At 40.8% G+C, this 72,089-nt stretch overlaps 1 long non-coding RNA gene across 2 annotated transcripts; it reads right to left on the bottom strand.

Moving 5' to 3' along the window:
- Nucleotides 1-14,619: 14,619 nt before the first annotated feature.
- LOC107767693 (uncharacterized) lies at nucleotides 14,620-40,137 on the bottom strand. Of its 2 annotated transcripts, none has more exons than XR_012709703.1 (2): nucleotides 39,654-40,137; nucleotides 14,620-15,302 (listed from the first exon to the last, which is right to left on the bottom strand). It is a non-coding gene; the product is annotated as an uncharacterized LOC107767693 (long non-coding RNA). The 2 variants fall into 2 exon arrangements; XR_001643958.2 differs by having other exon boundaries at nucleotides 14,620-15,205; nucleotides 39,654-40,131.
- Between the last annotated feature and the right edge of the window lie 31,952 nt (nucleotides 40,138-72,089).

Here is a 72,089-nt window from a genome sequence, read left to right on the forward strand (position 1 = left end):
CAGTAACAGTATAGATTTGAGTTAGATGTCGCCAAAAAACACTTTTTAGCGTTATACCTTTCCTTCATAACATAACCAATCATCGAGGGACCAGGTCCTTAGTTAAGCTTGATCAACCCCAACTCTAGACAATTTCTTTCAAAGTGTTCACTGCTCAGCGCTTTGGTGAAGATGTCTACTGCCTCGTCCTCCATCTTCCTATACATTATACAAATCAGAACCTTTTCAACATATCCCTCAAAAAGTGATGTCGTACATCAATGCGCTTTGTCCTCTTGTGTTGTACTGGGTTCAAGCTATAAATACACCAAAGTCTTCAGTATGTTGCTTGATCTATAGTAGTTGAGCACAACAAGAAGCAGCAACCGTGTATTCAACTTCAGCAATAGAAAAGGCCACACAATTTGTTTCTTTGTACCACATGATATCAAGCATTACACAAGAAATGTGCTATTCCAGATGTGCTTTTTCCATCCAGCAGATATTCAACATATTCAGCATATCCTATTAAGTCAAGTTAACTCCTGAGGGATAGTATAGAACTAGGCCATGCATCCCATTGAGATATCATAGGATTCTCTTGGTAGCTTTCGGATGAGATTCCTTTGGATTGGATTGAAACCCGGCATATAGACCCACACTAAAAAAAATATCTGGTCTGCTACTGAAGTGACCCTATGATACCTCTATACATGGTCTAATTTACAAGGGAGCCAGGTTCATCCATGTCTAGACGAGTAGCTGTGGCGATGGGAGTGTCAATGATTTTTGATGTATCCATGTCAAATCTCTTCAGCAGCTTCTTGATGTACTTCTGTTGTCATATCATTGTCCCCTTGGGAGTTTTCTCACTTGTAAATTTAAGAAGAAATTTATTTCACCCATCATACTCATTTCTAACTCACTTCCCATGAGTTTTGCAAATTCTTCACATAGAGATTCAACTGTTGCTCCAAAGATGATGTCATCAACAAAGATCTGCACATGAGTAGGTTCCTTCCTCGTTTCTTTAGAAAAAGAGTGTTGTCAATTCCCTCTTTTAAAGCCATACAAAGCCTTGTCGAGTTTAAAAACGTGCTTCCAAACTCATCAAGTTCGTTTCTGAATACTAACATGGTTCCTATAATAGTTATATCAGCAGGTTATGGAACCAGGTTCGACACACTGTTCCTCTCAAATTGACGGAGCTCTTCTTTCATAGCTTTAATCCAATCTGCATTTTTCAATGCTTCCTTGATATTCTTGGGATCTATTTTAGAGAAAAAGGTTGTGAAGGCAAGTGAGTTTCTTGTCTTTGATCTGGTTTGAATTCCTGAATCAAGAGGAGTGATTATATTTTAAATATGGTATGAGCTCTTATGTTTCGAGTTTGACACCTGAATCTTATTAAGAGTGGATCCAAGTTCTTCTATATTTGATCCATGTGTCCTTTTCCTCACCTAAGCAGCTAGAGTTCCATGTAAAGCATCCACAACTATATTTTCTACTTCAGATATTGTGATTGAGGGACTAGGTTCCTCTATGTCGGCTTGTTACATCCCGCATTTTCGTGCGTTAAAATTTCATTGTAAGTTAATCGACGTAAGTGCATGAATGAGATTATTTTGGAATTATAAGTATTATGCTATTTCAAATAAGGGATAAGTAAATTCGTGAAGGTGAGAGGGCAAGTAAATAGAAGAAAATGAATTTCATTAAAGTTTGACATTTTGGGATAAAATACGGCCCGAGCTAAAATATCTGATATTTATAGACTAATACCATACAAGGTACCACATGGCCATAATAGTAAGGTGTATAAAGTGTGTTAAAAGTAAATAATATTTTAAGTAATTTGAGATAATTCTTAATTATGTGGATTGGTTGGTTATGGATTATTAGATGAAGATTAACAAGGTAATTAGAAATTGTGGAAAAATATTATGAGGGACAATACCCCAACGTGGCAGTTAACTAAGCCCATAAGGGTGACTCTTTTGGCTAGAATATAGGTGGCACAATTAGGCAAAATGTGTGGCCTTGTAATGTGAGTCATACAAAGAGTCTCTCTAATTAACTATTGTGAGATTCATACAAATTGGCAATGTAACGTGATTCATACAAATTTACAACAAATTGCTCTGATATACTACATTAGGAAACAAAGCTTCAGTAAGGGTAATAGTTTATAATAGCAACATAGTTGCTTCAAACCTTTCATACAAAGACCATTTAATATTATAGCAATGTGGGATTAGCAATTCTAAGGGAGTACGACAGAATTATTCTCAAGAATATCATACGGATTATTCCCAATTTTGATCTCATCGTTACGTGTTTTGTCCCAATTGGCGCGTGTTAGAAGAATTGTCAAGAGAATCATTTTAGGTATGTTAAGGCTATCCCTTCTTTTTTTGGCATGATCTATACGACACGAACAAAACGGGAAAATGCACAAATTCCATAAATGACTCTATTCATAGAAATACTAGAGATGTCGATGTTCTTGATTTCCTATGTGTCATATTATTATATCATCTATTCATAGGTCTCAAAACTACGTAAGTTAGTAAAATTTATTTCATGATATTAATCAGAGGCATAATGGTCTTATGACGAACCGAGAGATTTTATTAACATATTTTCATATGCATTTCATGCATTTACATATGCACATTGACCCATGACCAGATGGCGTTATATATATATATAGGATATGAGAAAGGTTATGGCGTTATATATGCACCACCACCTGATCAGCTAGCATACGTTGATAATTTTGTCCACAGTGGCCTAGATGAGATGATGGGATTCCCTCAGAGGCTTGATGATGTTATGAACACATGTACCTATGCACGACATTGCATTTATACGTATATGCATGACATTTTAAATATTAAAGGATTTTACAGAGCCATTCAGATTTACATGTAGAGTCTTTTAATTCATGTTTCACTCATGTCTATTGTCTACTAATTTTCATTCCTTACATACTCGGTACATTTTTTGTACTGACATTCCTTTTACTTGGGGGCATTGCGCTTCATGCCAGAAGGTCTCGATAGACAGGTCGAGAGTCCTTCAAGTAGGCGATTAGCTCAGCAGAAGATATTGGTGCACTCTATTTGCTCCGGAGTTGCTTGTTTGGTCAGTATAATTTAGATGTGTATTGTTTGGTATGGTGGGGATTCGTCCCTACCTTTACGATATTATGTGTTCTTAGAGGCTTGTAGAAAGATGTCATGTATATGAATTCTTGTATTGCCTTGTCGGCATATGTTTTGAGTATATAAAGGATCTTGCCGACCTTATAGGCCCGTACGTCATATGTATAAGTTTGGGTTACATGTTAGATCGTCCAATGTCGAGTATTTCTCCATGTTTTATTTTACTTGTCTCACGATAGCCTCTCTAGCTCATTTACCTATGATAGTATGATACAAAAAGATATGTTATGTTGGTACTCAGTTGAGTAAGGTACCGGGTGCCCGTCGCAGCCCATCGGTTTTGGTCGTGACAAAAGTGGTATCAGAGCAGTTCTGTCCTAGGAAGTCTATAAGTTGTGTCTAGTAGAGTCTTGTTTATGGGTGTGTTGTGCACCACACTTATAAGCAGGAGGCTAAAGGGCATTTAGTATTGACACTCTTTTTTCTTACTCTAGATCATGTGTTAGAGCTCAATCGTAGGAATTCAAATTCCTAAATTTTATTTTATTTGTAATAAGACGATGCATGCATCCAGAAAGATAGTTGGTAAGTAACTATCATGGGCCAACATGACCACAACTCGTAATGTACAATTGTAAGTGGACAACATTGTATCACTAAACCATTTTTCTTAAAATATAAATACATATTGACGGTCAAGGCCTCTTACATACTGTACATAATAAACCCGTGTCTACAAAGCCTCTACGATTATTTGACATCAAATGGGATAGGGTACCGGCCTACCCATATGTATGTAGCAAAACACTGACATAATGATTCATAGACCCAGCTGCACTCCGAATGAAGTGGAATCTTACCGATCCTTCGCTGAATGCCAATCCCGTCTACTATGAGGGCTCGCGAAACTGATTATCTATACATACATGCATAATGCAGTGTCACAAACAAAAGGACATCAATACAAATTATGTACTGAGTATGTAAGGCATGTATATAAATATATAAAGAGCATGGAAGAAATATGGAGTAAAGGACTCAACCTACAAGTTTGGATAACTCTGTAAATTATGAAATGCTTATAGTATCATGCATATGCGTATGAATGTCATGTTGTGCATAGGTACATGTGTTCATCACATCATCAAGCCTCTGATGTCATCCCATCATATCATCTTGGCCACTGTGGGCAAATCATCAATGTATACCAGCTGATCAGGTGGTGGTGTGTATATAATGCCATAACCTTTTCCATATATCATATACATATGTATACATATATATACGCGTATATAACACCATCTAGTCATGGGTCAATGTGCATTTATAGATGTATGAAATGCATATGAAATACGTTAATAAAATCTCTTGGTACGTCATAAGACCATTATGTCTCTGATAAATATCATGAATTAAACTTTATCAAATACCTCAATAGAGAACTAGATACATACTTAGACATGCTTGATTATCACTTTGCGGGAATGAATAATAACATAAACATCCTTAACTGTTAAGAGTAGAACAACTTATGGAATTGTGATGACCCAACAGGTCATCACTTGTTTGACAAGTGGATTCTGTATTCCGAGGCCTTAAAAACCTCTTTTTGTCTCACCTCGATTTGCGTGCGCAGTCTGGGCGTGTATTCGGAAAGTTATTATGTGAAAATCATTGAAAAGTGATAAATGTTGCTTTTAAAATGAACCTAAGTTGACTTTGGTTAATATTTTGGGTAAACGGACTATGACCATTCATTTGACGGTCCCGGAGGGTCCGTAGGAAAATATGGGACTTGGGCGTATGCCCGGAATTGAATTCCGAGGTCCCAAGCACGAGAAATAAAATTTTGAAGAAAATTGTTTAACAGAAAATTTTAGAGTTTTTGGAAATTTGAATGAATTTGAAATTGATGTTATCGGGCCCGTATCTTGGTTTCGGAGACTGGTACAGGTCTTATATTGTGTTTAGATAGAGCCTGTAAAATTTAGTAAGAAACGGACTTGAAGTGACTTGAATCGGACCCTCAATTGTGAAATTTGAAACTTAAGTGTTCTTGAGATTTTTCTTTGATTTTTATGCTAAATTCGTTGTTAAAGATGTTAATTTGGCGATTTGATCGTACGGACAAGTCCATATGATATGTTTGCGTTAGTATGCATGTTTGGTTTGGAGCCCAAGGGCTCGAGTGAGTTTCAGATGGGTTTCGGGAGGTTCTCACACTTAAAAAAGTTGCGGGTTTTTAGTTTCTGGTATTCTGGATTCTGTTTGTCGCATTCGCGGAAGGACTCTCGCGAACGCGGAGGGTAAGTCAGGCTGAAGGACAATTCCTTCTATGCGAAAATGAGAAACATGACACGAACGCGGAGCCTTGGGGGTGCTACCCTTCGCGAACGCAGACCTGCTATCGCCAACACGACGGCCTTTTGGTTGGGACATGGGGAAAGGGATTTTTTTTCTACGCAAACGCGGCGACTGGCCCGCGAAGCTCCACGAATGCGAGCCACTAAAAGCGAACGTGAAGGCAACTGGTCCTGACCCTTCGTGAATGCGACAGGCCCTTCGCAAACGCGAAGAAGGCCTGTCCAGTGAATTAAAAACAGTAGCAAATCGGGATTGAGTCCATAACTTCATATTTTCAAAACTAGAGAGCATTGAGGCGATTTTCAAAGAACAAGTTCTTCCCCAAAGCATTGATATATGATTCTAAACCTTTTCTTTCTATTTCCCATTTCATTTCATCAATTTTCATCAAAAAATCTAGGGTTTTATGGTAGAAATTAGGAATTTGGGTAGAGTTAGGGCTTTTTGAATAATTGAAATTTAGACCTCGTTTTGGGATCGAATTTCGAAACTAATTGCATATTTGAGATCGTGGGTGAATGAGTGATCGGGTTTTGGTCCAAACCTCGAGTTTCGACCAAGCGGGCCCGGGGTTGATTTTTGACTTTTTAGGGAAAATGATAGAAAACCTATAATTTAGCATTTATTGATGTTATTAAATTAATTTGGGCTAGATACAAGTAATTTGGTGGCGAATTCTAAAGGAAAAGCAGTGTTTGAGGCTTGTGTTGGCCGTGGAAGTTTGAGCTAATTGTTTGGTCTAACCATAGATTAAGGGATTAGAAGTTGTGTCTTATTTTCTATGTATTAATTGTGGAGTACGACGTATAGGCATGGTGACAAGTGTTTGTACGTCGGTGTCAAGCATGCCCGTGAGTCTTGTATTGTAATGTTTGTGACTCTGCTGTGAATTGTTCATGCTTAATATGTTGATTAGCATTGTTGGTTCCCTTGCCGGGATGTTATTGTTTATGATATTGGTTCCCTTGCCGGGATGTTATTGTTTATGATATTGTTTCCCTTGCTAGGATGTTATTGTTTATGATATTGTCTTCCTTGCCGGGATATTGTTGTTATCCTTTTGTTCTCTTGCCGGGGTTCTCTTATGATTGATGTTGATATGTAAATGGGATCGGGTTGCACGCCTGCAACAAGATATATGAAATGTGAGTGAGTGGTACGCCACCACGGTGATATATGAAATAGGATCGGGTTGTACGCCTACAACAAGATATATGAAATGGGAGCGGGTTGTACACCTGCAACAAGATATATGAAATGGGGCGGGTTGCACGCCTGCAACAAGATATATGAAATGAGAGCGGGTTGCACGCTGGCAACAAGATATATGAAACGGGAGCGGGTTGTAGGCCTGCAATAAGATATATGAAATGGGATCTGGTGGCACGCTGCCACGGTATTATATTATTTGGGATCGGCTTGCACACCTGTAACAAGAAAGAAATGAAAGTGGATATTGTGTTTGTTTTCCTTGTTTTTGTTGGTAATTGAATTACAGTTTTCTCTACATTCCTCTACTAGTATTCTATAGTTATCTGATAGTCTCCGCAGCATGCCTTCCCCCTCCCATATTTACTGTGAATATCTGCTTTATTTTCCGCTATATATGATTTTACTGCACAGGTTTATTTGTTAATCTGGTCCTAGCCTCGTCACTACTTCGCCGAGGTTAGGCTAGGCACTTACCAACACATGGGGTCGGTTGTGCTGATACTACACTTTACACTGTGTGCAGATATTGGTAACGGAGCATTTGGACCACAGTGAGATTGTTGCCTTCAGTCCAACAGGCGACCCGAGGTAGTCTTGTAGGCGTCCGCAGGCCTTGACGTCTCCTTCTATCTATCCATACTATTCCTTTTATTTATTTCGGAACCAGTTGTAATTATCTTTTAGACCTCTTTTTAGTATTCGTAAATAATTTGTGACATTGTGACATTAAATTCTAGGTAGAGTTGTATTTCGAATTTATGTATTAGTGTTTGATTAAACTATTAAGTTTTCATCTTCCACATTTCTGGTTATTTAATTTATTCCGTTGTTTGATCACTTATTACATTGAACTGTTGAAAAGGCTTAATAAAAAGGGTAATGAATTCATAACACTTGGCTTCCCTAGCTTCACGTGTAGGCGCTATCACAACTCCCAAGGGTAGGAAATCCGGGTCGTGACAAGTTGGTATCAGACCTCTAGGTTACTTAGGTCTCACAATTCACGAAAAAGCTTAGTATAGTCTGAGGGATCGGTACGAAGACGTTTTTATTTATCCCCAGAGGCTACAAAGTTAGGAAAAAATTTCACATCTTTTCCTTCCTGTCATGCGATTTGATTTCTCAATGCTAATTGAACTTATACTCTTGTTCCTTCGCGAATGGCGAGGTCACGTACCGCTTCTCCAGCCAAGCAACATCAAAGACCAGTGATAGATCAACTACATCTCAGAGGCTTTGTGGAGGTTGGATAGGTTTCACCAAGCTCTTCACTACCATTTACAGCGGTGCATCTTCTGAGGATCCCCAATATTATTTAGACAACTATCATGAGGTTCCCAGGAACATGGGGATAGTGGAGACCAATGGGGTCAACTTTGTTGTTTTCCGCATATCTGGATCCGCCAAGACTTGGTGGAGAAATTATTGTTTGGCTAGACCAGCTAGGTCACCAGCTTTGACTTGGGATCAGTTTTCTCAGTGCTTTCTGGAGAAGTTGCTTCCTATCACTCAGAGGGAGAACTATCGGAGGTAGTTTGAGCGTCTTCAGTAGGGTTCTATGACTGTTACTCAGTACAAGACCAGATTTATTGACTTGGCCCGTCATGCTCATCTTATACTTCCCACTGAGTGAGAGAGAGTGAGGAGGTTCATTGAGGGACTCATTCAACATATTCGATTGCGGATGGCTAAGGAGACAGGGACTGAGATTTCTTTTCATGAGGCGATCAATGTGGCCAGGAAAGTTTAGATGGTTCTATCGCCAGGAGGTGGTCAGGGGTCTAACAAGAGACCTCATCATTCTGGTTGGTTCAGTAGTGCCTTCTTTGGAGGCAGGGATTCTTTTGGTAGGGGCCATCCTTCTAGGCCTTTTCATTCATCACTACCGGCTTCTCACGGTGCCCTACGTGGCTGTGGTCCTTACAGGCAGTATTCTGATCAGCAGTCTTATAGTGCATCGCCAGCTCCTATCAGTACACCTCCGCTTCAGAGTTTTCAGGGTCGTCAGCCCCAGCATCCGAAGGTTTGTTTTACTTGGGGCGACATGAGGCTTATTGCTAGATTTTGCCCTCGAGCACCGAGCAGTTCTCAGCACCAGGGTTCCCGTGCCATGGTTCAGGCACAGAGTATTCCACCGCCCACTCAGCTAGCTAGAGGTGGAGGTAGGGGTGCTAGAGGTGGATGTAGAAGTATTAGAGGTGTAGCTCAGGCCGCTAGAGGTAGAGGGCATCCAGAAGGAGGCCGTCCCAGAGATGTAGTTCAGAGTGGTAGGGCCCAGCCCCGATGTTGTGCTCTTCTAGCTAGGCCTGAGGCTGAGGCTTCCGATGAAGTAATCATAGGTACTGTTCTAGTTTGTAGTAGGGATGCTTCAGTGCTATTTGATCCAGGGTCTACATACTCCTATGTGTCATCTTATTTTGCAACGTATTTGATCATGCCTAGTGATTCCTTGAGTGCTCCTGTATATATGCGTCTACACTGGTGGGTGATTCTATTGTGGTAGATCGTGTTCATCGTTCTTGTATAGTTGTGATTGGGGGTCTTGAGACCCGGGTAGACTTATTACTTTTGGATATGGTTGATTTTCATGTCATATTGGGGGTGAACTGGTTACCACCTTACCACACTATCTTAGATTGTCATGACAAGACTGTGACCTTAGCCTTTCCGGGGTTGCCTCATTTAGAGTGGAGCGGGACTCCTAGTCATTCTAACCGTAGTGTCATCTCATATATGAAGGCTTGGCATATGGTCGAGAAGGGGTGATTGGCCTATTTGGCATATGTTTGTGATTCTAGTGCTGAGGTTCCTTCTAGGGATTCTATGCCTATTGTTCGTGAGTTCTATGAGTTATTTTCTTCAGACCTGTCGGGTATGCCACCCGACAGGGATATTGACTTCTACATTGATTTGGCTCCGGGCACTCAGCCCATTTCTATTCCACCATATCGTATGGCCCCGCCTGAGTTAAAAAAATTAAAGGAGCAGTTGCAAGACTTGTTTGATAAGGGCTTTATTAGATCTAGTGTCTTGCCTTGGGGTGCACTGGTGTTGTTTGTTAAGAATAAGGACGGATCGATGAGAATGTATATAGATTTGGTCTAGTGTCTTGTTCACGGATCACAAGAGTCTACAGTATTTGGTCAAGTAGAAGGATCTAAATTTGAGGCAGAGAAAATGGTTGGAGCTATTGAAAGACTATGATATCACCATCTTATACCATCCGAGAAAGGCCAATGTGGTGGCCGATGCTTTGAGTAGGAAGTCAGCCAATATGGGTAGTCTTGCATATATTCCGGTTGGTGAGAGATCTCTTGCTTTGGATGTTCAGGCTTTGGCCAGTCAGTTTGTGAGGTGGGATGTTTCTAAGCCCAGCCGTGTATTAGCTTGCACAGTCGCTCGTTCTTCTTTATTGGAGTGTATCCTAGATCGACAAAATGATGATCCTCATTTGTATGTCCTTAGAGACACGGTGCAGCACGGTGGTGCCAAGCAGGTTACATTAGGAGATGATAGGGTTTTGAGGCTGCAAGGTCAAGTTTGTGTGCCTAATATGGATGGGCTCCGAGAGTTGATTTTAGAGGAGGCCCATAGTTCCTAGTACTCTATTCATCCGAGCGCCGCTATGATGTATCAGGATTTACGGCATCATTATTAGTGGAGGAGGATGAAGAAGGATATTGTTGCATATGTGGCTCGATCTTTCAACTGTCAGTAGGTAAAGTACGAGCATCAAAGACCTGGTGATTTGTTTCAAAGGATTGAGCTTCCCGAGTGGAAGTGGGAGTGTCTCACTATGGACTTCATTGTTGGACTCCCACAGACTAGAGGAAGTTCAATGCAGTGTGGGTTATTGTTGATAGGTTGACCAAGTCACCACATTTCATTCATGTGGCAGTCTCCTATTCTTCCGAGAGGTTAGCTGAGATCTATATCCGGGAGATTGTTCGTCTTCATGGTATGCCCGTGTCTATCATTTTGGACCGTGATACGCACTATACCTCACATTTCTGGAGAGCAGTTCAACGTTAGTTGGGAACACGGGTCGAGTTGAGCACAACATTTCATCTTCAGACGGACAGGCAGTCCGAGCACACTATTCAAATTTTGGAGGATATGCTTCGAGCGTGTGTTATTAACTTTAGAGGCTTATGGGATCAGTTTTTCCTTTAGCGGAGTTTGCCTACAACAACAGCTACCAGTTGAGCATCCAGATGACTCCTTATGAGGCTTTATATGGTTGGCATTGTCGGTCGTCGGTTGGATGTTTTGAGCCGGGAAAGGCTCAGTTGTTGGGTACGGATCTAGTATAGGATGCCTTGGACAAGGTCATGAGTATTTGGGATAGGCTTCGTACAGCTCAGTCCAGACAAAAGAGTTATGCCGACCGTAAGGTTCGTGATATAGCATTCATGATCGGTGAGCGGGTGTTGCTTTGGATGTTTCCTATGAAGGGCATGATGAGATTTGGGAAGAGGGGCAAGCTTAGCCCTAGGTTCATTGGCCTGTTTGAGATTCTTGATCGAGTGGGAGAGGTGGCTTACAGACATGCGGCCGCTGAGCTTATCAGCCGTGCATCCAGTGTTTCATGTGTCCATGCTTCGGAAGTATCACGACGATCCATCCCACGTGTCAGATTTCAGCACTGTCCAGTTGGACAAGGACTTGTCCTATGAGGAGGAGCCGGTAGTTGTTCTAGACCGGCAAGTTCGTCAGTTGAAATTGAAGAGGTTCCCTTCTGTTCGTATTTAGTGTAGAGGTTAGCCTATTGAGGCAGCGACTTGGGAGTCCGAGTCCGATATGCGGAGCCGATATCCCCATCTTTTCTCCGACTCAGGTACTTCCTTCTTATGTCCGTTCGAGGACAAATGGTTGTTTTAGAGGTGGAGAATGTGATGACCCAAAAGGTCATCACTTGTTTTACAAGTCGATTCTATGTACCAAAGCCTTAAAAACCTCTTTTTGTCTCACTTTGATTTGCGTGCACAGTCTGAGCGTGTATCCGGAAAGCCATTATGTGAAAATTTGTGAAAAATAATAAATGTTACTTTTAAAGTGAACTTAAGTTGACTTCGGTCAATATTTTGTGTAAATAGACCCAGACTCGTAATTTGACGGTCCCGGAGGGTCCGTAGGAAAATATGGGACTTGGGCGTATGCTCGGAATTGAATTCCGAGGTCCTAAGCCCGAGAAATGAATTTTTGAAGAAAATTGTTTAACTGAAATTTTTAGAGTTTTTGGAAATTTGAATGTATTTGAAATTGATTGCATCGGGACCGTATCTTGGTTCCGGAGCCCGGTATAGATCTTATATGTTGTTTAGATCGAGCCTGTAAAATTTGGTAAGAAACGGGCTTGTAATGACGTGAATCGGACCCTCGGTTGTGAAATTTGAAACTTAAGTGTTCTTGAGATTTCTCTTTGATTTTGATGCTAAATTCGTTGTTAAAGGTGTTAATTTGGCGATTTGATTGCACGAACAAGTCCATATGATATTTTTGGGTTAATATGCATGTTTGGTTTGGATCCCCGAGGGCTCGGGTGAGTTTGGATGGGTTTCGGGATATTTTTACACTTAGAAAAGTTGCAGGTTTTCAATTTCTAGTATTTTGGAGTTTTGCTCTTCGCGTTCGCGGAAGGACTCTCGCGAACGCGAAGTGTAAGTCAGGCTGAAAGACAATTCCTTCTACGCGAATGCGAGAAACAGGACGCGAACACAAAACCTTGGGGGTGCTATGCTTCGCGAACGCGGGCCTACTATCGCGAACGCGAAGGCCTTTTGGCCGGGACATGGGGAAAGGGATATTTGTTCTACGCGAATGTGGCCACTGGCCCGCGAACGCGATGTCTTGAGGAGCTAAAACTCTGCGAATGCGAGACACTAAACGCGAACGCGAAGGCAACTGTGCCTGACCCTTCGCGAACGCGACAGGCCCTTCGAGGACGCGAAAAAGTCCTGTCTAGTGAATTAAAAACAGTAGCAAATCGGGATTGAGTCCATAACTTCATATTTTCAAAACTAGAGAGCATTGAGACAATTTTCAAAGAACAAGTTCTTCCCCAAAGCATTGGTATATGGTTCTAAACCTTTTTCTTTCGATTTCCCATTTCATTTCATCAATTTTCATCTAAAAATCTAGGGTTTTTATGGTAGAAATTAGGAATTTGGGTAGAGTTAAGACTTTTTGAATAATTGAAATTTAGACCTGATTTTGGGGTCGTATTTCGAAACTAATTACATATTTGGGCTTGTGGGTGAATGAATGATCGGCTTTTGGTCCGAACCTCGAGTTTCGACCAAGTGCGCCTGGGGTCGATTTTTGACTTTTTAGAGAAAAATATAGAAAACCTATAATTTAGCATTAGGTATGAATTCTTTAGCATTTATTGATGTTATTAAATTAATTTAGGCTAGATACAAGTAATTTGGAGGCGAATTCTAAAGGAAAGGCGGTGTTTGAGGCCTGTGTTGGCCGTGGAAGTTTGAGGTAAGTGTTTGGTCTAACCTTAGCTTGAGGGATTAGAAGTTGTGTCTTATTTTCTATGTGTTAATTGTGGAGTACGACGTATAGGCATGCTGACGAGTATCTATACATTAAGGTCAAGCATGTCTGTGAGTCTCGTATTGCAATGGTTGTGACTCCGTTGTGAATTGTTCATGCTTAATATGTTGATTATCATTGTTGGTTCCCTTTCCAGGATGTTATTGTTTATGATATTGGTTCCATTGTCGGGATGTTATTGTTTATGATATTATTTTCCTTGCAGGGATGTTATTGTTTATGATATTGTCTCCCTTGCCGGAATGTTGTTATACTCTTGTTCCCTTGCCGGGATTCTCTTATGATTGATGTTGATTTGTCAATGGGATCGGGTTGCACGCCTACAACAAGATATATGGAAAGGGAGTGGGTGGCGTGCCACCACGGTGATATATGAAATGGGATCGGGTTGCACGCCTGCAACAAGATATATGAAATTGCTGGTCGCACGCCTGTAACAAGATATATGAAATGGGAGCGGGTAGCACACCTGCAACAAGATATATGAAATGGGATCGGGTGGCATGCCGCCACAGTATTATATGATTTGGGATTGGGTTGCACACCTGCAACAAGAAAGAAATGAAAGTGGATATTGTGTTTGTTTTCCTTGTTCTGGTTGGTAATTGAATTACGGTTTTCTCTACATTCCTCTGCTAGTATTCTGTAGTTATCTGATACTCCCCGTAGCATGCCTTCCCCCTCCCATCTTTACTATGAATATTTGCTTTATTTCCGTTGTATATGATTTAATTGCACAGATTTATTTGGTAATCTGGTCCTAGCCTCGTCACTATTTTGCCGAGGCTAGGCTAGACACTTACCATCACACGGGGTCGGTTGTACTGATACTACACTCTACACTCCGTGCAGATACTGATATCGGAGCGTTTAGACTGCACTGAAATTGCTGCCTTCATTCCAACAGGCGACCCGAGGTAGTCCTGCAGGCGTCCGCAGGCCTTGGCGTCTCCTTCTATATTTTCATACTATTCCTTTTAGGTATTTCGAAAATAATTATAATTACCTTTCAGACCTCTGTTTTAGTATTCATAGATAGTCCGTGACTTTGTGACACCAAATTCTGGGTGGAGTTGTATTTTGGATTTATGTATTAGTGTTTGATTAAACTATTAAGTTTTCGTCTTCCGCATTTCTGGTTATTTAATTTATTCCGCTGTTTGATCACTTATTATATTGAACTGTTGAAAAAGCTTAATAAAAATGGTAATGAATTTATAACATTCGGCTTGCCTACCAGCTTTCACGAGTGGGCGTCATCACGAGTCCCGAGGATAGAAAATTCGGATCGTGACAAAAATATTATTACGTTTACATATCATTACTTGCATAATGCCAAAAGAAAAAAAAGGATAGAATTAACATACTTTTAATGTCATACTTGTACATGTGAACAATTTCCTCAATCTTGCAACAGATGGTCCATAAAATTTGTCTAGCTTTCCTCTTTATCAAGTATCTTTGCCACATAATTTCCCCAGCTTAAGTAATGCTAAAACTTCATTTGAGGGCAATGGGGGAATAGTAGATTTTTTTCTTTGAGGAAAAATTCCCTAGCTCTATTTTCCATGTGCAGTATGTGCTTCAACTATATCACTAATTCATATGGAAATACTTTTCAACCCATTTCGCTTCAGGTGCAAAGAAAGCAATGAAGAGTCCCAATATGGTGGTTATGAAAAGCAGGTATGAGTAGAAGGAACTAATATACATCGATAGCTTTTGCTTCAGTCCAAAAGCCTATTTGCCTTGCCTTGTAATAATTCTCCTATGCTGGAATCTGGATTCTCTCCATTTTGCAAATGGAAGTTCTGACGAGGAATTGCTACTGGATGTGCCGTCCGACAACTCCTTCCCCCAGGCAGAACTCTTGGTACCAACATCATGTTTTGCTGCACAAGCAAGTACTAGCAGCAGCTCTGTATATCCAAATGTTGTACGTCCTTAGCAATACTATCACATTTTCCCAAAGTTCATGTGGTCAAGCCACATGTATTAATGAAAGTATGAGTCACACTGCAAAATTTGCCATGTTATGTTTTTATCCAAAATATTTTGGATAATTACCAATTATCCGCGTAATTAAGAATTATCTCAACATACTTAAAATACTATTCAGTTTTAATACATTTTATATATTTTACTATCATGGTTATGTGGTACTATATAAAACAAATACATACACTATTATTTCATTAAAATATTCATAAAGAAAAATTGCACATAACTTCTAATTTTTCCGATCTCATATAAAAAGTAAAAAAAATAAAATCCATACACTTAATTCATAAAATGGTAAAAACATAACCTTATTTTCTTGTGAAAAAGTAATTCATATCTTTACAATAAAGAAAATCTCATAAATTTTTCTCATATTATGTGTATACTTTTAAAACATATTAATTATACTCCTTTTGAAATATTAGTATGTGTATACTTTCAAATTATACTCTTTTCAAAATTTTAATAATTTTTACATATATATTTATACTCCGTGTCGGAAACATGACCGTTCAAAGTAGGATTTGAACTGTTTTACTTGTAAAGGTGCAGCCATAATAATTGCACCGTAATAATCTTTGAGCATGGGTTCACGCACATATATTTAAGTAATTTTGAAGAATAACATCGTTATACATGATTTATGGAAGAAGTATGGATTCACGTTAACCCACATATCTCAACTTGAATACTCCTCTGTTTGTACTACTTATTACTAACTTTAAAAAAAACTTAACATAATCTCGTTTGAAGCACTACATAATCAAATATTTATTTTCAGCTTTTTAACCATTTAAGGTCATTGAGTTATATATATATGTAATATGATGTTAGTCTAGTCTAACCTTTTTGACCATTTAACATTCTCTTCAATACTCATCAATATGATATGTAAGTGAAACAATCCTATAACTCTACGTCCTGTTAAATAAAATAAATAAAATGAGGCATGAAACATTTATCTAAATAAATTTGAACGTCCTTAATAATATAATATTATATTAATTAAAACGGATAAAATACGAACTATACAAAAAAAAAAGAAGTTTACTCTCCGTTCTATAGAACATATCGTGTTACTTTGTTTCTCTAAAATCATATTTTTCAAGCCATTTTTTTTTCTTTTACAAAAAATATTCTACTCAATATACCATATAAAATATATATATAATAGTGTCAAGGTTGTTAAACTTATGGGGTGTAACAGTTCATTTGAGGGTTCATATGGTCGAGAAGGCAGCCTAGCAGACAAAGCACGACATGCGAATTCATTATCTTCATCTATTCATCACTTCAGGTGTGTCCTTATGCACGTTCGAGGACGGACGTTTATTTTAAGAGATGGAGAATGAAACGAACCGACCGGTTATTTTGTGTAATTGCACCCCGTTTCACCTTGTGATACTTCACACATGTGTGTTTATGGTTTTATGACCTACGAGTTTGATTAGTTTCTTTCCGGGAAGATTTCGGGTTGATTTAGACCCTTTGATTCTTGACTTAGAAGCTTAAGTTAGATATGTTGACCAAACTTTGACTTTTGTGAAAATCACCCCGGAATGGTATTTTGATGGCCCCGATAGTTTCGTATCGTGATGTTTGACTTGGGCATATTCCCCGAATTAAATTCGGAAGACCGTAGGTTGATTTGTTTTATTTTGTCGAAATTTGGCAATTTGAAGTTGAAAGTTTGACCTTAGGTTGACTTTTAGCTATTGAGCTCGGAATTTGAGTTCTGCGACATAGAATTAGAACTTATCTGCAAAATTTTGGTATCATTTGGAGTTGAATTGATAGTATTCAGACTCTTAGTTGCAATTCTAGTAGTTCTTGAACTTTATTTTGAAATTCATGCGTTTTAGTGTTTGATTCATAGTTTTTGATGTTATTTTTGTGTTTTGATTGTGTGAGCGAGTTCATATGATTTTATTAGACTTATGTGGATGTTTGGTTTGGAGCCCTGATGGCTCGGATGAGTTTCAGGCATATTTTGGAATGTTTTGGACTGAAAAACAGGACCTGGTGTGTTGATGCCTCTGGTGTCGCATTTGCGAACACCATGATCGCAATTGGGAGCTTAGTAGGGGGACTCAGGTATCGCAAATGTGATACCTTGCTCGCAATTGCTAAGTAGATCAGGTAGAGGGATAGTTCGCAATTGCTACAAAATAGAGTCATAAAGCTTACAAAAGTGCAAGACTATATCTTCCCAAGCTTCCAAATTATTGGCGTATTCAATGCCTTCAATGTAGTCCCTTTTTCAGACTTAATACCCCACAAAGATTCTCGTAAATCTATTTATAGTGGACTGAAAGTCGGAGTCAAGATTGGACAAAAATGACCTTGGAGAGCTCTTATGCGACCGCATAATGGTCGCAAACCATGTATGCGGTCCCCATAGTTGACAATTGAGTCGTAGAACTTCAGATCTGCAAGCCTAGATTCCACCGCATTTTCATTATGCGGTCTGCATATCAGTTATGTGGCCGCATTTTCCATCGCAGATGTGCTACCCAAGTTCTTCAATTTTCAGTTATGCGATCATTATGCGGCTCGCAGAAGTGCTATGCGACTGCATAATAGATCGCACAATCTTCTCTTCAGTTGGTCAAAACTGCTGTTTCAGTTTGCGGTGGTTATGCGATCTGCATATTACTTCTGCGGTCACATACTTGCTACATTCCTACTCTTCTATGGATTTTTTGACTTTTTTCCATGTGTTTGGGTCTTCAAGTCTTATGCACTAAAAAACACCAAAACTTTATAAGATTTAACTACAAATGCATTGAAATACGAACTAAAGTCTATGTAATTGGTATCAAATGTGCCGAAATTCTACGGCACATCAGTCGGCCAACATCATAGGTCGTAGAAGAGATCGATCTACAAGATCAAATCGTACCTGTAGTCCGGGTTGTAAGCAAATTCAACATGCCATGTGAGACCACTAAAGGGGAAATAACATTACCGGTGAATACCTCTAGGACCATTCAGGAAGCCAAGTTCTATGTAATCGAAGGAGGTATAAGGTACAATGCTCTATTAGGGAGGCCATGCACCCACAACATGAGGGCAGTACCCTCAACTCTGCACCAAGTGTTAAAATTCCGAATGCTAGGAAGGATTAAAAAAATCTACTAAGAACAACCAGCCACAAACAAAATGTTCGCGGTCGAAAAGGTGATCCTGATATCCGCACTTACAATGACAAAATGTCCGGGTTCGGTCGCTAAGGGAGAAGCCAAATAGAAATTACCAACACCAACCCCGACCCAATCGGAGAAGTAGGGGACTGATGTAGATGATGATTACGGGTTTCCCAGGTCCTTTATAGAACACGATGACTCCGACGACACCAAATCAATGGTCGAAGAACTGGAACATGTCAAATTGATCGAGAATTTGACCGATCGAAAGGTTACCTGGGCACAGGGTTATGTTCCGAGCTCAAGAAAAAAACTTATTAAATTCCTCATAGATAACGTAGGTTGTTTTTCTTGGTCCCACCTTGATATGACAGGGATCCCCCCCCCCCCAAAAAAATAACAATTCACAAGCTGAGCCTGGACCCGAAGTTCCGTCTGGCCAAAAAGAATCGGAGACCTCAGTCTTAAGTCAAGCATGTATTCATTAAAACTGAGGCATCTAAACTCCTTAAAATAGGGTCGATTTGGAAGGTTAAATACCTAGATTGGTTAAAAAATGTTGTGGTAGTCCCTAAAAAGAGAATAAATTAAGAATTTGTGTAGACTATACAGATTTGAATAAGGCATGCACCAAGGACTCTTTTCTTTTGCCAAACATCAATCACATGATCGATGCAACGGCCAACCACGAGATTCTTGGTTTTCTCGACGCCGATTCTAGGTACAACAAAATTCGGATGGACCCGAGCGATCAGGAAAAAACGTCCTTCAGGAAAAAACGTCTTTCAGTTATAAGGTAATGCCATTTGGACTAAAAAATGTCGGTGTCACTTACCAACGCCTAGTAAATCGGATATTCGAAGACAAAATAGGAAAATCAATGGAGGTTTGTATTAATGACATGTTAGTTTGTCCCTTCGAGCAAAGGACCATTTAAAACATTTGCAGGAAACCTTCAACATATTGAAGAAGTGCAATATGAAGCTGAACCTGGAGAAATGCGCGTTCGGAGTTGGGTACGAGAAATTTCTCAGATTCATGGTGTCCAACCGAGGGATCGAGATTAACCTAGATAAGATAAAGGCCATTGAAGTCATCACTGTTGTGGACAACGTCAAAGCCGTTCAAAGGTTATCCGGTTGCATAGCCGCCTTGGGTCGATTCATCTCGAGCTCATCCGACAAGAGCCATCGGTTCTTTTAACTATTGAAGAAAAAGAATAATTTCTCGTGGACCCCGAAGTGCCAATAAGCCTTTGAGGAACTCAAGCGATATCTCTCGAGCCCACTATTGCTTCATACTTCAAAGATAAATGAACAACTATGCCTGTACTTAGCAGTATCTGAAGTAGCGGTAAGTGGAGTCCTGGTTCGGGAAGAGGATGGTATGCAATTTCAAATCTATTATATTACCAGGAGTTTAGGTGAGGCCGAAACAAGGTATCCTCACCTAGAAAAATTGGTGCTTGCTTTGCTAAGCGCCTCTAGAAAGTTGAAACCGTACTTTTAATGCCACCCATATGTGTTTTGACTACTTGCCCATTGATAAACATAATGCATAAACCCGAACTCTCCAGGCAATTGGCCAAATGGGCCATGGAGATCAGCGGATATGATATCGAGTATCAACCCTAGACCACTAATATGTCTAAAATTTTAGCATACTTCATGGCTGACTTTACGCCGGCCTTGATACTCGAGGTTGAAAGAGAGTTGTTATTGAACTCGGGGAGTTCTTCGAGAATGTGGACCCTCTTTATAGACAGTGCCTCGAACGCAAAAGGGTCCGGACTTCGCATAGTATTAAAGCCACCAACAAGTACTGTAGTTACACAATCTATTAGGACTGTAAAATTTGCTAACAACGAGGCCGAGTATGAGTCCATGATTGCAGGTCTCAAACTGGCCAAAAGCTTGGGGGCATAGGTGATCGAAGCTAAGTGCGACTCCCTCTTTGTGGTGAACCAAGTTAGTGGAACATTCGAAGTCAAGGAAGGATAAATGCAAAGATACCTGGATAAACTACAGGTAACGTTACATCGGTTCAAGGAGTGCACCTTACAACATGTGCCTCGGGATCAAAGTAGCGAGGTCAATGCTCACGCTAACTTGGGATCCTCTGTCGACGACAATGAGTTCAACTCGGGGGCAGTCGTACAGTTCATGAGATCTGTATACAGTCAAAATCAACTATGCCTGATTTCACGGGCTCTAGGGGTCGCCTTAAGCCCGAGTTTAGGATGGATCGAGTTCGAGCTATATGGATTAGGCCCGAGCTCGATGACAGATTACAAGGCCCGAGGATTGAAGTATGCGATGAGTATTGAAGCCGAGTATTCCCAACCCCGAGATGGTGCCATTATAAGATTGTAATAGAATGAGCAAGATTCCTACCACGTCACTAAAATCATAGCATAAATTCCAGAATAGATTTGTACAAGTTAGTACTAATCCGTACTAGGCGATTAGACAACTGTCCCAATAAGATTCCATACTGTAAATAGAAAAGTACCTTATTTAGGGTTCCCCTATTATATAAAGGGGACCTCAATCATTTGTAACAATCATCAATCATTGTCCAAAGAATATACTCTCTGACTTTCTCGCTCATTGCTCACCAGAGTTGTCCTTTAACTTTATTGTTGTTTCTTTGTTTTTCTTGACCTATCTCGTGGCCGCCTTACTCGAGGTCGAGACTGGCTTACTCACTGGTTTGATTTTACTTACTTCTTTCATTTACACGTTAGATTTCTTGGTTATTAATTAGTATTGAACTAAATCATATATATTTAAAACCATAAATCAAGTTTGATTGTTACTCGTATTTTCTAGGTAAACAGTTTGGCACCCACCGTGGGGCTAAAGATAATAGTGGTTATTTCAGTACTTATTCTAATAAGACATGTTATTTTCGCACTTATTCTTGTCAAGAATTTTGTTCTCAGGTTAAAATATGTCAAACTCGCAAAACATACCCGCACACAGTGACAATGGTCTTGGATTCCATGGGGAAAACAACAATGTAGGGGTAGGTACCGATTAACCCTGGGGGAGTGCCAAATGTGTAATGTGTTGATGTCAGTTCACACATTGCTTTGGATGCTGATTTAGGCACAGACCCCGGAGGGAGTCTACGTAAGGAAGCACGATCTAGTGTCCAAGGAACACAAGGTATAAGAGATGGGGGAGTCAGCCTCCATGTAATATTCGAGATGCTTCAAGCTCAATAGGTTGCTATCGCTCAGCTTTAAAGTTAGCACAAAACTCCAAGTATAGTCAAACCAGAAAACACTCGATGTACTGAGTCGTTGCCAGAAAGATCAAACGGTAATGGCTCGGGGACTGACCCAACGATTTTGAGGATGCTCAAGGAGCTCACCAAGAGAATCAAGTCCGGGGAGAAATAGATTGAGGATAATGACAAAAAATGGAGACTTAAAACTCCCTTGTCGATAATATATCGGGGACACCCTCAGTCTTGAAAGGTTTGGATGCCAAGAAATTCATGTAGAAGCCATTCCCACAGTGCAGCTCCGAAGCCCATTCCTAAAAATTCCGCATGCCTGATATACCTAAATATAATGGGACAACTGATCCTAATAAATATATTACCTCGTACACTTGTGGAATTAAAGGAAACAACTTATATGATGATGAGATCGAGTCAATATTGTTGAAAAAAATTGGGGAAACTTTGTCAAAGGGAGCCATGATCTGGTATCACAACTTGCCGCTGAATTCCATTGATTCATTTGCTATGTTGGCAGACGCCTTCATGAAAGCACATGCCGGGGCCATAAAGGTGGCGACAAGGAAATCAGACATTTTTAAGATAAGACAGAGGAATGATGAGATGCTAAGGGAGTTCGTATTCCAGTTTCAAATGGAGCGAATAGAATTACCACCAGTCTTGGATGATTGGGCAATACAAGCTTTTATGCCAGGTTTGAACGAGCATAGTTCAATCGCGTCACGACAATTGAAACAAAATCTGATAGAGTACCCAGCTGTGACTTGTTCAGACGTACATAAGCATTACAATTCGAAGATCAGGGTCAAGGACGACCAGTTAGGAGCCCTCTCGGGTTCAGTTCATCCTAATAGATTGGTTGTTAAGGCCCTGAGGGATACAGATAGGGATCCAAGATCGAACAGGGAACAATATCAGCCATAAGTCGATCGGAGAAACAAAGGTTCAGGGCGTAACACTCCTCGGTAAGATCGAATAAATGATCGAGGTCAAAGCTCTCGGGGACTTATGAGTAAGAATGGTTTTGATAAACATACCGACCCTATGGAAACACCTCACTTGTCGGAGTATAATTTCAGTATAGATGCATCGGGGATCGTGTCAGCTATTGGAAGAATCAAAGACACCAGGTGGCCCAGACATATGCAAACCGATCCTTCTCAAAGGAATCCAAACTTGATGTGTAAGTATCACGACATACATGGTTATAGGACAGAAGACTGCAGACAGCTAAGGGAAGAGGTAGCTTGATTGTTCAATGAGGGTCATCTTCGAGAATTTCTCAGTGATCGAGCTAAGAACCATTTCACGGAAGGAGATGCAAACAAAAAAAATGAGCAGGATGAATCGCAACACGTAATTCATATGATCGTAGGCAGTGTCGATGTTCCAAGGTGTCGATCACCAGAGAAAAATGGACTCGGAGTTATGTGCCCGAGGTCATCCTATCATTCAATGACGAGGAGGCGGAAGGCATATCTCAGCTGCACAATGATGCCCTAGTAATTTTTATTTTGTTAAATAAAATTCAAGTTAAGCGTGTTCTCGTGGATCCAGGTAGTTCAACAAATATAACCAGCTGGAGGGTCATAGAGCAGCTCGGCCTGCACGACCAAATTGTACCTGCATCTCGAGTCCTAAATGGCTTCAACATGGCAAGCGAAACAACGAAGGGGGAGATAATCCTACCAGTGAACCTGCGCTACTCGGGAGGCCATGGATCCACAACATGAGGGCAGTACCTTCAACCCTTCATCAGATGATGAAATTCCCAACAGTGGATGATGTTAAAATGATTTACGGAGAACAACATGCTACAAAGGAAATGTTTGTAGTCAAGGAGAGAATACCGGTACCAGCGCCTTCGACCTTAGAAAACTCGAGCATCAAAGATAAGCAGATAGCCAAATAGTAATCACTATTTCCAGCCTTGAGCGAATCGGGTGAACAGGTAATCGAAGAAGAAGAAGAAGAAGAAGAGGATTTCCTTACTCGAAGTTTTGTTGTTCCCGAAGAGTCAGATGCAACCAAGTCAATGGTCGAGGAACTGGAACAGGTCATACTGGTCGGGCAGATGCCCGAGAAAAAGTTATACCTGGGAATGGGGTTAACCCCCTAACTTAGGAAAAAACTCATTCAATTTCTTATTAATAACATGGATTGTTTTGCTTGGTCCCATTTAGATATGACAGGGATCTCGCCAGAAATAACAACGTACCAGCTAATCATCGACCCCAGATTCAAATTGGTAAAGTAAAAGAGAAGGCCCTAATCCTTGGTGAAGCATGCATTCATAAAGGATGAGGTAACCAAATTTCTTAAAATAAGATCCATTCGGAAGGTAAAAACCCCGAGTGGTTAGAAAGTGTAGCTGTAGTCCCTAAAAAGTGAACAAACTTAGTGTGTATAGATTATTAGGATTTAAACAAGGCATGCCCTAAAAACTCTTTTCCACTTCCTAACATCGATCACATGATCGATGCCACGGCCGACCACAAGATCCTTACCTTTCTCGACGCTTACTCCAAGTACAATCAAATTCAGATGAACTCAGAGGACCGGAAAAAGACCTCGTTTATCACTAAGTTTGGAAAGTACTGTTACAATGTAATGCCCTTCGGGCTAAAAAATGTGGGAGCAACGTACCAATGCTTAGTTAACAGAATATTCGGGTAACAGATAGGGAAATCAATGGAAGTTTACATTGATGATATGTTGGTTATGTCCCTGTACGCTGAGGACCATTTAACTCATTTGCAGGAAACATTCAAAATCTTGAGGAAGTACAACATGATGCTTAACTTAGAAAAATGTGCCTTCGGGGTCGACTCAGGCAAGTTCCTCATGGTATCAAATCGAAGGATCGCAATCAACCCGAACAAGATCAAGTCCATCGAAGATATCACTATTCTAGATAGTGTGAAAGTCGTACAAAGGTTAACATGATAGATAGCCGCCTTGGGTCGATTCATTTCAAGGTCATCGGATCGAAGCCACATGTTCTTTTCCTTGCTAAAAGAAAAGATTTCGCATGGACCCCAGAATGCCAACAAGCATTAGAGGGACTAAAGCGATATTTATCAAGCCCACCTATACTTCACACTCCGAAGGTAGATGAAAAGCTTTACTCATATTTGGCGGTGTTCGAGATAGCGGTAAGTGAGATGCTGGTTCGAGAAGAGCAAGGTACGTAATTCCCTGTTTATTATGTAAGTCAGACTCTAGGAGATGCTGAAACTAGATACCCACACTTAGAAAAATTAGTACTTGAATTAATAAGCGCATCTAGAAAGCTAAAGCCATACTTCTAGTGTCACCCAATATGTGCTAGCTACTTATCCTCTCCAAAATGTTTACATAAGCGTGAGCTATCAGGCCGATTGGCCAAATGGGCAATCAAACTTTGTGGGTAGAATATCGAATATCAACCCCAAACGGCCATCAAGTCTCAAATCTTGGATGACTTCATGACCGATTTTATGCCGACCCTCGTACCCGAAGTAGAGAAAGAACTTATGCTAAAATCGGGTACATCATCGGGGATATGGACCATTTTCACGAACGGTGCCTCGAATGTGAAATGGTCTGAGCTCGGTATTATTTTGAAGCAACCAACAGGTAGTACTATTAGACAATCTATAAAAACTTTTAGGTTGACTAATAATGAGGCCGAGTATGAGGCCATGATTGTAGGTATCGAGCCATATAAAAGCCTGAGGGCAGAAGTCATTGAAGACAAGTGCGATTCCATGTTGGTTGTAAATCAAGAAAACAAAAGCTTTGAAGTTCCAGAGGATAGGATGAAAAGATATTTGGACAAGCTGCAGGTAACTTTGCACCGTTCAAGGAGTGGACTCTAAATCATGTGCCTCGAGAACAAAACAGTGAGGCCGATGCACTTGCTAATTTGGGTTCATCAGTAGAAGAAGATGATATTGTCCCGGGGACTATCGTCCAATTATCAAGAACTGTGGTCGAAGAGGGTCATGCCGAGATAAATTCCACTATTTTGACTTGGGATTGGAGGAATAAGTATATCAAATATTTGAAAAATAATAAGCTCCCATGGGATCATAAAGAGTCAAAGGCTCTATGAACCAAGGCTGCTAGGTTCACGTTGGATGAAGATGGAACATTGTATAATAGGACATTCGATGGACCATTGGCGGTATGTTTGGGGCCGGGGGACACCGATTATGTTATATGAGAAATCCACGAAGGTACTTGTGGGAATCACTCTGGCGTCGAGTCTTTGATTCGCAAAATTATTAGAGAAGGGTATTACTTGGATAACATGGAAAAAGACACTAAGGAGTTTGTTAAAGAGTGTGATAAGTTCCAATGGTTTGTGCCGATGATTCACCATCCGGGAGAGCAACTTCACTCAGTCCTGTCCCCGTGGCCTTTCATGAAACAGGGAATGGAAATCGTTGGCCCCCTACCAACGACCCCAGTAAAGCTAAATTCATTTTGTTTACGACTGATTACTTTTCTAAATGGGTGGAAGCCCAGGCCTTCAAGAAGGTCAGAGAAAAGGAAGTTATTGACTTTATCTGGGATCACATTGTGTGTCGATTCAGGATATCTACCAAAATGAATGGAAATTCAGTTTCTAAATGTCTGTTTGACAGGCCGAGTCAACAAATAAAACTATCATTCAAAACTTAAAGAAGAGGTTGGATGATGCAAAAGGAAAATGGAGAGAAGTTCTACTCGAGGTTCTTTGGGCGTATCAAACAACATCAAAGGCCAACACGGGGGCGACCCCGATCTCGTTAGTATACGGCTCTGAGGCCTTGATTTCGGTCAAGGTCGGGGAACCCAACAAAAGATTTTGACATACACCGGAGGAGTCAAATCACGAGGCTATGAATACCAGCCTCGAACTACTTGATAAAAAATGAAAAGTTGCACTTGTTCGGATGGCGGCGCAGAAACAAAGATTCGAGAGATATTATAATAGAAGGACAAACCTTTGACACTTCGGGATTGGGGACTTAGTTCTATGGAAAGTCACTATCAATACTCGAGACCTGAATAAAGGGAAACTAGGCCCGATTTGGGAAGGACCGTACCGAGTCATCAGAGTAGTCAGCAATGGATCTTACAAACTTGGCACGATGGAAGGCGAACGATTGTCAAACACTTAGAATGCAAACGATATTACTGCTAAGGTATGACTTTATACTTTTGTCCATTTAAGTTTAAAACTAACTCATTACAGATTTTTGATCGAAGCTATCGAAGGCATACGATCTCGAAGGCATCATATTTTACACGAAGGCCTTAGGTTTTAAAGCATGTGTTGCACTCTTTTTCCCATAGCTCGAATTTTGTCCCAAATGGGTTTTACCGGCAAGGTGTTTAATGAGGTAACAACTATGTGCTACCTAAGGAGAACTCAACAGTATCCAAGGCTTCTTTTCAATCAAACTCGAATACTGGGGGGCATTAACAAAAACCTTAAGAGATAATCTATTATAAATTCAAAGATCTCCCATTGATCAGTAAAAACCTAAGGGTTTGTTATATTCCGAGTCCAAGCTAGTGCTCACTTGATCATTAGAGTTATAACATCAAAGTTTTTCACAAATGAAGACGAAGCAGAATTCAATACAAATCGGAGATAAAGCGAAAAGAAAGGGAACTCCTTATATTAATAAAGAGTATTTACAATTCCCACAAAGGGCCTTACACAAACATAAAAACAAAAGAACCTAATCTACTTTGGGGGCGACATCCTCGATAACCACATCTTTGGAAGCTACATCTTCGAGAGCCGCATCCTCGAGAGCCGCGTCTTCGGGAACCTCCTCTTTAGGGACTTCATCCTCATCTCCTCCACTCTCGGATCCACTAGCAAAATCCTCTTCATCAAAGAGTAAAGCGGCAACCTTTTCCTCCAATGTTTTTGCTTTTTCAATATCAGCAGAGAGGTTAAAGCCACAAGCGTGCACCTCCTCGAGTGTTTCTCTTCGGGATTGTCACCTGGCGTAGTTGAGAGCACATGATAATTTAACTTCAACCGCAATGGAGATCTCTTGTGCCCGAATGTTAGAAGCTTCGGCATTATCTCGGTACGAGGACACAAATGCCTCTGCCTCAGATTTGGCCTTCACAAGCTCATCGACTGATTTAGCTTCGAGCTCCTCGATTTTTCGGCTCTGGGCCAAGCTTTCCTCCTTTGCATTTTGAAGCTAGCATTTGATTGAAGTTAGCTGGTCCTAAAGTGTATCTTTCTCTGAGGCGACATGATCCATGTGTTGCTTCCACACAGGGTCTTGACCTTTTTCACCTTGAGCTGTTCTCGAAGCTGCTCCACCAGCTCGCCCTTCTGCTGGGCCTGCAAAGTTGAAGCGTTAATCCCTAAATCAAATGAATGCATAACAGACCCTCAAAGGATTTATTACCTTTTCAATGAGCTCAGTCTATTCTTGATGAGCCCTTGCCAATTCAACTCAGATATCCCTAACCTCTTCCTCTTTCTCTACGTAGAGGAGCTTAAGGCCATCCCTCTCTTCCACCAACTTCTTTAGTTCGGCTTCAGATCGGTCAAGCTCAACTCGATATTTGGAAAATGCTTGTCGATGAAGTGCCACAGCCTTCACACAAAGAAAAGGAGTCAAACTTAGAAAAATGACAATAAAACTCGAGCGTAACTACGAAGACAAAAACTTACTTGTTTGAGAAGACTCTAGGCCTCATTAAAGATAAATGAGGCATCAAGATCCAAACCATCTTTGACCCCTGCAAGACACTCTCAAAAAAATCACTCCCTTCATGAGTTGTTTCTATATCAGGAGTCCTCATGGCCTAGGCATCTCGGAATTGCCCTTCGGAGAACACATGGCCCGTCGGCGAGTCATCTACGTTAATTATCCCAAGTGATTCACTTCGGATATTATCCTCTCTTTGGAGGGCCTCGGAACTAGGCTCCTCGGGCTCTCCCACCAAATGTCCCCTGGGATGAGATGCATTTTTACCACCGATGGCTCGGGGACTCTACTCGAGCTCCCCTCCGAAATTTCTTCATTTCAAGAATGAACCGTATCAGCCATCACCGATTCGGCGGACTTGGAATCCGTAGTGCTTCCTTTTTTCCGAGCTACCAATAGGAAGTCATCATCTTCTCCCTCCTCCTCATCATCCTGAAGGTGTTTGGCCACTTCTACAAATAGGGCTGCGGGATCGGCTCTAGGCTTTTAAGCTTTACTTTTCTTTTATTTTCCTTGGTTGGCTTTAGGATTTCTTCTTCACAGGGCGGGGCGACTATATAGCAATGGCATCTCCGAGGCCTACATAATAATAAAATGATTATTTCACTATGAAACATCAATATGTGAACAAGAGAACTCACCATGGTTTTTAGCTTCCCATCAACTTGTAACGACTTGGCCGGTTGTTTTAAGAATTAACACCCGATCCCCTATTAGCTACTTTCCCCGTGTTTATTTGTGCTATTTTGATTTGTCAGGATGTTCGATTTTGAGTTTCAGAGAGTTTTGGGACACTTAGTCCCTAAATGAGAGCTTATGTTTTGGAAATTTGACCGTAGTTAGAACAATATGAAGATGACCACGGAATAGAATTTTGATGGGTCCGTTAGCTCCGTCGGGTGATTTCGGGCTTAGGGCGTGTTCAGATTGTGTTTTCGAGGTCTGTAGCTAATTTAGGCTTGAAATGCCGAAAGTCGAATTTTAAAGTCTCTGATTTGATAGTGAAATTTTGATCCGAGGGTCGGAATGGAATTCAAAAAGTTGGAGTAGCTCCGTAGTGTTGAATGTGATGCGTGTGAAAAATTTCAAGTCATTCGGACGAGGTTTGATAGACTTTTTGATCGAAAGTGTAAATTTAGAGTTTGGAAGTTGTTAGGCTTGAATCCAGGGTTGATTCGTCATTTCAATGTTGTTTTAGGTGTTTTAAGGATTAGTATGAGTTTGGACAGTGGTATTAGACTTGTTTGTGTTTTTGGTTGAGCTCCTGGGGGCCTTAGGATGGTTTCAGAAGGTTGTCGGAAGAATTGGGGGTTGTTTGAGCAGCTTCAGCTGCTGATCTTTTGTCATAACTGCACCTGCGGTTGGGTCCCGTAGGTGCATAGCCGCAGAAGCGACAACATCATCGCAGAAGCAGAAAAGGGGAGTAATAGCGGGAGCCGTAGAATTGGAGCTTTACCGTAGAAGCAGTACCGCATCTGCGTATGGGGAGTCGCAGGTGTGGAAAAGTGAGTTTAGTGATTTGTCGCAATTGTGACTTTTGTTCCGCAAAAGCGGGACCGTAGGTGCGGTCCCATGACCGCAGAAGCAGATTAGATAGGCAGAACATATAAATAGTTGCTTTCTTGAATTTGAGTTATTTTCAACTCTTTTCAAACATGAAGAAGCCTTGGGGAGCATTTCAAGGGAGGTTTTCAGAGGAATTCATTGGGATTTGGGCCATTTCAAGTCCAGTACTCGTGGCAAGAACATGGTTTCGGGTTGAATTTGAGCCGCTTGCCTAACCTTGTGTGGGGGGCCTTCCCCTTAGGATTTGGTATTATTGATAATTAAAATGCCTTGTACGTGAGGTGACGAGTGTGTACTTGTGCTAATTGTTGAAAATCCGATTTTCATTAAGTAATTACTAGTTTGTTTCATTTCCTATTTATATTAATTTCCATTAAAGCATGTTGTTAGCTTAGGAAAAGCATGTCTAATTGACTTAATTGTCTTACATATTCAAACTAATTATTTGGATTACGTGCATCATACTAGGTTAGAAATACCTGTTTTACCTTGGTATGTAACTTGAATTGAACTGTGTACTCTTGTTGTTGTTGTTGTGTGTTTACTTTGGGACTACAGGATTCCCGGGAGATCCCTCTGTATGTTTACTTTGGGACTACGGAACGGTATTCTGGGATATCCCCCTGCACATTTACATTGGAACTATGGGACTGCACCAGGTAGATTCCCTATGTACTGAGTATTTACATTTGGGACTATGGAACGGTGTTCTAGGAGATCCCAAAGAACATTTACATTGGAACTACGGGATTGCACCCGGTAGATTCCCCATGTACTGAGTATTTATATTTGGGACTACGGATCGCTATTCTGGGAGATCCCTTCGCATTATGAGTTGGACTACGGGACGGTATCCCCGGAGATCCACTGGATATTTACATTTGGGACTACAGGACAGTATCCTAGGAGATCCCCGGTTGTTATCTTTGCGTTGAGCTGTATTTCTTTCTGTGTTTACTCTGCCTCTATAGTAGTTGTTGCTGTCCTTTATATCCCGTGTTACTTTTACTGTTGTACTTATTTATACTGTTTTATTCTACACTATTGAACCTTATATTTTATTTAACCTTAGTAGGGCCCTGACCTTCCTTGTCACTACCCGACCGAGTTAGGTTTGGCACTTACTAAGTACCGTTGTGGTGTACTCATGACCTTTCTGCGCATGTTTTTCATATACAGATCTAGGTACTTCTACTCATACTTATCACGCTTGAGACGAGATGCTTGTAGAGACTCTGAGATATATCTGCCGCGTCCGCAGACCAAAGAGTCACTTTCTACTCTCCCTTTTTGTATTATCCCTTCTGTACTTTCATTTACTTATTAGATATTTTGGAGTTAGATGTTTGTAGACATTCAAAGGCTTGTGATCATGAGATTTCGGGTTTTGGGAAATGTATTTGTTTTTGAGAGTCAATATTGTGTATGCCGAGCAGCACTTTTAAACGCTATTTTATTTCACTATTTCGGTTTTTAATTGTTTTACTTCCGCAAATTGGTTTATTTTCCGCATTGTTAGGCTTACCTAGTCATAGAGACTAGGTGCCGTCAGGATAATTCATGGAGGGTGAACCGGGGTTGTGAAAAGTTGGTATCAGAGCTCTAGGTTTATAGGAGTTATGAATCACAAGCCGGTTTATTAGAGTCTCGCTGATCGTTACGGAGACGTCTGTACTTATCTACGAGAGGCTATGTAATTGTTAAGAAAATTCCGCCTCAATTGATTTCCTTGTCGTGCGAGATTTTGACATCACAATTCTAAACTTCTGTCTTCTATTCTCTCATAGATGGTGAGGACACGCGCTACCCGAGATGATCAGGCACCCGCACATATGGTGCAGCCAGAGCACCCACGCGAGCTGCCGTCGAGGCACCACCAGCAGTTCCAGCCGGAGTTCAGGCACCTGATACGCCTGCTGCTACTACTACTCCAGCTCTCCAGGAGACTCTTGCGTAGTTCATGAGCATGTACACCACTTTGGCTCAGGCAGGGTAGTTCCCCCTTGCTGCAGCCACATCTCAGGCCGGGGGAGGAGCACAGACTCCCGCCCCCCGCACTCCTGAGCAGCGAGTGCATGTTGATCATGTCCCAGAGATATATTCTTGTACAACCTGTAGCCCCAGGTCAGCCCGAGGAGAGGGCAGCAGCTTCAGAGGATGAGCAGCGGAGACTTGAGAGGTTCAATAAGTATGATACTCCCGTATTCAGTGGGTTAGCCTTCGATGATACCTTGGGATTTCTAGAGAAGTGTCACCATATCTTCCGTACTATGGGTATATCAGGATTGAGTGGGGTTTCTTTTATTGCCTTCTAGCTTCGAGAAGCCGCTTATGAGTGGTGGCGCACCTATGAGTTAGACAGTCTGTATGAGGCAGCTTCAGTGACTTGGGCTCAGTTTTTAGATATGTTCCTGAGAGAGTTTGTTCCTCAGAGCCTCAGGGATGCATGACGCATAGAGTTTGAGCATTTGTGCTAGGGTGCTATGAGTGTCTTGGAGTATGCTATCCGTTACACTAGCTTGGCTAGACATGCCACAGCCTTGATTTTTACTGTTCACGAGAGAGTTCGCCAGTTTATTCAGGGGATTATTCCTAGAATCAGGTTTAACATGGCACGTGAGTTGGAGATTGATATTTCTTATCAGCAGATGGTGAGCATTGCTAGGAGGATTGAGGGTATTCATTCTAGGGAGAGAGAGGAGAGGGAGGCCAAGAGGTTTCAAGAGTCGGGCCATTATTCTGGTGCCCGTGCCCCAGCAGCAGGTCATCATGCTAGGGGTAATATGAGTCGCTTCGTTCATTCAGCTCTTCCAGTAGCCAGTGGTGTTCCAACTCCTCCTAGGCCCCAGGAGCCTTATTATGCGCCTCTAGTATCTAGTGTGCCTCCTGCGCGGGGTGATTTTAGTTGTCAGTCCAGCAGGCCTAGCCTGAGCCAGTAACAACCTCCACGTCCTTCTAGAGCTTATTTTGAGTGTGGTGATACATTCCATATGTTAAGGGATTTCCCCAGACTTAGGAGGGGTGTACCTTCACAGATTTCCCAGCCACAGCGTGCCTTGTAGAGTTCTCAGGCTATGGGTATAGCTCCAGTTGCTACCCCACCTGCTCATCCAGATAGAGGTGGAGGTCGGGGAGGTAGAGGTCTCTCTAGAGGGGGAGGCCAGGCCAGATACTATGCCCTTCCTGCCCATACCGAGGCTGTTGCCTCCGATTCTATCATCACAGGTATTATACTGGTTTGTCACAGAGATGCATCCGTTCTATTTGATCAAGGCTCCACTTACTCTTATGTGTCTTCTTATTTTGCTCCGCACATGGGTGTACCTCGGGATTCTTTGAGTTCCCCCATTTATGTTTCTACTCCTGTGTGAGATTCTCTTGTTGTGGACCGCATTTATCGATCGTGTTTGGTTACTCCTAGTAGTTTTGAGACCAGATCCAATTTATTGTTACTCAACATGGTAGATTTTGATATTACCTTGGGCATGGACTGGTTGTCGCTCCATTATGCTATTCTTGATTGTCACGCCAAAACTGTGACGCTGGCTATGCCAGGTGTTCCGCGTGTTGAGTGGAAGGGTGCTTTAGATCACACCCCAGTAGAGTTATTTCTTTCCTTAAGGCTCATTGTATGGTTGAGAAGGGGCGTGACGCGTATCTAGCTTATGTGAGAGATATCAGTTGATACCCCTTCAGTTGATTCAGTCCTAGTAGTACGTGATTTTCCTAATGTGTTTCTAGCTGATCTTTCGGGCATGCCGCCTGATAGAGATATTGATTTTGGCATTGATCTTTTGCCAGGAACTCAGCCCATTTCTATTCCTCCATATTGTATGGCTCCCCCCTGAGTTGAAGGAATTGAAGGATCAGTTACAGGAATTGCTTGATAAGGGTTTTATTCGGCCAAGTGTATCACCTTGGGGTGCTCTTTTTGATTGTGAAGAAAATGGATGGTTCTATGTTTATGTGTATTGATTATCGCCAGTTAAACAAAGTCACAATGAAGAACCATTATCCTTTGCCTCTTATTGATGATCTGTTTGACCAGCTCCAGGGCGTACGGGTGTTTTCTAAGATTGACTTGCGCTCAGGTTACCATCAGTTGAAGATTTGGGAGCCAGATATCCCAAAGACTGCTTTCAGGACTCGGTATGGTCATTACGAGTTCTTTGTTATGTCATTTGGGCTGACCAATGGCCCAGAAGCTTTTATGCATTTGATGCATAGTGTGTTCCGGCTGTATCTTGACTCGTTCATCATTGTCTTTATTGATGATATTCTGGTATATTCCCGGAGTCGGGAAGATCATGAGCAGTACCTGAGGACAGTGCTCCAGACTTTGAGGGAAAAGAAGTTATATGCTATGTTCTCAAAATGTGAGTTTGGTTGGATTCTGTTGTATTCTTAGGCCAAGTAGTATTGAGTGAGGGTGTTCAGGTGAATCCGAAGAAAGTAGAGGCAGTGCATAGTTGGCCCGAACCATCCACAGCTACAGAGATCTGCAGTTTTCTTGGCTTGGTGGGTTACTTTCGTCGTTTTGTGGAGGGGTTTTCATCGATCACAACCTCTATGACCAGGCTAACCCAGAAGGGTACTCCGTTCTAGTGGATGGAAGATTGTGAGGCAAACTTTCAGAAGCTCAAGACGGCTTTGACTACAGCCCCAGTTTTGATATTGCCTACAGGTTCGGGGTCATATACGGTCTATTGTGATGCCTCGAGGATTGGACTTGGAGCGGTGTTGATGTAGGGTGGTATGGTGATTGCCTACGCGTCTAGACAGTTGAAGGTACATGAGAAAAATTACCCTATCCATGATCTCGAGTTAGCTTCCATTATTCACGCCCTGAAGATTTGGAGCCATTATTTGTACGGTGTTCCTTGTGAGATTTATACTGATCATCGGAGCTTTCAGCACATGTTCAAGCAAAAGGATCTTAATTTGCGGTAGAGGAGGTGGTTAGAGTTGCTGAAGGACTATGATATCACAATTTTATATCACCCGGGCAAGGCCAATGTGGTGGCCGATGCCTTGAGTCGTCGGGCAGAGAGTTTGGGGAGTTTGGCTTGTTTACCAACATCGGAGAGACCTATGGCAATGGATGTCCAGGCTTTAGCTAGCCAGTTTGTGAGATTGGATCTTTCGGAGCCTAGTCGGGTCCTAACTTGCGTGGTTTCTTGGTCTTCCTTATTTGACCGTATCAGGGAGCGTCAGTATGAGGACCCTCTTTTGTTTGTCCTCAAGGACAAGGTTCAACATGGGGATGCTAGAGATGTGACTATTGGTGATGACGGGGTATTGAAGATGCAGGGTCAGATTTGTGTACCCGATGTTGATGGGCTTCGGAAGTTGATTCTAGAGGAGGCCTATAGTTCGCAGTATTCCATTCGTCCGAGTGCCGCGAATATGTATTAGGATTTGAGACAGCACTATTGGTGGAGGTGGATGAAGAAAGATATAGTTGGGTTTGTAGCTCGGTGTCTCAACTATCAGCAGGTGAAGTATGAGAGGCAGAGACCGGGTGGGTTGCTTTAGCAGATAGAGATTTCGGAGTGGAAGTGGGAGCGGATCACCATGGACTTTGTAGTTGGGCTCCCACAGACTTTGAGAAAGCTCGATGTTATTTGAGTAATTGTGGATCGGCTGACCAAGTTCGCCCACTTCATTCCTGTGTGTACTACTTATTCTTCGGAGCGGTTAGCAGAGATTTATATTTGGGAGATTGTTCATATGCATTGTATTCAAGTTTCCATCATTTCAGATAGAGGTAATCAGTTCACTTCATGATTCTTGAGGGCTATTCAGCATAAGTTGGGTACTCGAGTGGAGTTGAGTACAAGATTTCACCCTCAGACGAACGGATAGTCCGAGCGCACTATTTATATTCTTGAGGATATGCTCCGTGCGTGTGTGATTGAGTTTGGAGGGTTTTGGGATCAGTTCTTGCCATTGGCAGAGTTTGCCTACAACAACAACTATCAATCCAACATTCAGATGGCACCACTTTATATGGTAGGCGGTGTAGATCCACGGTGGGTTGGTTTGAGCCGGGTGAGGCTAGATTATTGGGCACAAACTTGGTTCAGGATTCTTTGGAGAAGGTTAAGGTGATTCAGGATAGACTCCATACAGCCCAGTCCAGACAGAAGAGTTACGCGGACCGGAAGGTTCGTGATGTTTCCTATATGGTTGGAGAGCGGGTTCTACTTCGGGTTTCGTATATGAAGGGCGTTATGAGATTTGGGAAGAAGGGGAAGTTGAGTCCGAGGTTTATTGGCCCTTTTGAGATATTGAGGCGTGTTGGGGAGGTTGCTTATGAGCTTGCCTTACCTCCAAGCTTGGCAAGGGTTCATTCGGTTTTTCATGTTTCGATGCTCTAGAGGTATCATAGTGATCCGTCGCACGTGTTGGATTTTAGTTCAGTTCAGCTGGACAAAGATCTATCTTATATTGAGGAACTAGTGGCAATATTGGATAGGCAGGTCCGAAAGCTGAGATCAAAGAACATTGCATCAGTGAAGGTTCAGTGGTGGGGTCATCTGGTCGAGGAGGCGACCTGGGAGACCGAGCAGGCTATGCGCAACCGTTACCCTCATCTTTTCACTATTTCGGGTATGTCTCTATGCTCGTTCGAGGATGAACGAATGTTTAAGTGTGGGAGGATGTAACGACCCGACCGGTCATTTTAAGAATTAACGCCCCGATCCCCTATTAACTGCTTTCTCCATGTTTATTTCTGCTATTTTGATGTGTCGGGATGTTCGATTTTGAGTTTCGGAGAGTTTTAGGATACTTAGTCCCTAAATGAGAGCTTAAGTTTTGGAAATTTGATCGTAATAGGAACTGTGTGAAGATAGCCTTGGAATGGAATTCTGATAGTTCTGTTAGCTCCGTTGGGTGATATCGGGCTTAGGGGCGTGTTTGGATTGTGTTTTGGAGGTCCATAGCTAATTTTGGCTTGAAATGCCGAAAGTTGAATTTTGAAGTCTCCGGTTCGATAGTGAGAACTTGATCCGAGGCTCGGAATGGAATTCCAAAAGTTTGAGTAGCTCCATAGTGTTGAATGTGACGTGTGAGCAAAATTTTAGGTCATTCGGACGAGGTTTGATAGACCTTTTGATCGAAAGCATAAATTTAGGGTTTGGGAGTTCTTAGGCTTGAATTCGGGGTTGATTCGTGGTTTCGATGTTGTTTTACGTGTTTTAAGGATTGGTATAAGTTTGGATAGTTTTACTAGACTTATTTGTGTTTTTGGTTGAGGTCCCGAGGGCCTCGGGATGGTTTCAGAAGGTTGTCGGAAGAATTGGGTGTTGTTTGAGCAGCTTCAGATGCTGATCTTTTGTCATAACTGCACCTGTGGTTGGGTCCCACAGGTGCATAGCTAGAGAAGCGGCAACATCATCGCGGAAGCGAAAAAGGGGAGTAACAGCAGGAGCCGCAGAAGCGGGAGCTTTACCGCAGAAGTGGTACTGCATCTGCGTATGGGGAGTCGCAGGTACGGAAAACTGAGTTTAGTGATTTGTCGCAGATGCGACCTTTGTTCCGCAAAAGCAGGACTGCAGTTGCGGTCCCATGACTGTAGAAGCGGATAAGCTAGGCAGAACATATAAATAGTTGGCTTCGTGAATTTGAGTTATTTTCACCTCTTTTCGAACGGGAAGAAGCTTTGGGGAGCTTTTTCAAGGGAGATTTTTAGAGAAAATCATTGGGATTTGGGCCATTTGGAGTCAAGTACTCGTTGCAAGAACGCGGTTTTGTGTTGACTTTGAGACGGTTCGAGGTAACTGGCTTGTGTAACCTTGTGTGGGGGACCTTCCCCTTAGGATTTGGTATTATTGATAATTGAAATGCCGTGTACGAGAGGTGACGAGTGCGTACTTGTGCTAATTGTTGAATAGCCGGTTTTCATTAAGTAATTACTAGTATGTTTCCTTTCCTATTTATATTACATGTAATTTAAGCCTGTTGTTAGCTTAGGAAAAGCATGTCTAAGTGACTTAATTGCCTTAAGTGTTCAAACTGCCTTATTTGGAATACGTGCAGCATGCTAGGTTAGAAATACCTATTTTACCTTAGTATGGAACTTGAATTGAACTGTGTACTCTTCTTATTGTTGTTGTGTGCTTGCTTTTGGACTACAGGACGGTATCCCGAAAAATCCCCCTGTATGTTTACTTTGGGACTACAGAACAGTATTTCGGGAGATCCCCCTGCACATTTACATTAGAACTACGGGACAGCACTCAGTAGATTCCCCCTGTACTGAGTGTTTACATTTGAGACTATGAAACGGTATTCCAGGAGATCCCCCTACACATTTACTTTGGAACTACAGGACTGCACCCTGTAGATTCCCCCTGTACTGAGTATTTACATTTGGGACTACGTATCAGTATTCCAGGAGATCCCCTCGCATTATGAGTTGGACTACGAGATGGTGTCACACCTCCTTTTTCACTATACCCCCGGAAGGTGATGTATAAAGGAGTTTTTTTCCAATTAAAGGACAATCGAAACGGGATTTATTGTTAAAAGTTACAAATTCGCCACTTGGGATAATTTATGGTGTCCCAAGTCACCGGTTAAAATCCCGAATCGAGGAAAAGATTGACTCTGTTTAACGATCCGCGAGCTAGAAATCCGAGTAAGGAATTCTGTTAACCCGGGAGAAGGTGTTAGGCATTCCCGAGTTCCGTGGTTCTAGCACGGTCGCTCAACTATTATATTCGGCTTAATTGTCTGATTTTAAACAACTATGAACCTATGTGTAAATTTTAGTTTTTAACCGCTTTTATTCATTTTTAGGAAGATTGCAGCGTTATTAAAACACGTCTTGAACCACGTCACATAAATGCACCCGTGGTCTTTGACATATTTTAATATTGTTGAGATTTGGATTTGGGTTGCATAAATGCGCACCTGAATTTAGGAAGGTAGTTTTATTTAAATGACGTGCCTAGAGCAACTACGCTTTAGAAACTTTGCGGGGGCCATAAAAATTAGCTAAATGGCACGCCTCGAATTCTAAGGACTTTAAAATACTAATTAAGTGAGGGCCATGTATTTTAAGATTTAATTTGGCACGACATGCCTCAAATTTTTTCACAAAGTCTCATTATTCGAAGTTGTTATAATCGGGTTACATGAAATGCACCCCCGAATTTGTGATTATGTATCACAACTACGTCACGGGAACCGTACCCATAGCTATGATAATTTTATTGTAACATGCCTAAAGCAACTAGAGCTGAACTAAACTGTGGGATTATTATGCAACCCTTTTACTTAAACTTGAACATCAATTCTTCTAAGGATCCAAACCAAGCCTACAGCCCCTTAAAGCTAACAAAATCATGCAATTCGTACGGACGATATTAGAATTCGTCTGAACAGATCTTTCATCTTCCAAATTAATCATAAAAATTCGACAAGTGTGTTACAAACTACTTCATCAAACCAAAAGAAACAAGCAAACAAAATAAAATTCTAAATTTTAATACACCACTAGGAAGGCAGTAAATCAATATGACCCAACATATAAACACAATGAATAAATCATGACATGAACACACTCATACATACAAGCAAAGCATGCTAAGAAACAATATCAAATAAAAGTGCACCTCAATAAGCAATAATTTTCTTCAGTACTTGATTGAACAAACGGAAAAGAAACTCAAGGTACATACCTCGGCAATACAGGTTACTGGAAATTGAAAACGAAACCTTCGACTAGAACACCAAATGGGCGAACTCGACGGGCTCGACTCAAAACCTTGGCTAATTTTGTGTGTGTTTCGTGCTGCTTTGAGATGTTATTTCAGATGGTTTTGTAGCTGAGTTTATGACTGGGTTCGAACTCGGCTTTCGCCGGACTCAATGGAGGGTTGTCGGAGTTACGAGATGAAGAAACTGCTGGAAATTTTCGATCCCTCCCATTTCTAGATGCTCATGTCTTTTATTTTTTCTTTTTGGATAAGAGGAAGCTGATGCTTAAGGTCTCAATTTTGTTCAAGAACAGTAGCTCATGGAGTTGTTGCTTTTTGCTTCAGACGAAACCATTGAAAATGGCATAAGAAGAAGAAGAAGATACTCGATCGAGGGGGTGGGGTTCTCTGAAAGCGGCGCTCTGGCTTTAGGATATCTTTCAGATCTTTTTTCCTTAGGCCCCCCGAGCGTTAGGTGTTAGCTTGTGTGTATATATATAGGTCTAGGTTAGTTTTTTGTAGTGTTTGTTAGGTTAAAGGGTATGGGCCTTGGAATTATGGGCTTGGGAATAATCAGTTAGGTCCAAAATTAGGCCTAAAAATGGGTTGCTTGAGCCCAAGATTTACTCTTTCCTTGCGAACGAGATTAAAAATACGATCTCATTTATTAATTAATCCTACTATTAAAATAAAACTAACCGTTAAAACAAACCTATTTTTGGTATTTTCAAATATCATATTAAAATAAAAATACGATACTATTTTTGTATTATTATTTTTAAGATTAAAAATGACTACAAAATATTAATGAACCTATTTTTATAATTTTGTTTTCTTGTAATAAAATAAAATAAAAAGAGTAAAAATGAGTTGAAATAGCTATATTTGACCTAAATTAAATATTTTATGCTAAAAATGCGAAAAATCTTGGGGTGGGTCAAAAATTGCATGTCTACAGCTGCCCCTCTTTGACTGGAAACGCGAAGAGTTTTTAGATAAAGAACGAATAGACAGGTTTTTTGACCTGACCTTTATTTGGAGAGATTAAAACTAAGAGAGAGGGGAATGTGACCGAGCTCTGGTATTTGAGCTGCCTACATATCCTTGGCTATAAAGGAATTAGGCCACGTGTAGTTCAGAGATGAGTGAGATGACAGAGTATGCCGAGGTGGAGATCCGGTTGAGGTGCCGTTCCACCGAGGTTCTGGTCCGCGGTTCCTGTTATTACATCAAAAAATCAAATGAAAAACACTAACTAAACCTGTCAACCACGAGTTATAAGATTCCTATCTATAAGTCTTCTGAAGCTTGATCTTGAATCTTGAATGGTTCTTCATGCAGACTTTAGATTTGAACCTTGGCGCTTGTTAGCTGCAGGTTCTAGCTCATTCTTCTACAGCTTTTTGGATCAAGACCGGACATGTAGTGCTTGTGACTTCCACCATGTCTTAAGCAGTTCACATCTTCCATCAACTTCTGCATTTGGATTCACTTCTTGCCTTTCTCTTTTTTTTTATTGTGACTAACTTCTGTTGATCACCTCGGACTATTGACTCGCATTCTTGCCGCGGGATTCTTTGGTTGTTGACTTGAATTGCAATCTGAGATGCTTTTCTTTTTCTTCAGGTGGATGCCTGATTGTTGAACCCGAACTGTATTCCCTTGCTCTCCAGGTGGGCTCCTGACTGCTGAACTTGAACTGTATTCCCTTACTCTCCAGGTGGGCTCCAGATTGCTAAACTTGAATGTATTCCCTGCTCTCCAAGCGGGCTCCTGACTCCTAACTTGAAATGTATTCCCATGCTCTCCAGGTGGGTTCCTTACTGCTAAACTTGAAATGTATTCCTATGCTCTCCAGGCGGGCTCCTGACTACTAACTTGAAATGTATTTCCATGCTCTCCAGGCGGGCTCCTGACTGCTGACTTGAATGTATTCCCTGCTCTCCATGTGGGCTCCTGACTGCTGACTTGAATGTATTCCCTGCTCTCCAGGCGGGATCCTGACTGCTGACTTGGAATGTATTCTCTGCTCTCCAGGTGGGCGCCTGACTGCTAGCTTGAAATGTATTCCCTGCTCTCCAGGCGGGCTCCTGACTGCTAACTTGAAATGTATTCCCTGCTCTCCAAGTGGGCTCTTGAGTGCTGAACTGAATGTATTCCCTTCTCTCCAGGTGGGCTCCTGACTGCTGACTTGAATTCTATTCCCTTGCTCTCCAGGCAGGCGCCTGACTTCAACAAAATGGACAAAACAAAGAAAAAATTTTCTGCCCCAGTTTGGGTATCTAGACACATATGTAAGTGTAAAACGAACCACATTACCAAATATCAATAAGAACTTGAAATCTAAATCTTGAGTTATACTCCCTTGTTCTCCAGGTGGGCTCCTGATTGCTGACTTGAAACGTATTCCCTGTTCTCCAGGCGGGCTCTTGACTTCAACAAAATAAACAAAAACAAAGAAAATTTTCTGCCCCAGTTTGGTGGCTGGGCACATATGTGAGTGTTAAACTAAATCATATTACTAGGAATTTGAAATCTAGGTCCCATTATCCAGGGAGGTCCTGACAACTCTTAACTAAACGACAATTTTAAATCTAAGCTATATCTTTTAAAGGCATGACTTCTGCTAAATGTTGTTATCTAAGAAGGTCTTAAACTACTCCCCATTATCCAGGAGGGTCCTGACAACTCTTAACTAAACGACATTTTTAAATCTAAGTTATATCTTCTAAAGGTGTTAATTCCGTTAAATCTTGTTATGCAAGCCAGTTTTAAACTACGTCCCATTATCCAGTAGGGTCCTAAAAATCAAAAGTCAAGTTTTATATTAAGAGTGACAATTTCACAGCTAAATTATATTACCCTACAACAGAACTTACTCTAAACCTTGTTATCCAATGGAAATCCTAAATCTAGCTCCCGTTATTCAGGAGGGTACTGAAAACTCCTAATTGAATCCTATATCAAACATGTAAACTTTGAAGCCTACTTATATTCCTCTATGCTATTCATGATTGTTTTGAATTTTAACTAAGCCACATTTTCCAGGAAGGTCCTGAGAGTTTACGGTCAAACCTGTCTGGTGCTTGCTTTTCCTTGCGGAGTGTTTCTCCGAAATAAACAAAATTTTCTGCCCCTGTTTCAATAAAAAAAAAATCTTGCCAGTTTAAAATGTGGTGGTTGGTTTGTGTCCTTGACTTTGAGGGCGATTGCTCCTTCACTTCCCATGATAACTGATTTCCACTCGAGGACCTTGCTTACTTATAGACTAACCACTTTCTCTGTCATCCTTATCACAGAAAATACCCCTTCTCCGTTCAGACCCAATTCCCTTTATCTGTTGCATTGCTCATGAACTGACATTTACCAACCTTTGTGTTTCACCAAAAATACCTTTGATCCGTCCACCTAACCCCCTCCATCTATTGCATCGTGCTCTTGTGTTGACATGAATTCCAAAGCACGTTAATTGCCATCCACTTAGTGCTCATGTTGTTCCTTCTTGACTTATATCACTGGCCTTGGCCTTGAAGTCTATTGTTCCCTCACTTGTCACGATAACTTTGATTTCTGCTTGGAATACCTTGCTTGTCACTGGTTAAACACTTTCTTTGTTGATCTCATCACAGAGAATACCTTTGACCCATTCACCCAACATCCTCTATCTGTTGCACTGTTCACGAATTGAAATATACCAAACTTTGTATTTCTCATGGACTCTAAAGCATGTTGATTGCTACCAACTCAGTGCGCTTGTTGTTCTTTCCTAACTTATGCCACTTTGATGTGCTGTACAGATCCCGTTTTGTGCAATTGGAAAGCTAGTGACAAATTTTGAAGTCATTTCTCACTTATTCTGACCAAACGGACTCAGGAAGAAGAAGTAAACAAGACAAAAGGAACAGAGTAAAGGACAAAGGAAAGAGATGATTCCTAACAAGAAACTACAAAGTAGAAACCTATCAGATGTGGATACCAACTCTAATGACCATGACATGCACATGTTGATTAAGTGGCCTAATCTGTCAAACAAGTCTGATGTTCAACTCTTGTTATACTCCTGAACCGTGAAACTGGACTTCAATGCTCCGATTATCCAATCTGATTCACAATCCTTATTCGACTTGTAGTGCCCGAAGGGTTTTCACCATCAAGCCTCTCTCATTCTATTCTTTCTCTCCACTTATCGTCGCCTTACGGTACCCGCGGGGGTTAAGACTCTCTCATTTTTTATTTCTCTCAGTTCCCGTCGCCTTACGGTGCCCGTGAGGGTTTTCACCAATAAGACTCTCTCATTTCCATTATTTTTCTGCTTGGACCAGAGTGTTGCCCCTGATATGAATTACCTCTCCTTGCTTGTCTTGGAATCTCTCGAAGACTGATCGGAAGGTCTTTCTTTGGACCGTAATGTGGGCTTTTGGATGAGGTTAGAAATAAAGGGTATCAAAAGGCTCAAAACAACTCATCATGGGTTTACTTTTGGAACCAGATTTCTTACAACAACCACAACTTCTGCCCCAGTTTCTTGCTTCAGGACTTTTGGATTTTTATTTTGCTGGGACCGAACCGTGAGGCTGCCTACGTATCCTTAAAAGGAATCAGGTCAAACGTAGTTCATGACATAGGGATTACTTTGTTTTTGTGATTTTCTCTTTATTTTCTTTCTCTTTTTTGCTTTATTTTTCTCTTTTTGTTGTTTTTCTTATTCTTTTTTTTTAATTCTTTTCTTTCTTTTTTCATTCTTTCTTTCTCTCTCTTTTTTTCTTTACTTATCTTTTGCGCTTGTGTTTCTGGACTTTGCTACTGATTCCAAAAGAGGGGTATGAAAGAAAATAAATGAGGCTCAAAGGGGTAACGAAGGATAAAGTGTTTAGATAGCAGAACAAAATGCCTTCGTCATTCCTATCTTCAAAACATGCCAAGTACAAACAACACAATAACACTAACCAAGGAAAACATTCATAACACCTTTTGATTGTATCAGACTTTATAACCATATCCACACATTCACCTTCTACGTCTGTTAAATACAAAGCACCATTGGACAATACTCTCACTCTCATTACTACGAACGACCCTGTCAATTTGGGCAAACTTGCCTTTAGCTTCAAACTGATGCGGCATGATGCATTTCAATAGGGTTTCTTCATATTCTATCTACCCCAGTTTCACACAATTCGGGCTTGAAGTAATCTCAAAATGCCTTTACTTATTTCCCTCAAATGTCCCTATCATCTTCAAAATTGTTTCATTCATTGCTTCATGACTAAACTGAATTTTTAAGACCAGGCCGAGAATTACGCATACATGTCATGTTAGTAGAGTCAACAGGAAGAGAACTATAAAAGAAAAGGGAACTAAACGAAAATGACTAGAAATCACAGAAAACAGAAAATTGCATTAGACAGATGGTGAAAGGGTTTGGACAACAAAACAAACAAACTAAACTAGGTCTACAAACCTAAAACAAACCTAGACAACACTAAATAGGCTATTATGATTAAACAAACTAGGCAAAATAAAAGGATAGAAGGGTTTGAGACAAAAGACAATATTCGGACTACAACCCTGAAATAACCCGGACAGCAGAAATGACAACAAAATAAACCACCAAAACACCTCCCTGGATAACCAAGAAAAGGGCGTCTTTCTAATCACCAAACTCAGCATCTTAGCCATTGACTTCTGCATCAACAATACTAGGACATTCACAAGTCTCCATCACATTGTTCTTAACAAATTGCTTTTGGGTTCCCTGTGCCTGTTCGTTCTTAGGATCAACCTCTGATACCGTTGAAAGCTTCGTAGATCATGGACCTCTGAGGATCTCAGAAAAATTTTCGTATTCCTTTTTCAAAACAAATCATACTCACCATATGCGTCTTATTACGAACAGGCGATGGACTTTGGCTAGTGTCTGCTGCATTTGGATTTTGCACGACAATGTCACCTGCATCAATAAGCTTCTGAATTGCTTTCTTTAGATTCCAACACTTCTCTATGTCATTTCCCTGGGCATCTGAGCTGTATGCGCACCTTTGAGAAAAATCAAACTTCTTTGACAGAGGGTTTGTCATTTTTATATGAATCGGCTTCAACATGTCCAATTGTTTCAACTTATGGAACAAACTGGCGTATGATTCTCCAATAGGGGTGAAAGCCTTTTCTTTTTTCAGCAACCTCTCATTCTTAAATGCTTGATTGGGCCGGAAACCTGATCTAGGAGGTTTTCGGTAGGCTCGTGGGGGTGGATAGGCATTTTGTGGAGCTGGGTACTGGGAAAGTGATGTATGATTTTGGGAGTTTCGTGGAGAGAAGTGGCATTGGGGAGGATCATCTGGCGCACAAGGATATCCACGGGGACGATGTCGAGGCTGGAAGTGTTGATCGGGAAAGCCCATCGGATCATCTTTCTGTTTCTCTTTCTTTCACCCAACCTTACTGGGGCGTTTTGAATGTCTTTCAAACAACACATGATTTTGCCTGACTTGATTCCCTCTTCCACTAGCTCCCCTATTTTTAACACATCTTTGAAAGGCTTTCCCAAGGCCGGGATCAAATGACTGAAGTAGGTGGGTCCCTGGGCTTGTAGGAAAAGCTCAACCATTTCTTCTTCACCAATCAGGGTATTGACTCAAGCAGCTTGCTCCCTCCATCTGAGCCCAAACTCCTTAAAGCTTTCCTCCAGCTTCTTTTCCATTTTAGATAGGGATGAGCAGTCTGGGGTAACACCCGATCTGTATTGAAAGTTTCGAACAAAATCTTGAACCATGTCACCCAATGTAGGCCACTTACCAACATCTTGGTGATTATGCCATTCCAACGCTGCCCCAGTGAGGCTCTCACTGAAGTACGCCATTAACAAATCATCTTTCTCGCCAACACTTCTTATTTTAATGCAATAATCCCTCAAATAGGCTATCGGATTCCCACACCCATCATACAAGTTAAACTTTGGCACTTCAAACCCCGCAGGCAGACGAACGTCGGGGGAAATAGACAATTCTTTGTAAGACATGCTACCCTGGTCTCCCGTTCTTTACTTGTTCTTTAAGGACTGTTCTATGCCTTTCAGCCTCCTGGGTATCCCATCTCGCCCTTTTCTTCCTGTGAACTCTTCATTTACAACATGAGGCATATCCCGCGGATCCTGCTTATATGAGTTGGGAACCTTGTGGGAAACCTCTGAGGGGTAATATTGGGCATCATGAGCTTTTAATGGGTGTTCATTGTTGGGGATGGTGGATAAGACCGGAGGGCAATTTTTGGGAAAGGTAATTGGAAGATGAGTGATGGAGCTACTAGGGTGGTTGGGAAAGCCATGTTAAGCTGGTGGATCTAGAGAGTATGGGGGATCATCTGGCACTGTGACCGGTGTTTGGGTAAGGGTAGCATTTAGGAAGCTAGGTGGTGGCGGGGGTGGCGCCTTCCCAGTCATCCAAGCCTGATACATGTCAGCCATGTATTATTTTAACATCTTTACCTCTTCAACCAACCCATTGTCCTGTTCAACCAACTGCTTTCGAGCGCCGGTATCAGCCAACTCAGTTCTGTTGTTGTCTGCCATTGCCTTTGCCTTTATGTTGTAGAGAAGAGTTACCCCTTTAAAACCACAAACCAACCCCCTTCTGCTATGAATATAACAAAAAATGAAGCCATCACGTTAGCGTTAGGGTATTTAACATAAGATAATCTCACTTTATGTGCAATGCACCTAACTACAGTTATCGGTTCTAAAATGACTTCGCGGGTACAAAGGTCAGTTGGCATCATCCCAATTTGTTCATTTTAACCTCTCTTTTCTTTGCTTTTCTAGCACTTGTTGCCTTACCCATTTTCCTTCATTTCTTTTTTTTAATTATCACTCTTTCTCTCTCTCATATCTCATATCTCACATCCCACAATTTCACCTCTCTTTTTTCTTTTCTTTTTTTTCTTTTAATAAAAAAAATTATTCGATCGAACCCTATGTAGGTTGCCTAAGTATCATGACCCCGCATGAATCAGATCTTTGCGTAGTTCTGGCAGATCGGGAATAAAGGAAACAAACTAACATTCTCTTCTTTATACCTTAATGACTACTCTGACGAGAAAAGGGAAACAAATCTCTTTTTTTTTGAATTTCTAGACTTAATGTTCTATAACATATTGCAACGAAAGAATAAACCACAGAAAAATATTTGAATTTTCATTTGATATCGTGACGCAAGATTTCGAAGCAAGCAATGAAAAAGATAAAACAAAATATATTTGGATTTCACTTTTGATTGCCTGAAGGAAAAATTCTAATGATAAACAAAAGATAAAGTATGTTTTTTTTCTATGTACAATATCCTAAAGTTCTAATGAAAATAAAAAGAATTTTTTTTCATCTTTCATTAATTTCCCAAAGAAACACCTCACAAGAAAATCTTTTTGGATTTTGGAATTAATGCCTTAAAGAAAACTTTTAAAGAGGTACTAAAAGAAAATTCTTTTTTTTCTTTTTTTTTTTACTTTTTTTTTGAATTTTGGTCCCTATATACTAAGGGAAGTATAAAAGCAATTTTTTTTTTAAAAAAAAAATTCTACATACTAATTTCCTAAACTAAAACCACCTCAAACTTTTTTTTTCTTCTTGATTTCTAGGAGTAGTATTTCAAAAGAAAATTCTAACGGAAATATAAAAACGCAAAATATCTTTTTTTTTTGGATTTTTGAGTTACACCACACCTTTTCAAATACAAAATAAAAGTACAATAACAAAAAACTCAACTTTGCTGTACAAAACTAGAAAGTAAAAGACGACATTAAAAAAACATACTCAAAACATAAAAATAAAAAAAATAAAAATAACAAATATAAAAGAATCTCCTTAAGCAACTCCTGAATGCGGTGGTCCTGGGGTATCTGTCATGCTCAAACTCCAGTAAGTAGATCCACACCTGTATGAAAAAAAAAACTCAAACCAACACTAGATGAGACAATAACACTCCTTATTGGACACATGCAAGACATAATTGAAGTTATTTTTGCAAAATGACTTATTTGGTCAAAAGGTGGCTAGAAGTGCAAAATTTGGCTATGACCCCGCAAAGCCAAGAACCTAAGATTTACTAGGAAGACCGGACCCTATGTGGGTTGAGTACATATCCCGCCTCGAGAGACGAGAATCAGGTTCGCGTAGTTCAGGCAATTTGGATACGAGCGAGAATTAAAACAAAAACGACTAATTTAGAGAAAATGTATATTTTTTTTTGTCTTTTCCTTGAAAATGATGAGACATGCAACATATTTTTTTTGGATTTTCTTTTCCCTTCTTTTTTTTTGATTTTTGATTTTCGAAAAACGATGAAAAAGTGCAAAATTCTTTTTTGAATTTTCAAGCTCTTTTTCCTTAACAAACAATGTGAGAGAAAACATAATTGGGACCCACTCTCTTCACACTTCACCCTCTTTTTTTTATTTTCATTTTTTTTATTTTCCCTCAACTATCATTAGTCCACCAAATGACCCTTTTACCCTTGGAGAAATGCAACATGTAGCACATAGGATGCATCAAGATGGTTCGTTATTTTGGGTACACCTGTCCTAGACGGACCCAACCCCTGTGTTGAGTCCCCAAAGTCAAAATGCACTTGATGCAAACAAGAGTTCCTACTAGAAATCTGGCATGAGGTCTTGTTATACTAGGTTTAAAACCTAGGTTTATTTGTTCTAGACCTGGCTTACCCGAGCAGACAAGTCGAGCCGAGGGGGGGGGGCTGCGTACCGGTAACCAAAAGATCATCCGGCTTTGCAACTTGTCCGAACCTCGTTCTATTTGGGATATGACACTAAATGAAAGAAGCCACGACCGGCGTGCACTGCTCAGGAGGGATAAGAGAAGGGTTTCGTAGCAGTTTATATACAGTTCAGATAATTTCAAAGCGGTAAAAGCATCACTTAGCACATTAGGCCCAAACATGTAGCAAAATCAGATAAAGCCAAATATAACAATTATTCTAAGCTCGAATTCTTGAACCCTGAACCAGAGATTCTGGGTTTGATCTCCAGCAGAGTCGCCAGAGCTGTCACACGTCCTTTTTCACTACACCCCCGGAAGGTGATGTATAAAGGAGTTTTTTCTAATTAAAGGACAATCGAAACGAGATTTATTGTTAAAAGTTTCAGAGTCGCCACTTGGGATAATTTATGGTGTCCCAAGTTACCGATTCAAATCCCAAATCGAGGAAAGGATTGACTCTGTTTAACGGTCCGCGAACCAGAAATCCGAGTAAGGAATTCTGTTAACCCAGGAGAAGGTGTTAGGCATTCCCGAGTTCCGTGGTTCTAGCACGGTCGCTCAACTGTTATATTCGGTTTAATTATTTGATTTTAAACAATTATAAACCTATGTGCAAATTTTAGTTTTTAACCGCTTTTATTCATTTTTAGGAAGATTGCAATGTTATTAAAACACTTCTTGAACCACGTCACATAAATGCACCCGTGGTCTTTGACATATTTTAATATTGTTGAGATTTGGATTTGGGTCGCATAAATGTGCACCCGAATTTAGAAAGGTAGTTTTATTAAAATGATGCGCCTAGAGCAACTACGCGTTAGCAACTTTGCGGGGGCCATAAAAATTAGCTAAATGGCACGCCTCGAATTCTAAGGACTTTAAAATACTAATTAAGCGAGGGCCATGCATTTTAAGATTTTATTTGGCACGACACGCCTCAAAGTATTTCACAGGGTTTCATTATTCGAAGTTGTTATAATCGGGTTACATGAAATGCACCCCCGAATTTGGGATTATGTATCACAACTACGTCACGGGAACCGTACCCGTAGCTATGATAATTTTATTGTAACGTGCCTAAAGCAACTAGCGCTGAACTAAACTGTGGGATTATTATGCAACCCTTTTACTTAAACTTGAACATCAATTCTTCTAAGGATCCAAACCAAGCCTACAGCCCCTTAAAGCTAACAAAATCATGCAATTCGTATGGCCGATATTTGAATTCGTCTGAGCATATCTTTCATCTTCCAAATTAATCATAAAAATTCAACAAGTGTTTTACAAACTACTTCATCAAAACAAAAGAAACAAGCAAACAAAATAAAATTCTAAATTTTAATACACCACTAGGAAGGCAGTAAATCAATATGACCCAACATATAAACACAATGAATGAATCATGACATGAACACACTCATACATACAAGCAAAGCATGCTAAGAAAAATATCAAATAAAAGTTCACCTCAATAAGCAATGATTTTCTTCAGTAGTTGATTGAACAAACGGAAAAGAAACTCCAGGTAAATACCTCGGCAATACAGGTTACTGGAAATTGAAAACAAAACCTTCGACTGGAATACCAAACAGGCGACCTCGACGAGCTCGACTCAAAACCTTGGCTAATTTTGTGTGTGTTTCGTGCTGTTTTGAGTTGTTGTTTCATATGGTTTTGTAGCTGAGTTTACCATTGGGTTCGAACTCGGCTTTCGACTGACTCAATGGAGGGTCGTCGGAGTTACGAGATGAAGAAACTGCTGGAAATTTTTGATCCCTCCCATTCTAGCTGCTCAGGTCTTTTATTTTTTCTTTTTGGATAAGAGGAAGCTAATGCTTAGGGTCTCAATACGATCTCATTTATTAATTAATCCTACTATTAAAATAATTATTAAAATAAAACTAACCATTAAAGCAAACCTATTTTTGGTATTTTCAAATATCATATTAAAATAAAAATACGATACTATTTTTGTATTATTTTTTTAAGATTAAAAATGACTACAAAACATTAATGAACCTATTTTTATAATTTTGTTTTCTTGTAATAAAATAAAATAAAAAGGGTAAAATTGAGTTGAAATAGCTATATTAGACTTAAATTAAATATTTTATGCTAAAAATGCGAAAAATCTTGGAGAGGGTCAAAAATCGCATGTCTACAGATGGTATCCCCGGAGATCCACTGGATATTTACATTTGGGACTACAGGATGGTATCTTGGGAGATCCCCGGTTGTTATCTTTGTGTTGAGCTATATTTCTTTTTGTGTTTACTCTGCCTCTGTAGTAGTTGTTGCTATCCTTTATATCCTATTTACTTTTACTGTTGTACTTATTTATACTGTTTTATTCTACACTTTTGATCCTTATATTTTATTTAACCTCAGTAGAGCACTGTTGATCCTTAATAGATTCCGGGTTTTAGGAATGTATTAGTTTTTGAGAGTCGATGTTGTGTATGCCGAGTGTCACTTTTAAATAATGTTTTATTTCACTATTTTGGTTTTTAATTGTTTTACTTCAGCAAATTGGTTTATTTTCTGCATTGTTAGTTACCTAGTCATAGAGACTAGGTGACGTCACAATGGTTCACAGAGGGCAAACCAGGGTCGTGACACGACCCTTGGCCAAATCAAGCCAACTGCGTTCCGCATTTGGAGAAGTGGCGGCCAGTTGCCGGATCCAACCTGTGATGTCTGAGACCGCACTAGGAAACCAAGAGACAGATGCATCATCAAAATGAGATTAGATCGAGAAAGAGTAGGGAAACCAGAATATTAAGTCACAATCGATAAGTTTCTACTTACGTTTCATGTTCCACTCCTCGAGAAATGGCCTCCTCTCAGCAAGAATCATATCAGAAGTCCTAATTCGGACAAACTGTCTCATCCATCCTCGGTCCTTGTCCTTGTCGATTCTAGAGAAAAGGGACTTCGAGTATCGGTGCTAAAGCTTTATCAGACCACCTCGATAAAGGTAAGGACTGTATAGTCTGATTAGTGATCGAGAGTAAAAGGCATTCCCTCAACCAGGCCCGAGAAATACCTTATAAAATTGACAATGCGCCAGAAAGAATGGTAGATCTGGCCAAGCGTCACCTAGTATTATTGGTAAAAATCAAGAATCACCGGATCTACAAAAGCTAGTGCCGGATCTAGGGGACCCAATGTGAAAGGGTGGGTATACACGCTTAAGTATCCTACCTTATGGGTGGTGATGTCCTCTTTGGGGGAAGGGATAACAACATCCTTATTCTCCCAATTGTAATTCCTTTTCACTTGCTCAAGTTCATATTCAGTTATCAAGCAGATGTATCGAGACATGGGCTCACATTGGCCTGGTGTCGATGTAGGTTTATCGATTTTAAAATTGGAAGTTAGTTTGCATGGCCCAGTAATGCACTCATCGATACGAGGTTGCACACTGTTCTACCTCTGGTTGGCCGCGATGATGAGGAATATTTTTCTTTCTGAAGAATGGTTTTAGATGTTTTAGCCATTGTTGTTGAGAAATTCAAAAGAAGAGAAGGAGTTGATGTTGTAGCAAGAACAACTTGAGAAAAGGGTGAACTCAGAGAAGATGAAGAAACTAGTGAGGTTTTAAGAATGATTTGAGAATTAAAGATTGTAAAAATTGTGAAATTGGCCTATTTATAGAGGGCGCTTAATGGTTTGGGGAAACCAATGGCCGACCATCAGCTGTCTCCAATTAATTACCTTGGGAACTATGTAGAAATGACATTTGAATCACTTCAGTCGTTGACATCACGAGGTTGACATCATGATCAAGGAATCAGAGCATCGAGGATCAAATTGTTTCTTATCATCTTACTCTATGAAACGCGGGGACTATCTGTGTATGGTCAATATCATGTATGCCCAATTTCAAGGGCTTGAGGGGTCTCCTTAAGCCTGAGTTCAGGATGGATCGAGTTCGAGCTCAATGGATCAGGCTCGAGCCCAATGACAGATTACAAGGACCGAGAATTGAAGTACGCAATGAGAATCGAAGCCGATTATGACCAACCCCGTGATGGTGCCGTTATAATATTGTAACAGAATGAGCAAGATTCTTGCCACGTCCCCAAGATCATAGCGTAAATTTCGGAATAGATTTGTACGAGTTAGTACTAATCCGTACTAGGCTGTTAGACAGCTGTCCCAATGAGATTCCTTGCTATAAATAGAAAAGTATCTTATTTAGGGTTCCCCTATTATATAAATGGACCTCAATTATTTGTAATCATCATCAATCATTGGCAAAAGAATATACTCTCTTACTTTCTCGCTCATTGCTCACTAGAGTTGTCCTTTAACTTTATTATTGTTACTTTGTTTTTCTTGACCTATCTCGAGGCCGCCTTAGCTCGAAGTCGAGACGGGCTTTCTCATTGGTTTGATTTTAATTACCTCTTTCATTTACACGTTAGAATTCTTGGTTATTAATTAGTATTGAACTAAATCACATATCTTTAAAACCATAAATCTAGTTTAATTGTTACTCATATTTTCGAGGTAAACAAGATCGGTAGTGGAAGAAGGTTACACTGAGATAAACTCAACAAGCCTAACTTGGGACTGGAAAAATAAATATATAGAGTATTTGAGACCGAAAAGCTGCCCTCGGGATCCTAAAGAATCGAGGGCTCTACGTATAAAGGCGGCCCGACAGCTTGTCCAATGACAGTATCCTGTTCTAGAGAACGTTCGACGACCCAATGACAATATGTCTAGGACCAGGAGATAGCAAGTATATTCTGAGGGAAGTCCATGAAGACACTTGTGGAAATCATTCGGGCGTCGAATCACTAGTTAGAAAAATAATCATATCCGGCTACTAGTGGATCGACATGGAAAAGAACGTGATTCATACAAAAATGCGACGGATGTCAAAGGCATGTTCTGATGATCCATCAGCCCGATGATCTTGTCACCCCGGCGGTTCATGAAATAGGGGATGGACATCGTCGACCTCCTTCCATGGGCACCCGGTAAGGCTCAGTTTATATTGTTTATGACTGACTATTTTTCTAAATGGGTGGAAGCCCAGCCGACTGAGAAAGTAAGCGAGAAGGAAGTCATTGATTTCATCTTGGACCACATAGTATGTCGGTTCGAAATATCGGCCGAGATAGTGTACGACAATGGGAAGCAATTCATCGGCAGTAAGGTAAACAAGTTATTCGATGACCATAAGATCAAAAGGATCCTATCAACACCCTACCACCCTAGTGGGAACGGACAAGCGAAGTCAGCAAACAAAACCATACTCCAAAACCTCAGAAAGAGATTGACCGACGCCAAAGGAAAATGGAAAAAAATCTTGGCCAAAGTCCTCTAGGCATACCGTACGACCTAGAAGTCTAGTATTGGGGCCACCCCATTCTCGTTGGTTTATAGTGTCGAAGCTCTAATACACATCGAAGTAGGAGAACCGAGTCTTAGGTTCCAATATGCGACCGAAGACTCAAATGACAAGACCATGAATACGAGCCTAGAACTTTTAGATGAAAGGAGCGAGGACGCCCTCATCCGGTTGGCCACCAAAAATAACGAATCGAAAGGTATTACAATCGAAGAGCCAACCTTCAAAACTTAAATGTCGGGGACTTGATCTTTAGGAAGGTGAAACTAAGCACCCGAAACCCGTACGAAGGGAAGCTGGGCCCGAACTGGGAAGGTCTATATTAAATTATAGAGATCACCAGAAAAGGATAGTACAAACTCGGAGCAATGAACGATGAGCAACTACCAAACAACTAGAATGTAACTCACTTGAAATGATACTACTTCTAAGGTACAACCCCATTTATTTATATATCGGACTAACATTTGCATGTAATATTCAAGAAAGGATGTAACTTTTAGGCCTGAAAGTACTTGTTGCACTCTTTTTCCCTTGAACCGTTTTTGTCCCAAATGGGTTTTCCGACAAGGTTTTGAATGAAGCAGCAACGGATCGTGCTAACTTAGAATTGAAAACCATCCCTGAACCGGTGCCAAGGACCACATCAACAGTATCCGAGGCTTCTTTGTGATCGGCCTCGAATACAAGGGGCATCACCCTCGGATAATGATTTTAGCAAGGAAAGAAACTTTATGCTCGAACAGTCTAGGCTCGATCGATAGGATTTACTATAAGGGCCAAACGGTCAAATGAACCGTGCCCACATAGACCACCCGAGCCCTGAAACAAAGCTCTTACACATATGTAACCGTGTATATTACGCACAAAAATGAAAGGAAGTTTCTACCTTGCAGATAAATTTTGTCCCTTAATGTTTTTTTCTTCTCTCACATTTGGTCCCCTAAAGACATCAATCCCAAGGGCCACCTCACTCGGGAATGTCTTCCAAGGAAGGCTCGGATGGCTCGAGATATCAAAGCCCTGGGGCACAAACACTATTAGGCAGTGCCCGAACATTAAAGGCTACGGCTATCCCCATTTGGGGATGGTTGTCTTGGGTAAGCCCGAATGACTCGGGGTAACAATCCCATTGGGAAACACCCAAACTCAAAAGTCTACAACCGTCCTAGAACGGCTTGTAGACATCCAAGATCCATAACCAAAACATAAGGCCTTCTAAATTTATAAACCAGTTCAAAAGTCTACCCTCACCAAATTGTAGTCTAAAAAAACTAAGTACTTTGGGGAAAACTTCTGGTCAAACCGAGACCACACGAGTCTTAAGAAAAAATAAAATCAAAGAACGAGACTTGTTTGAACCTCCAAACAAAACCTAATCATTACATGCTAAGGCATTCAATATCTTTGCAATCTTAAAGAAACAAGCAAAAAAGATTGAATTTTGTTGAAGGAAAAGAGCCTTTTATATATAGTTTAAGATTTTTAGAAGGCCAAATGACAACAAAAAAGTACAAAAAAGAAAAAGCATCTACAACATCTAAGTAGCCTGGTCCTCGGCGGAGCCCATCTCATCACCGGGACCATCGGGGTCTTCCGCATCCCCAGAACCGTCGGAACCCTTGGAGTCGTCCTCTTCCTCGTAGTATGCCAACTTCTTAGCCTCAGCCTTGAGCTCCTCAGCACTTTGGATCTCGGCCGATAAATCAAAACCCCGAGCATGAACCTTCTCGAGGGCCTCACTTCGGGACTATTGCCTAACATACTCAACAATGTCTTTCAAGAGGTCCTAGGCTGCCTCAGCATCGACTCTATATTGGGACCCAATCTCATCGGCATCATCCTTGGTCATTTCAACCATCGACTTGACCACTTTAAGCTCTTTGGCAAGGGTTTCACGATCAGCAACAACCGAGATCAGTTGATACTGGAGCTCCTCGAATTTCTGGGAGCTAAGGCTTTTCCCTCTTCGCTCGAAGTTGAGCCTCCGTCGAGGCAAATTTTTCCCGGGCAGTTTCCTTTTCTGAGACCAAGAGGTCCATCTTGCCTTTCCACTCGTCAACCTTGACCTTTATTACGTCCATCTCGGCCCGGAGCTGGTCAATCCGATCAATCATTTATTGGATCTGCGGGTTCTAACTATTAGTCACTGTGTCTAGCTCATCATCACTAACATCAAAGATTTTTACCTGTTCAACCAGGTTGGAGTGTTCTTTCTGAGCCGCGTCCAACTCAGCTCGAAGGATCTTAGCCTCTCCTTCACGTTACTCGCTGAGAAGTTTGTACATGTCTCTTTTCTCAGCGAGCTCTTTGACTCGCTGAGAGGCTTGCAAATATGAGAAGAAATATTAGGATCAACAATAACAAAAGCTGAAAAATGAAAAGGTTTGGTAACACCTTACCCGGTTCAGTGCCTGTTGTGCTTCGTTGAATAGGCCTGGGGCATCCACCTCATTCATTTTTTCTTAGTCTTCTTCAGTTATGAGGCACTAGAGGTAACTAGCTACCCCAAAAAAGGCAAAAATAATTCGAGCATCCTTTGGAACGATGATGATAATTGACCACTTCTGACTAGGATCCGCACTCGGGGCAGGAAACCGGTTGACCAGTCTCGGGATCGAATAAGACCCACCTGCACCCAAGGACAAACGCTTTCTTGGTATTTCTAAGTCATCTAATCCGGTGGCATCCTCCGTGGCGCTGGAGTCCACGACGTCAAAAAAGCTTTTAAAGGGATCGTACGCTCCATGGACCCCCCATTCGATTGTTCCTTCGTAGTTTGAGCTTCATTGAACATCGTTTTCATGAACGAAGGTGATCCCATTATGTCTATGACACTGGGCAGGGCAAAACCGGTGTCTTGAGGGTTTTCAACCCTCACTACTGGATCATCCTTACAAACTTGAGAGGGATTGGCCTCCGTTGTTTCCCCCTCGGCTGTCGCCCATTCCTCGGGCACAGACAGCCCTATAGGCCAGAAAAAGATCGTCCTCCTCAGGCTCATCCATGTGCCTGAGGAGTGAGTCCGATTCGATCACTCGGGAGCTGGTGCTCTCCTTTGGCTTATGCACCAGCCTCCTTTGGGAATGGCCTGCATTCAGCCGGAATCAAGTCTAAAGTCCTCACTCGGACAAAATGGCCTTGCTAGCCTCGATCTCGGTCCTTATAGATGCTTGAGAACGGGGCCTTGCTAGCCTGGTGCGGCAACTTTATCAGCCCCCTCAGAACATTCAGGGACTATACTAATGGAGTAGATGATCCACATTAAACCTGCATGAGTCGACCTTGTCAAGAAAAAACTAGTGAAGGATAAACTTGACCGAGGCATACCTCGTATCTCTTACAGAAATCTATGATAACCGGGTCCACTGGTCCCAATGTAAAGGGATAAGTGTAAATACCCAAATATCCCTCGACATGTGTGGTAATGGACTCCTCGAAGTCGGGGACCACTATATTTTTATCTGCTCAGTTGTAGTCTTTTCGGATCGTAGGGAGGACCTCTTCGGTAATCGAGCAGATGTATCTCGAGACCTCTTCACATCGACCCTGTACGAAGTAAGGATTTTCCACCTTGAAATCGTCATTGACCGAGCAACCCCCGGGGATGAACATTTTTAGGGGGGTTGGTACTAGCTCATCAACTGCCACACCCAAAGCGGTCTCTTCGACCTCAGTGGCCGACGCGAAGTAGAAGGAGCTTCTTTCTAGGGAACAATTTTGGAATTCTTTGCCATTCCTTTTGAGATAAAAAAATGGAGAAAAATTTGGAAAAGATGAAGAAGGAAAGGAAGTCGAAGGATTAGACTTGTTGGCTTGAGAACAAGATGGATTTTTTTTTTGCAAAGGACCATGAATAACGGGGGTAAAAGTGCTAAAGAGTATTGAAATCCTAAGGGTACGAGGGTAAAAGATTTGATGTAAAGTGAAAATGAACAAAGTAGGTGGTATTTATAAGAGTTCGGCGAGTTTTCGTGTCTAGGGATAGCCGATCGGTTGATGACATGCATTTAAGGCCATTATGACTTGACTCACGAGACATTTCAGATGTTTTGTTGTTTCTGTCACAACACATCGAAGTAGGAATCAGGAGCTGATGTAGTTTCTCGTCGTTTACTCTCTGAGAAACGAGGGGACTAATGTATACAGGTAAAATAGGGCTCGTGATACACCCCGGTCCCTAACATGATAATCCAAGCTTGAGACAAGATAGTAAGGGTCCAAAATCGAGGCAAAGGTTCCATCGTCTCACAGTGTAAGGGCATGATGCCCACCCTCGAGAATATCGGGGTCATCTTTCAGGATCGGTCCTAGCCTTGAATGACTTCGAAGAACGTTGTAAGGTAATCAAGCACGGCCAACAAAAGGCTGTGATATCCGTGACCGTCCGAATATCATGGTTGGATATCGGCATGTATCGGTAGGAAATTGGCTATTAGTTACTCATAATATTTTTACCTTTTATAGAATTGTACCGAGAGTGGGACTCCCCTACTATATAAAGGGGGTCTAATAATTCATAAAATACATTGCAACAAGCATTCCAAGCCAATATATTATTAATTTTCTCTATTATTAGCTCTTTTCTTGTTCATCACTGCTGGCCATTGCAAGCCCAGATCGAGGGTGAATATTTTAATAAGGCTAAATCCATCTACTTATAATGGTTTGAATTCATTTTATCTTTACATGTTCAATATAATCCAATTTATTGCTTTGTGTAAAATTAAACCGCGTATCCTTAAACCACTTACAAATTCAATTGTTATCCGATTTTGAGGGTAAACATGAACTTCATGCCCCGATTAGAAATAACGGACACCGGCACACTATGAAGACAAACAATCTCGCGGATATAGATTTCAGCCTACAGCTCCAAATAATTGGTAGTCACAACCGAAATGAATTGTGCAGACTCAGTAAAATGGTCCATAATCACCCAAATAGCATCAAATTTCTTGAAAGTTCGTGGGAGCCCAATGACAATGTCCATGGTAACCCGCTCCCATTTTCACTCAGGAATCACAAGTCTCTGAAGAAAACTACCCAACCTTTGATGCTTGTACTTCACCTACTGACATTTCAAGCACTGAGCCACATACTCCACTATATCTTTCTTCATTCTTCTCCACCAATGGTGCAACCTTAAGTAGTGATATATCTTTGTGGCACCTAGATTAATGGCATACCATAAACTATGGGCATCTTCAAGAATCAACTCACGTAACTCATCCACATTGGTCACATAAATCCAACCCTGCATCCTAAACACCCCATCATCTCCAATAGAACCTCCTTGGCATCACCGAGTTGTACCGTGTCCGTAAGAACAAGCAAATAGTGGTCATTATATACTGATGGTCTCCGATGTGCTCACATAAAAGAAGAACGATAAACGATGCAAGCTAGAACCCGACAAAGATCCAAAACATCTAACTTCATGAACTGATTAGCCAAGGCTTGAACATTTGATGCTAGCGGTCTCTTACCAACTAGAATATATGCATGGCTACTTGTGCTCACCACCTTTCTACTCAAGGCATCGGCCACCACATTGGCCTTCTCGAGATTGTATAAAATGGTGATATCATAGTCTTTTAATAGGTCTAACCATCTTCATTGCCTCAAAGGTGATATCATAGTCTTATGATCTATAAATACCTCACAAGACACACTGTAGAGATAATCCCTCCAAATCTTCAATGTATGATCAGTGGATGCCAACTCTAAATCATGAACGGGCTAGTTCATCTCATGGGGCTTCAACTGGAGCGAAGCATAATCAATCACTCTACCCTCCTATATCAAGACACATCGAATACTAATCTGAGAAGCATCGCAATACACCGTATATGAACTCGATGCTTAAGGTAAAAATAGAACTGGAGCCGTGGTCAAGGGAGTCTTGAGCTTCTGAAATTTCTCCTCACACTAATCAGGCAATCTAGTCAAAGGTCCAGCAATGGACGATAAACCCTCCATAAATCAATGATAATATCCAGCCAAACCAAGAAAACTCTTAATCTACAAAGCTGAAAACGGTCTAGGCCAACTATGAAGTTCCTCAATCTTCTTCGGATCTACCATGATCCCCTCACTAAACACCACGTTCCCCAAGAATGCCATAGAATCAAGCCAGAACTCACACTTGGAGAATTTGAGCATAAAGTTTTTTCTCCCTCAATGTCTATAGTACAATCCTTAGATGTTGCACATGCTCCTCCTAGCTGCGTAAATACACCAGTGTATCATCAATGAACGCTATGACAAAAGAATCAAGATATGGCTGGAAAACACTGTTCATCAGATGCATGAATGATGGTGGGGCACTAGTCAGCCCAAAAGACATCACAAGGAACTCGTAGTGACCATAGCAGGTTCTGAATGCCATCTGCAGAATATTAAAATCTTGAATCTTCAACTGATGATACCCAGACCTCAAATCAATCTTAGAGAACACTCTCGCACCCTTAAGCTGGTCAAATAAGTTATCAATGCAGTAATGTGTATTTGTTCTTAATTGTAACTTTGTTCGACTGCCAATAATCAATGCACATTCGCATAGTACCATCTTTATTCTTCACAAAAAACTGGTGCAACTCAAGGCGACACACTAGGTCTAATGAATCCCTTATCAAGAAGCTCCTAAAGTTGTTTGTTCAATTTCTTCAACTCTGTTAGTGCCATATGATATGGAGGAATAGAAATGGGCTGAGTGCCCGACACCAAGTCAATATCAAAATCAATATCCCTATCGGGTGGCATGCCTGACAGTTCTGCAGGAAACACATCTAAAAAGTCTCAACATAGACATCCCTCACAAAGCCCAAATATGCCAAACATCCCTTCCGAACAATCTTTTGGGACTTTAGATATGAGATCATTTTACTGGGAGCATAGTCTAGAAAACCTCTCCACTCAATCCTAGGTAATCCCAGCATCGCCACGTCACGGTCTTAGGGTGACAAAATAGAATAACAGGACATGGTGACAACCAATCCATGCCTAGAATCATGTCAAAATCAACCATACTAAGTAGTAAAAGATCAACTCTGGTCTTTAATCCCCCAATAGTCACCACACATGACTGATATACACGGTCCACAATAATAGTATAACCCACCGATGTAGATACATGGGCATGTGTAACTAATGAATCACGGGGCATATCCAAATAATAAGAGAAGTATGATGACACATATGAATAAGTGGAACCAGGGTCAAATAATGTCGAAGCATCTCTATGGAACACTAAAACAATACTTGTGATCACTACGTTTGAAGCAACAGCCTTTGGCCTGGCGAGAAAAGCATAGCATTGAGCCTGACCACCACCTGATCGACCTCCCCTTTTAGGGCAACCATAAGCTGGCTAAGTCCCACCACGAGCTGGCTGAGTTGGTAGTGAAGTAACTGGTGTGGAAGTCACCGTTTGGCCCCTCTATTGAACTACACCTCCCAAAAGACGGGGACAATAGTTCCTCACATGCCCCAACTCTCCACACTCGAAACAATCTCAACCCAATAACAACGTCGGGGACTGAATCGGACCCTGAGAACTAGAATAACCATTAGAAGAACTTGGTATAGACGAACCCTCAACTGATGGAGCATAGGATGAACTCTATGTTGGGAGGGAACTGAAAGATGATTGACCCAAACGATCACTGTATGAACTATGTCTAGCTGATGTACCATGATTAACCTGGCGAGCCATCTAAGCAAGCCTATACAGATGACCCTTGTTGTGGTGGGACTGTCCTTCGAATGAGGAACTGCTGAAACCACCCGAACCATGAGGTCTCTTAGACTCCCTCTCCTCAAGCTCTTAACTGTGAACCAAGTCATGATGAAACGCAGTCCATAGTTGAGGCCATTAATAAACCTCTTAATCCTCTCCCTTTAAGTGGGAACCAACCATACCGCGTGACGATCCAACACTGAAAATCTCATCTCGTACTGAATCACTAACATACCCTCATAGCATATGTCACGCCCTGAACCTGGGGGCGAGACCGGCACCTGGTGCCTCACCTATCCTTACATACAAACTTACAAGTAAGGCACTCTGAATATATGATGTCATACTTTGGCCATGGGCCACATTGTAAGACAACTGTGAATGGTGACTAAATGTCAATATTAAACTAGGCCGACAAGGCTATCATAATTATTACAGCTGACAAACCAACCAAATATATATACAAGGCCAATAAGCCCAACATACTGTTGATACCCAATTTTTCTTTATATATTTTTCAATATGAAAATACCTTGAAAATAGCATATGTATGCATATATAAGTATGCCCACATATTTTATTATTTTTCCTTAATTTTTTAATGGTTTTAAAATCAATTTATTCCCCTATTTTATTCATAAAAACACAATAATAATTCCCAAATTAACATTTTGGTGATTCATTTATTGAATTCTCATATTTATACTAAAATATAGCTAAGATATTTTTTGGCATATTTTTACAAATTTATGTAGTATTTTTAAAGCTAAATTGCATATAATTACAATATTAGCCCCTTTTAAGATTTAATTGCACTTAAATTTATAAAAATTAAGTCCAGTATTTTTAAAATTGATAATTATGTGTAACAAATCATTTTAGTACTTCCAATTTATTTCCAGAATTTAATTTACTATTTTTTATAAAATAAATTGGAAAAAATGGCTATTTAAAATCTAGCCAGATTTCATTTCAATTGTGGCCTAATTCTACCTCAATTGAACCCCGACCCAATTTAAATTTAAACCGACCCCAGTTTCATTAAACCACCCACTTACCTGGTTTAATCCGGGCCGATGATCATTCAGATCAACGGCCAATAATCACCTTTGCCTTAATTAATTCCGAACTATCGCCCAAACCCTTTCATTTGTTACCATACGCCGCCTCTGAATCCCTCCTTTCCCAAATCCTCTCTACAACACCCTCAAACCCTAGCCGCCACCACCCTAATCCACCCTAATCCATGGCCTTCTGAGGTCATCAGAGACCTATATCGGCCTACCAGGGCTTCTATGTGTTTGGTTCTGTGGTCTCATGACCAGACTCTGAAGGGATTTGGTCTAGTCTTTGCTCGATGACCCTTCTCCAGTCTTCCCTGACCTTTTTCCGACCATCCACGACCTTTCCTGGCCATTCATGACCTTTCAAGGCGGGTCCTTGGCATTTTCTAGTTAGATCGTTAACTTTCGAGATCTTTCTCGTTTTATTTTGGGTTTTCTGAAACACTAATCTCTAAGATCTTTCGATTTCTTTCAGATCTACCTTAGATTTGTGCTTACCATGAACTTTTTTAATCATTTTTTCTCGAAGGTTCTTCAACGTTATTTTCAAAAAGACTCTTCATATGTTCCGATTAGGTTTTTTCCTTCAAGTTTTCTTTTCAAAATCTTTTTCTCTGATTTTAATGTGTCTGTGGTTTTACTATGTTTTGTTCATGTTATTCGCCTATCTGAGTTAGCATATTGAAACCCCTAGTTACTTTGGGTTCTTTCGAGTTCTGAAATTGTTTGTTGGACAAGTGTTTGTCTAGTTAAGTTCTTGTTCGATTTATTTGATTATCATCTTTTAAGCTTGATTATTGTTGAAGGAACCTATGTCTTTGGGTTTGAAACTATTCGTTAGGATACCTGACTTGACTTGAGGTTCCTTGTTTCTGAATCTCTTTTCTTTATATGATTTCTCTAATTCTGGGTTTTTACTATCTTTAAAACTCGACTATGCCTGAAACCCTAACTTTTCAAAGGGTTTCTCATATGTTACTGTGAAACCCTTTGCATGCTTTCGATACTCTATTTTTTCTTCATTGTTAATTCAATGTGACTCGACCTGCTGGACTATCATGCTTCGAATGTTTGCTATCTATTGAACTTTGTGATACTATTGCATGTTGTTTCTTTTGCCAATAGGTTTGGCTTCACATGTCTAGTGTTTGTGCACTCTAGTTATATGCTAAGGTTCCTTCTTTGATTGATATTCAATCTTGGGGTTGATTTTAAACTTTTCTTTTGTGAACTCTAATTTCACTCGCATGTTAAAGTTAATTGACTAATTTCCTTATTTTGCCTTACTGAATCATTTTCGAAAATAAGCATATTTTTGTACTTAGACTTGATTACTTACTCAATGCTTTTACTACTACTTTTATGGCAATAATTAGTTTATCTATAAATTGATCTTCTTTCCTTATTTTGAACCTGTCATTACCCGTTAAACAGTGACTCCTTAATTAAAGGGAGTCACTTGTGTAATTGATTCTGACTGTTGATACTTTACCTGTTACCTTACTTCTCACTCGTTTTTAGAAGCTATAAATACCCTGCACTTTCTCTTATTTCAAACAGACACAAACTACTGGAGTTCAGAGCACACACTTCACTCAAACTCTCTCTCTCTCTCTTTCTCTGTTACTGCTTGTGTTGCTGCCTTGTCTAGCCGGCTGAAAGCCAAGGCTAGGCTATGGGAACTTGCTCACTTTTCTTTCTGCATTTACTTCTTTACTGGTATCTTCTAATTAACTTTCCAGCATCAACAACACCATGTTTTCTTTGCTATTTCCCTCACTTTTTCCTATTTCTGTTTGTATTTTGATCAAGTTGCATTGTTAAGCATGTTGTAATCTGCCCCTTCCTTTTCTGAATTCATGTTTCCCCTATGTATGAACTCTATCAGTCACTTATGAACCCCAAACCCCCATATCCCCTATGTGTTTGTATTCCTTGGTTGGTTTGAGGGCATGCCAACATTAGACATTGCTGTGCATGACCCAAGCCTGACCCTCCCTGATCACATACTTCATATCCTCTTTATGTGTGTATCCTCTGGCTGGTTTATGGGCATACCATCATCACTTATTGCTCGGCGTGTCTAGATTTTTCACCCCTCTTAGGGTCATAAGTCACCTGTAATGTATTCCCAAACCCTTGCCCCCTTTGTACTATTACTAATGCTGTATAATTTTAGCTTTTACTACTATTGCTTTCCAAACTACCCCTCTCCCCTCTATATTCTCCAGTCAGTTTTAAATCTATACTCTTGCACTTCCACCATATTATTAGACATAATTTCCACCCCTCTTATGTTAGCCTTGCCTTGGGACCCATGAGCTCCCTCTGAACTTGGACACATAAGGGTTGACCCTTCCACACTGCACTCATTTCTATCTGGTTATGCAACTTGGGTGTGAGCACTGCCCGGGGTCCCCTTGAGACCCTTAGGGAACTTTGACACACTCAAGTCTGAGAAAGGCTTTGAAACAATGGCATTTGAGGTGGTTTATTCCATAACTCAGAGAGGAATTCAAGAATCAGGCTTCCTATGGTTGTAGCTTTTCTTTTATACTTCCTTGATGTAATTCATTATTCAGTTTGTAATAATTTGTAATAAACATTGGGGTTGACTAGTTAAAAGGGCTGGGTAATTATGCATGCTTAAGGGTAGAAATCAGGCCTATAAGATCTATTGTTTTAAATTTTGTATGTTTAACCCTGCACTTAGGTATCATTCTTATAAGATACGTTTGTTTAAATTATGCATGTTTAATTCTGCATTTAGATACCATGTCTATAAGACATGTTTTCACTAAAATTCTGAATGTTCTACATCTAGGGAACCTGCCTATAGGACTTGCTTAAATTCTGCATGTTATTATCATATTTAGACACCATGTTCTTAGGATTTAAATGGTTAAAATCAGATATCATGTCCATACGGTTAAGAACCAGTACCTTTTTTTTAGAAATCATGTTTATAGGAATAAAGGGAGCAATACTAGATATCCTGCCTATAGGATCTGAAACTATTTAAAATCAATTCGACTCTGAAACAGTTTTTAACGACCTTACTCCTTTATTTAATGCAGTTTAGAGAGCATGCCTGTAAGATTTCCAAATTGTTCTTTTAAAACTGTTATTACTTTGCCACATGCTGAATCAATAGTAGATACAATGTTCATAGGATCTCACCCAAACGCTTAGGCAAGCTTTAGGTGATAAAAAAAAAATGAAATCCGCCTCTGTTAAGTAGTATTTGCTACAACCAGTAGGCAGGCCTGATTCAGACTTCTTATCTGAGTTATGTAATAAATTGGTCTGCCTCAACAATTGGAACTCCCCTTTTGCCTTAGTATTTTAAATTTCAGACCCTAAATATATGTTCAAGCCATGCTATTTATGTGTTTGTTTGAGGAGGTATACATGAGCCTTTTATTTGTTTACATGCTTCCTCTAACGTGTAGTATTATGTGTTTTGTATGTCGCCTTATATTTTTACCTTTTGAAATCCAAGTTAGCCTAATATCCCTCCCCTTTAGGAATAGTAGTCCTAAGTTCCTTCGGGACTAATATGAATGGGACGGGTAATAGCATGCAATATAGATCGAGACCAATCCGCGCTTTAATACCTTGACGGGATGGGAATGGTAGATATGGATATGATGACCGGTGCGCTAATACCTCATGTATCCCCTCTCTTTAGGAGTGTCATATCGGGTATCGCGTTGATGTGATCCATATTAAATATAAACCTAGAACCCCTTCCCTTTTATTTGCAAATTTCTTTTCAAAACTCTTCTTTTAATTGTTCTTTCGAACTATTATGTGTTTAAATTTAAATCCCCTACTATTTGAGCCTATACATGTCTATTGCTAAATTGCACAAATTCACAAAACTATCTGGCCGGGAACCACACTAGTGAATCCTGAGGGGTGCCTAACACCTTCCCCTTGGGATAATTTCAAGCCCTTACCCTATCTCTGGTTATCAAACAAACTTAGAAGTGAACCCTTATAGGTGTCCTAATGCACCTTAAATCATTAGGTGTCGACTTTACAAATGCAAAACTCAGTTCCCAAAAGGAACGAGTTGTCTTAAACCCGAAATGTCATAAACCCGATCTCCCGATTGCATAAGAGGGGAAAAAGGAGGCGCGACAGCATGGCGACTCTGCTGGGGATTTTTAGGCTTTTACCATTTCAAATTGTTCTTGTGAATTTGTACCCTCCTTTATGTGCAATTACTTGTTTAATTCCTTTAAGCATTCAATTTTTCAATTGTAAAACTGACATGTCTTCTTTGTTTCTTTCCTTTACTACTGTTTTAAATTATGAAACTGTTGTATTTACTGCTTTCTTAATGTGCAAATACATGTCCACATGCTTTTAATTATTGCATAACCATGCTCAACATCATACTCCACTCGTTCCAAACAAATACCATAGCAACGCTTATAATGAGTGGTTACGCTCTTCCTATATTATCACTCCTAAATCCGTAAAGGCATATTTGCGGTAAAATCAGTCGATCAGCGGTGCAGTCGATGGTTTCGTGCCTTTCCCCAATGAGTTGTCCGCTCAAGAGTACCAGTCTAGAACCCCATAGAAACCTTACTCTGTTCAAATTGTGCATGTATCATGGTCAAACCTAGTTGGGTCAGTTATGTTGTCCACATAATGATCCTTTAAGATAGCCTTGTCCAAAGTCCACTGGGTTTCCCTAAACCCAAATGGACATCACCACGTTCTATGCATTTATTTGGAGGACTAAATGCTTCATGCTAATTGTTGGTATTAAATAGTCGAGTCTGGTGGGGGTAAGGGCGTAACCTTATTATTCTTGTAGAAATATGAGGCACGAAGTCCCAAGATTCAGCATGGTCACCAACATCCACCCAAGACTTCTAAGCTGGTGGAAAGATCTTCACTCTAGTGATCAAACGCTTGTCCAAAAATATTTGGGTAATCTACCTTCCCTCCTGGAAATCCAACCTAACAACAAGATCATAGAAGCTGCTACTTTGTTCTGGGATTGTGAAAGGGCTATATTTTGCTATGGGGATATTGAAATGACACCTTTGCTAGAGGAGATAGGAGGATTGGCCGTGTTAGTATGGGAAACTCCGGGCCTGCTAATGCTCGAGAACCATAAAGGCAGGGGTTTCCTCAAAATCGTGGGTTTAAAGAAGAATCCAGAATTGACACGTCTAAAAGAATCCTACATTCCTTTTGACTATTTGTATGAAAGGTACGGTCACAGCAAATCCTACCGTACCTATCCTGACGAGTTTGCCATCACATCATTAGGGCACATTCATCGAAGGATCTTTGTATTCATGTTTTTTTCCTGGGGTTGATTGTGTTTCCGATGAAGAAAGCAAGAATCCATACCAGGCTGGCTATGGTGACTAATACCATAATGGAAGGAATTGGTGGAAAACCATTCAACATTGCGCCCATGATCATTGACGACATATATCGAGCCTTGGAGAAGTGTCAGCGAGGAGCAAAACACTTCGAAGGCTGCAATTTATTACTCCAATCTGGCTTATGGAGCATCTCCAAAAGGGTGAATACCGACAAGAGATTCAGCGAAGGGACTAGGATGATCACATCGCTTTCCATCATCTGAAGTGAATGAATTACATGCCCAGTATGTTCGCCCAGCCGGAGAATGCTAAAGAATTGTTCGAGCTCTTTGAAAGTCTAACTGAGGACCAGGTACAATGGATGTTCGAGTGGTTTCTGACCGAGGAATTCATCGCCCGATCTAGAGATGCACCTTTCCTGATATTGATCGGTCTTAGGGGAACATACCCTTACGTCCCTCTCCGAGACATGAGACAAGCTGGTAGGAAGCAGGTTGTACCCAGGGTCGACAAGATAAGTCAATTTCGGGCTAACTTCCAGGATGATGATAGTTCTTACAAGTGCCAAGCTCAGCATATATGGCACTGCAAGATTATCATGGGGAGGGATACCATCGAGCCAGATAGATACCACGCTGGTTGTACTCCCTACTATTCAGACTGGGTGGAGGATAATCATGATGGTCTGGGCCAGTCTGGGTTTGTTCGAGGTCATAGGATTATAGATGAAAGGGCCGAGGCGCAAGTTAAATACAGCCAACTACGCAAAAGGATCTGGGAGTATGAAAGAGAACACCGCGAGATACGAGTGTCCAACCAGAAGTTAATTGAGGAATGGAAGGACATGGCTGTCAGTGCGAACAAATGACTGGATACTTGGAGCAAGGCATAGTGGAGTTGGAAACGTAGTTTCTCAAAAGGGTCGAAAACTGCCAAAATGCTGAAGGAAACGAAGGCGGCCATCTAGCCAGAGCCTACCTATTGCTGGGACTTCGCGAGTTGGGGAAGCTGTTCGACGGAGCCAAAGATGACAAATCTGGGGAAGGTCCTTCTGGGACCAAGTAGATAGGAGTTTTTTCTTTTCGCTTTATAAAATGTAATAAGGCCAATGGCCATTAGTGACTTTCATTTCCTGTTTATTTAGTGTCAATTTGGGATTCGTCTACTTTTTATCAATGAAATGAGGCATTTAGCATCCTAAGTTCTCCAAATCAATTTGTCTCTAGGCCTACCTCGGGCACAAAGAGGTTCCCAAATTAGGACACGTCTTACATTCCGCACTATGTGTTTAAATATTGCAACCCTTATTATGGTCCTCACTAACTTGTTACCTTTTTGTTTTTACTCTTTGTTTTATTATTCCCCTCCCCCAAGGTTAGTTCGTGCACTCTGGCAACATCATCCTATTCGACGAGATCCAAGGGTCCTCCACCCACTCCTCCTCTTAGTCCCGTCACAAACAAGAACAAAGGGAATATGGAAGATTTGAAAAACGTTAGAAAGGAGAATACAATCGAATGTGCTGAGGCCACCAATGGTTATGGTACTCAGGTTCTTAAGGAAAATGTATCCCAACTTGAATAGAAATTATTGAAATTCTAAGAAGAACTCGATCAGGTTCGAAATCTCGCTAGCTTGTCATTTTCCCTTAGCACCCCGGATATCACCTTTCCCAATACTCAAAACCCTACACTACCTCAAAACATCCCAAAGCAATAGAATCATCCCGCTCCCCACAATGTTCCACCAAAGACCCAATGCAATACTTGCCATACCCCAAATAACATTCCGCTACTCATCCCAGAACTCCAAAACTCCACAAATGACCACTTTCACACCTACCATAACACTTCTATCTACGTGGAGACCGTGCCTCACTCCACCCAACATATCTCAAGCGCATCCAAGTCTGATGATAAAGACTTGCTCATCAGGAACCTGGCTGAGGAACTTAAGAAATTGACTAGCCGGATTCAAGGCGTTGAAGGAAGCTATGTGGAGAAACTTACCACCACATTGAACGGGTAAATGCTGTTGACAAAGACAAATTGTGGGATAACAAGATCGAGAGTATACTGAATTGGAGTGGGTACGAACCTAGCAATGGGCTCGGCAAGAACCTCCAAGGAATCTCTAAGCCTATAAAACTCAAGAAGCATGGCACCACTTTCAGTCTAGGATATGAGTACACCTGGGAAGAATTCAACAACTGTCGCCACCATGGCGCGGTCCTTACTATCTGTTGGAGCAGCCAATACCACATTTGGAGAAGACTTTCCAGCAGGCAGACATTGTTTATGGGTCAGAAGAAGAAAAAGTACTTGTAGTAGTAAAGAATTTGTTCCTCGAAGACAATGACATGGATTGTTGTGTTGTTCTCGAGGAGGAGGGGGAGGAAGGCCCTTCCATACAGGCTGTAAGCAGAGGGTCACGCCTCAATAACTAGACCATCAGTACAGCCAGAGCACGACGAGACTCGGGGTAGCAAGGCTAAAACAAGCACTATTTTTATTTGCTAAATGATTTTCCTTCCGCATTTTAATTCCCACAATAAGATCTTCAATGTTCAAAACAATTATGAAATTTATCCAAGCATTTCGACTTTTCTTATGAATCAACACTCATTATTATTTTTCTCTCTCATTACTTTACTTATACAACATTACTATTACTTATCTTGATGAACCAATGACTGTGACATGCAATGAGACAACGCAACGAACAGACACTGATTCAGAGGAAAATGACATACTAGAAGATATTGTTAAAAATGTTTAGAGTTTTGAAAACAGACCTAAGTCCAACCTGGAAGAGACCGATATTGTTAACCTGAGAGATGTAGAAAATGTCAAGGAAACAGTAATCAGCGTTCACTTATCACCATCAGAAAAGAAGGAATATACAGAATTTCTAAGGGAATATAAGGACATATTCGCCTAGTCGTACAATGGCATGACTGGTTTGAATACATCTATTGTAGTTCACACACTGCCAACCGATCCAACATGTCCATCGGTAAAGCACAAGCTCAGAAAGTTCAGGCCTGATATGAGTTTGAAAATCAAGGAAGAAGTCACTAAGTAGGTCAAAGTTAAGGTTCTCCGGGTAGTAGAATACCTGACATG

Source organism: Nicotiana tabacum, chromosome 1, assembly GCF_000715075.1.
Source record: "Nicotiana tabacum cultivar K326 chromosome 1, ASM71507v2, whole genome shotgun sequence".
Taxonomy (NCBI): domain Eukaryota; kingdom Viridiplantae; phylum Streptophyta; class Magnoliopsida; order Solanales; family Solanaceae; genus Nicotiana; species Nicotiana tabacum.